This window comes from Rosa chinensis, chromosome 1 (assembly GCF_002994745.2).
Source record: "Rosa chinensis cultivar Old Blush chromosome 1, RchiOBHm-V2, whole genome shotgun sequence".
NCBI lineage: Eukaryota > Viridiplantae > Streptophyta > Magnoliopsida > Rosales > Rosaceae > Rosa > Rosa chinensis.
In genome coordinates, this window is record NC_037088.1 from 65,089,482 (window position 1) to 65,160,044 (window position 70,563).

Here is a 70,563-nt window from a genome sequence, read left to right on the forward strand (position 1 = left end):
TGGTTTTTATTTTTATTTTTAATGATTCATTTCTACAATTGTTTTTTATTTGTTCTTGCACCGCATTACTTGAATAAAACCAAACAGGTTTTATTTTTTTTAATAAACTAAATTATATGAAATTGAATGAAAAATATTTTCACCTTCATAGACATTATATTAAAATTTTAAAATAGATATCATCACTTTAATTTATAAAGTGAAGTTGAATTACTGTTAGTTGCTCTTTTTTATTTTTTACAACCGTACAACAAATTTCAAAATACATAAGAGTGCATGATCGAACGACATGCCAACAAAAATAGTGAGATCACTTTGTTTTTGTAGTAGAGATTATTAGCGCAATATGATTGATTCAGGTCAAAACAAGGATCAAGTGACTCCTATATATTTTTAGCATAGGCATTTTGCCTCACAATCATCTTACCAAATGGTTTGTAGATAAATTTATTTTTCCTCTTTATTATTAGTTTTCGAATGCGTATATTTCTTCTTATCCCATGAATAAGTTAGACCACACTACCATGCACATAAAATTTATATGGCATGAAGAATCAAAGATGAAAATCATTAGATTCCACATGTTACCATATATTCAGGTAGTCGTATGCAAAGTAAAAAGTTAGCCACACCCGCGTCGTTCTGACCTTGATAAAAGCAATCAACCCTATTTAAGTTTACATATCATTAGGAGTATCTAAATTAGGCCTCATCAAAAAGCCTGCGGATCAAGTGGTCCGATGGAGACCCGCCGGCCCATTAAAAAGCCCGTCTCGGTGGGTAGTGGGCCGGCCCGCAAAAACCCGTAAAATATATTATATATATGTGTGTGTGTGTGTGTGTGTGTGTTTATATATATAAGTAGATATGTGTTTGTGTTTATAAATATATATATATATAGACACATATAGATATATATTTGTGTGTGTTTATATATATGTGTGTGTGTTATATATATATATATATATATAACACACACAAATATATATATCTATATGTGTATATATATATAGAGAGATATATATATATATAGACACATATAGATATATATATATATATATATTTGTGTGTGTGTTTATATATATATATAAACACACACACACACACATATATATATATATAGATATATATATCTATAGTGTGTGTGTGTGTGTGTTTATAAATATATATATATATGACTATGTGTGTGTGTGTGTGGAAGTTTTTATACTTCTATATAAAATATGTGCTAATGTGCATATATATATTCTACATATCGGTTGACCAATCCGATCGGATTCGAAAATATGGTGAAATTGGCTAAATTTTTTACCACACTCATAATTTATTGTAATAAACTCATCCAACGGTCGGTTTTTCCTTTTTCTTTGAATTGATAGGGGTTGCTCTTTGGAGTGTATGATATATAAATATAGGTTTATAAGAGTAACTACGTTTGACCTAGTTGATCGAATTCGAAACGAGAACCAAATTGGCTGGATTTTCTACAACCACCATAAAACATTACAATCTCTCCATCGAGCGGTTGGTTTCTCCGAATTCATTGTCCACTTCATTGTTGCTTTAGAATGAACTTAAACAATTTAAATGCAATGTATAAGTCATACAACTTTAGAAATAAAATTGGTATAGTCCAATGTGTTTGTAATTTAAATTAATTTTTTTTATCTTATGTCCACACACATCCATCGATGGAATATATACAAATGTGATGTGAAAAAATAAGTACGTTTTGCGGTTGTCACGCCATCGGTCAACCAATAAAACATATAAGTGACTACGGTTGACCAATCCGATCGGATTCGAAAATATGGTGAAATTGGCTAAATTTTTTACCACACTTATAATTTATCGTAATAAGAAGAGAGAAGGACCCGGAGAGAGGTTGGAGGAGGAAGGGGTCGAAGTGGTCGTTCCAGCCACAATCGATGAGGAAGTTGAAGCCGTCGATGTAGACTAAGGCCCAGTTTGAGACTGCTGTGCTGTGAGAGGAAGCACTTCCGAACTTGCTGTGAGAGGAAGCACTTCCGAACCTGCTGTGAGAGGAAGCAGCTGAGGTGTTTGGTAAACTGTTTTTAAAAGTGATGTAAGAACGAAAAGTAATTTATAGGTGTTTGGTAAGTTCCAAGACAAAAGTGCTTCGGCTGGATATAATTACCAAAATGATCATACATGCTTAGATATGCTACTAAAATACATAATTTTGTTTTTTGATTATGTAACCATATCAAATAAAAATATTTCTCATGTATTATCCTTATACCTTTGCTTGGACCAAATAAAAGATTTACTTTAAACCCTTTAATATGCATATTATGTTTTATCATTACACAAAATAAGTCTAGAATATTTGGATTAATTTCCCGACCATAGTTCAACGGGAACCATTACACAAAATTATTAAAGTTACTTGAAATTTGCAACTAAACCATTTCTTGTCTTCGGAAATCATCTCCTTCATGTTCATTGTCCTCCATCTCTTCACTTGAGTAATTTACACGTTCATCAAAATCAAGATCTCGTTGAGTATATCTTCCAAATCAGATATACCAATTCAAGGCAGCATTAACATGATTGTGAGCTTAAAGAGTAAGGAATAGTACCTAATAGCACATTGCAGGATAAGCCAACTAAAGTGACCCACAAAAGAAGCACATCAATACACAAGCCTTTATACACTTGAGAATAGCCAATCAAAACAGCTGCCTCCTTTTGCTACTGAACAGATATTCACCATGAGAAAGAACATCTCATTCTTCTTTAATCGATAATTAGGAGTAAAGGTACATACAAAACAAGTGTTCCATCTGGTAAAAGCTCCGCCTCAGCATCAATTTCTGCCAAAGTTTTTCGAAGAGTTGATATATTATATATGTTATATAGTTAAGGAACATGACTAATCATGAATTCTGCAAACGAGCTTCTAGTTCAAAGATATATGCAAATTAATTCTTTGAAAATTACAGCAGACTACTTAGCACAAATTCTTTTAGAAGTTCAGTCTAGAATTTTTTGTGTAGAAACCTTTTAATTTGAGTTTCAATGATACAAATACAAAAGCTTTTATGTTTATTATCTAGTAGGAGTTCCATAACAAACAAACTTCTTTATGCAGTAAACTGAGACTAATCAAAAGTAGTACATCTAGAATCACAAAATAGCTGGAAATAAGCATCCAGCAAATGCTATGTAAAATTGCAAACAATAGTTACTCAACAACAATTATCCAAATCTAGAACCATTCAATTAGAAAGGTATGTGCAGAAGTACCTGGACAATGAATCCTGCAAGAATTTTGCATCCAAACTCACTCGATCAACAAGTTCATTGAATATGGGGGCTAACTCATTTGCTTGATTCAACTGAGTTTATGGAAAGGACATCGGAAGTAAAGTGAACGGGGCGTGTACCATTCCTATCCAAAAGACAGATGCAATTCAATTCCCATCAAAACTGGCAAAACTGATGCCAAATTTCAAAACAGTTGCAATACAAATATACAATACAATTCAATTTCAATCAATAACTAACGTCCAAAACAACTTGATCAATTCCATAACTCATCCAATAAAGCTACTTGTCAACAGTCGATCAACTAATGGAGATGTAATACCCCGAAAAATCCTAATTTAATTCCGTGGATTTTTAGAAATGATTTCGCGGACTTGGGAGCGAGTACAAAGCTTGGAGAAGTTGTGGAATTAGTTCGAACGATTTTATTTTCGAAAACCTACGTTATTTAGGGGCACGCGAAAGTTGACTTTTTATACTTACGGAATTTGGGAAAACTTCCTTCATGAAAGTTGTAGAGCTCGTCAATACGATCGCGTACATATGCGGAACGCAAAAATCGGAGTTCGTATGAATTAGTTACGATTTTTTGAAAAAAGTTTCCAATTGAGTATAAATTGCCATTTTCGGAAATTTCCGAAAATATTTTCAGAATTTCCAAAAATGGAAATTTTCTGCAGATTTTCTCTCCTGAGCTCGGCCACTGTAGCCACTTCGCCACCTTCGTTCTTCCTCCTCCGGCCACGATAGGTCGAATTGTTGAGTGGGTTTTGTTCACATTTAAGAATAGTCAATCGGAGATGAGAACAGAGGATCGATGCATAATTTTAATCCCAAAATGCTTATACTATGTATCAGTCATTATGAAATTGTAGTCAGTCTCTCAATGAGACCACTCCAAATGGGACACATTTGAGGAGAGTCAATCGAAGACGAGAACGAGAACGAGAACAGACAATTATGATCTTAATTTTTTTTTTTTTGGGATGAGAATATGAATATATTTTAACTATTTATAATTTATGTCTGCTTTGGGGGTCTATTTTCAAAGATTAAAAAAAACTAAATACTGTTTAGTCATTGAGCTTTTGACCATAAAACACTTCAGTCCCTGACATTCTAATTTCACACGTTTAGTCCTTGTACTTCAAAATTTCAGACCAATAGGTCCTTGCTGTCTAAAATTTCCGGTGAAATGTCTATTATGCCATAAGTTCTTTTTTTTTTTTATAAATAAATTTATTCCTTTCTCTTTTTTTATTTATTCTTTTTTCTTCATTTTATTACTTTTTTTTCAAACAGAAAGAAAAAAAGGGAAAAAAAAATCATTTTCCAAAAAAAATAATAATTAATTAATTTAAAAAAAAAGAACTGATGGCATAATAGATATTTTGCCGCCACTTTTAGCCGGCAAGGACTTATTGGTCTGAAATTTTGAAGTACAAGGACTAAACGTGTGAAATTAGAAGGTCAGAGACTGAAGTGTTTTATGGTCAAAAGCTCAATGACTAAACAGTATTTAGTCCAAAAAAAAATTTTGAGCCAGTTTTAGGTTTGTTATAAGAGTAATTTACCAATAAGGTAAATAGGCTCAGTCTTACTACCATGCGCAAAAGTCATCAGAGGGTTTCCCATGCGGTTGCATTAATGCTGACGCAATCAACATAGTTTTCACTTTTGTCTAAGAAGTTATTAAAAATTACAAAATTGCCACCGCTTCAGTCAAACTCATATGTCAGCTTTTTCTGTCTTTTTTCCCTCTCTGGATATAAGGAATTAAAAATTTTCACACTCTAATTAACTTTAAGGGACATGGACCCCAATTTTCAGTGTTTATTATTTGTCACTTCACTGTTCCACTTTAACAAATTAGATAGTACGGTATAAACCCATTTTATAAGCAAAAAGTAGTATGAAACTCCTAATTACTATTACATAAAAGGGTATAAAATAGAGCATAAAATAGACTCTGAACTAAAAGTTTATAGCAAATAAAACTACTAACCCTCAATAGTTATTTAGTTACTGGTCCCAAACAGCAAGTGATTATATGCCCTCGATAATACAGGTATTGACCTTCACTAGCAAGTAATGCCAGTAGCCATCAGTAACAAATATTGAAAGACATGAATAAGAAAAGCCTTATTTGTATAATACACTAGAAAAGCCTATAAGAAATAATGCTACTGACCCTTTGTAGTAGATAAGGCTATTGATCCTCAATAGCAACAATGCTACTGACCCTCAATAGCAACAATGCTACTGACCCTCAATAGCAAATAATGTTACTGGACCTCAATAATTTACAATGCTATTGACTCCAAAATGAACTGTAAGAGTGTAGTATGTCTCCTTAACACAATTTAAAGTGGTATCAAAGCAAAAGCAAATATATCATTAACCTTTAGGGTTGTTATATTTCCTGGTGATGCTAACAATAAAGAAATCCATTGATCCTCAATATTAAATAACGATACTAGCCAACAAGGACAAACACTAAGAAATACTAAGATTTATAGATGAGCAAAGAAAGTTCTAACTATTACCAAAACATAGTCTTTATAATACAAATCACATAAATATTCCATCACAAAAAGTAAATTGTGTGCCACAACATCAAAATCCAAAATAGAGGTACCACTGAAGCTTTCAATTACCTACCACCACCTAAAGATGGTTTCCTGTGGAAGTTAACAGTGAGTTGATTAATTGATACACCGATCTCTAAAGCAAGGAAAACCTTGTTGGATTATGGGAGCCAACAATTTTTATTTTTTTTTCATTAGAAGGGACATGACTAATGATTGAAAAAGCTACAATACATCACCTAATTCATCGATGTCAGCCTACCAAATAGTTTACAATATGATGAAGTTGTCCATTTAGAACATGTTTTTCTTGCACGCTCTGCATCAAGCTATCAGCTACTATCTGGAATGATCATCAAATATCACAACCAATCAATATAGGATGTATCAAAAATATAAAATGCAATAGTTCGATTAAATACTGAATAAAATGAATCTTTTCTATACCCAAATGTGCACATGATTATTATTTATCTTAAGAACAGAAATATCAATAGACACAATTACATAAATCCCAATATTTTTCATTCTACTGCATAAAATATCAAGTCTTTAGTTGTTCAATGAGAATTGAAAAAACTATAATGAATAAAACCTTTTAAACAAGATAATATCAGATCTAATTGCTCATCCCAGTCCCACTAATGTTTGACATATGAACAACGAATCTGCATAAGACACAAGTACTTGTCTTTTAACATAGGCCAAACTCATGAGAAATTTAGGTCAGATTAAGAAACTCTCAAGTCGATTCTTCTTAGATTTGAGATAACAGCTAACATAGTCAATTTTGGATACTCTTAGAGGTAGAATGGGAGTTTAGCTATTTGACTCGCTCTTTTGAGCAAAAAATATATAGGTGCACATATAAATAATTTCAATCAATCGAATCAAAGTAGAAAAATACATACCTCAAATTGTAAAAATCACAAAGCTTATATCCTAAATCTGGATTCTCAGTTCATCTTCAAAAAAGCTGTGCGCTTTTCTGTTTCATCGCCCATCAACCATAGCTTAACCTCTCTGCTTCTTTCGCAAATTCCTAGATGGAAGAGCGATCAATGCATTCTTATCTGAGAGTCTATGATATTTCCATGAACAATGATGGGTAATTTTGTCAATTCATCTTAACAGAAGAATTAAAAAAATAAAAAGAAAAGTGGCCGAATGGGTTTTAATGTTCCGCATGGGTATCTTAGGCTTACCACATGGGAAGTAGCGAAGTGGGCTTTGCTGATGGAAATTTTTTTATTGATATTGTAGTTTTTGGTAATTTTCTATTGTTATAAAGCAGGCATTTAAAAGTGGTTTGGACAGATAGGTACAAAAATATTTTTGAAAAACCTTTTAAGTTATTTCAGAAGTAAATTAATTACGTACAAAAAAATCTTATAAATCTTTTGCTAAATTTGAAAAACATATTTTGATATTTCGGAAGTAAATCTCAAAGAGGCCCAAAAAGATAAATCAGGGCCGCTTAGCATTACGGGCTTCGCTTATGCAAGCGGGTCAGAGAAAAGTTTCGGGGAGGGATCTAGTTTGTATTGAGGTGTCGGAAACCTAGCTCAGAGCCGACTCTCTCGCTCTGAATTCTCTCTCCTCGTTCTTTTAGACCTGCCAATTCCTGGTACAAGAGGCGACATGGCCGGAGATGACGTTTTGCCGCCTCAAATCCACATGAAGGGAGGGGAGAAGAAGAAGAAGAAGAAGAAGCAGAAGAAGAAGAAGGGAACAACGGGCGACATGAGCCGTCCCCGTCCCGATTGTCATGATATGTCACCGCCTTGTGAAGTCTGTCACCGGCGATTTCCCGACAACATCACCCTCCAAATACATAGGGAGAATGTCCATGTGCTTCATATTTGTGAGATATGTGGATTATCGTTTTACTCTGATACTCTCCTCCAAACACATAAGCAGTGTGTGCATACGCTTCATACGTGTGAGATATGTGGAGTATCGTTTCGCTCTGATGCTCAACTCCAGAGTCATAGGAAATCCAAACATCCGGATTTAAAGAAGAAAAAGATGATGAAGAAGAAGAAGAAGAAGAAGAGGCAGAAGAAGAAGAAGAAGAATGAGGAGGAGGAGGAGGAGGAGAAGGCGAAGGCGGAGGGGGAGCATGCCAGCAGGTACCCGGACTGGTTGCCTTTCTTACTGCAATTGATCTCGTTGATTGTTTTATTCTTCTAAAAAGACTAAGAAATTGATGATTCTTTCCTTTCGTTACTGTTTATGCCAAGCATTAAATATCCCATTAATGACTTCTAGGAACCCTAGTCTACAATTAATGACCAACAGCTAATGCCTTGGGAACACTCAGCTTCACAACTCTGGCAAAAAAAATAAGCAGATTTAATGTATTTGTTTATGGGCATATTTGCTGTGAAATTTCTTCTTTTTTTTTTTTTGAAAAAATATTGCAGAACTTGCACAAGTTCAAAGTACCTTTTCAACCTTTGGAAAAGTCTTTAGATATATAGCAGAATAATGAACAAAGACAAATCACTTGTAGTGCTATTAGATGATCTCTGATTTTACTCTATTTTTATCAACTCCATTGGTAATAATCACACATTATGCTTGGAATGATCAGCAAACAAAAAGATGCTTATTCATTAGCTATTTATCAAAATATTGAGATAAATAGAAACATAGAAACATGAATCAGCAAGGGAAAAAATGCTAGGTATTATTTGATCTGCCAGTAATATGATTGTGAAGCTTATTAATAACCTAAATTGAAGTCTTGATTCTCAAATTCATTATTTTTAACATTGGAGATGATAGTAAAGTTCTGTTGCTTGATCTGGCTTCATCATCTATACATGTCTATTAAAAGAAAGAAAACAGTGATCTGACTTGTACTGATCCCATTCTCCAGCTTCCCCATAGAGAAGACGATGAACAAGGCGCCCTCACCCTCATCCTCAATTTCTGGCGAGAGGTACCACTTTTTGTCTCTTATTGCAATTGAAATTTTGTTGTTGATCCTTTTCCTTTTTTTCTATATTCATCAGTGTAACTTTGCTCAGTTTCACTTTTTGAATACATATTTCAAGAATTTGCACAATTTCAAAGTACCCTTTTTGACGATTTTAGATAACAGGATACTGAAACATTAAGATTTCTTCTGGTTAAATTGTCCACCTTCCAACTTTTTATGTTCTTTCATCAAGATGTCTTCTGGTAAAACAAAAACAAATCACTTCTAGTTCTAGTTCTATTTGGTGATCTCTGATTCTATTATATATTTATCAACTCTTATTTTTAGTAATTACACATTTTGCCTGCAATGATCAGTAAACAAAAGGGCTGCTTACTCATTAGCTCTCTATTAGATTATTGAGACAAATAGGACCATAAATCGGCAAGGAAAAAATGCTAGGTATTATTTGATCTGCTGGTAATATGATTCTGAAGTTTAATATACCTAAATTGAAGTCTTGGTTCTCCAATTCATTATTTTTAACATTGGAGATGATAGTAAAGTTCTGTTGCTTAATCTGGCTTCATCATCTATACATGTCTATTAAAAGAAAGGAAAACAGTGATTTGACTTGTAGTGACCGCATTCTCCAGCTTCCCCATTGAAAAGACGATGTACAAGGCGCCCTCACCCTCAATTTCTGGCGAGAGGTACCACTTTTTCTCTCTTATTGCAATTTGAATTTGTTGTTGATCCTTTACCTTTTTTCTATATTCATCAGTGTAACTTTGCCAAGTTTCACTTTTTGGAATACATATTTCAAGAATTTGCACAATTTCAAAGTACCCTTTTAGACTATTGGAAAAAATTTTAGATAACAGGATACTGAAACATTAAGATTTCTTTTGGTTAAATTGTCCACCTTCCAACTTTTTATGTTCTTTCATCAAGATGTCTTTTGCTAGAACAAAATAAAAATAAAATCAATAGTAGTTCTAGTTCTATCTGATGATCTCTGATTGCTTTTATATATTTATGAACTCTTATTTTTAGTAATTACACATTTTGCCTGCAATGATCTGCAAACAAAAAGCTGTTTACTCATTAGCTGTCTATTAAATTAATTAAGACAAGTACGAACATAGATTAGCAAGGCAAAATGCTAGCTATTCGTTTTATATGCTAGTAATATAACTGTAAAGTGTAACATCCTTGAAAGCCTGAATTGAAGTTTAGGCTGTCTAATTTATTATTTTTAACATTGCAAATGATAGTAAAGTAAATTGTGTGGCTTGATATATCTTCATTTTCTATAGGTGTCTATTTTTAACATGGAGATGATGGTAAAGTAGACTGTGTTGGTTGATTAAGCATCATTATCTATAGATGTCTATTAAAAAGGAGGAGGAGGGGTTGGGTTTGGGGGGAACAGTAATTTCACTTGAGTATTTTGATCCTTCTTTCTCTATATCAACGCCTTGAGTAAGGGTAACTTTGTAAGAATACATACTGCACAAATTCAAAGTACCCTTAATTTGGATTAAAGTTTTAGATATCAAGATACTGAAACATCAAGTTGTCTTTTGGTAAAATTGTCCGCCTTACAACTTGTACGTTCTTCATCAAGATATGTTTGGTAAAAAAAATACAAATTAGTTGTAGATATACTTGATGATCTTTGGCTTTATTCTGTATTTTGATTCCTATTATTTCTAGCCATTATGCCTAGAATGGTCAGCAATCAAAAATCACTTGCTTATTAGCTAGTCAAATTATCAAGACAAACATGAATATAAACCAGCAAGGCAAAATGTTCACTATCAATTTGTGCTGCCAGTAATTTGATTGTACCTGTATTAAAGTTTCAACTCTCAAATTTAATTGTTTGACAATAGAGATGTCCTGCTTGATCTGTCTTCATTCTATATAGGTATTTATTAAAGAAAGAAAAAAGCTTATTTGGCTTGTATTGATCCCATTGTGCAGCTTTCCCATGGAGAAGATGGACCAGGCAGAATCTATACTTATTATGGTGAAGTTTGACATGGATGATTCATTTTCTGGCGCAATATACGAAATCAAACTTGACCAACTTCAGCCACTTGAGCATGGTAAATCTGTGGGCGGATCTAACACTGACCCTTCAACTCTACCAATGCTCAAACCTGTAGCAGAGTTATTTGGTAAGGGCTGGAAGACGGAGGAGCTCTTTTTATTTGATTGTGCTAGAATTGGCAGCCTCTCCAAGTTATATGTTTTGGTAAATCAAATCCCATGCCCTTATCTGAAGCCTGTCACTCCCGAGTATGCATTTGCCTTCGACAGAAGCTTAGTTTCAGAACTGATTTCTCCACCAAAGACAACCAAGCAGTATTGTCTTGTTATATCGGCATATGGGATGTTGTACTATCTTGCACAGCCATTGTGCTTTCCTCAGATCCAAGAACCGTCATTTGAGCGGTATGATCCGGCCAGTGATTCATGGGAGTCATTGCCTCCTTTCCCAGATTATTCTCTAGATCAGGCACAGACCGAGATGACCGGTTATGCCGTTTGTTATGGATATATACTATTGTCCATGCAAACTGAGAAGAAATATGAAGCGGTGGCTTTTCATATTCATAGCAGAACATGGCACAAGGTGAAGACTAGTCCAGAGAATCCTTATTATTATCCCTTCTATGGGAGGGCAGTGGTTTTAGGTAGTACTATCTATGCCTTGGCGCATAATCTTGATTTGGTTCTGGTCTTCTCTTTCTGGTGGGATTCAGACAAGGATGGTGACATTGTTAAGCGGCGACATTTTCTGGGCACCCCATTGTCTCTGTTAATAACAGCCAAGTGTCATCCGCCGCGCAGGTTACTAGGGGATAGAACTCAGAATTTGGTTCATTTAGGGGGGCGATACTTTTGTGTTGTGCAAACTGGTCAGAACATTGATTCTTCTGAGTATCAGTATATGTGTGCGACGACCTTCAGAATTGCCGGTGATGGGCAAGAAATGCATATCAAGACTGTTCGCTCATCCGTTTTTCGAGTCGCGATCGAAGGGAATGATGAATTTGAAGTTCAGTTCAGCTTCACACCGTAAGTTCCTCAACACTTGTTTTTATTACATTTCTGTGTGATCTTAATACGTTGGGATTCTCTTGCTGATTAATTATTTGCATTGACCAATAGAATACTCATTATTATTATTATTTTATTTTACAATTTCAGAGATTGCAATGACATTGAACCAGTGGAAGAACAGTACTGTGTGTCTAGTGCATTGGTTGAAAGGGAAAGTGCGTGGACTTCGGATGTCAAAGAAGACTTCTTTTCCTTCCCAACTGGTCCTAAACTGGGATTAGAGGCATTTAGAGCCAAGAAAGAAGACGAAAAAAAAGTGTTCATCTCCACTACTTCACCTGAGACTCCTCTCCTTTCCAAAGGTTCAAAAAAGAAGAAAAAGATATAAAGGGTCTGGTTTTGATGTTCCGCCGGGGTACCATTGCAACTTTTGAGGGTCGTTTGGGGTACTATCCTTGTCTTTGTTCTTTTGATCTCGATGGGATCTGCTAGTTTATATAAACCACAATATATGTGTTCTGCCAAATAACCATATGGTATTGTGCAGTATGATTCTGATGGTGAGCATGCAAGTTGGGTGTTAGTGTTGAAACGAGGTCCCAGATTTGCATGTAGCTGTGGACCAAGCAATGACTCTTTGGAGAGGCAGTGTGAAAGAAAAACACAGATACCTAGATATGTTCATAGAGGTCTCAGAAGATTCCAAACCCGGTGTTAGGAAGTCAGTCCAAGAGAAATTGTCATTCTGCTGGCCGGGGGAAAATGACCTGCTAGCTTTGCTATGCCCATCAAAGACAAGTATTTTGGGAATTGATGAATTCTATTTTTGCCACACTTAACTGTCAAACATTATGATGTTGTAACGTGTAACACTCATGTCATAGTGATAACTTAGTCAGTGATTTTATGTTGAGTTTATGCAAGGCCGGTAGAGCAGGTGTAGAATTTGTCCAAAACATGGGCTCATTGATTTCAGAAATTTTCTTTCAATTAGTGGGGTTGCATGTTTGGTAATTGGAGGTAAAGCGCCTGACTCTGAAACTATTTTTGTTGCAATGTTTGGCTGTTTGAATACAGTCCAGTTATCTCATATCCGGATTGCTTCTTTACTCGACAGCATCAAGTGAATAAATATTGGACTGAGATCTGTATATCTTGGTTTACTGCTCTGATAGAGCTACAGTTGGAAGCAATTTACAGACAAGAAGTTTGTTAATCAACCATTTTGTTTGAGTAAAAGCAAACCAATTGTGACTCTGTGGGAGATGTATGAAAATGCCAAGGTAAGATTAACATCGGGAAGTCTTCCACGAAGTAGAAAAGCCAAAATTAACACAAACAACTCCAAAATGCCGCTCAGATTATTTCTCCTTCACAAGTTTCGGCAAGTTCTTTGGCTGAAACAAAATATCTGAAGTAGAATGGCTATTAACACATCCAGGAAAACCAGTTTCTTAAACATAAATTATCCCAGAACCACACATCCATATTGTATTGTTACTTGAACAGTAGTGTGTCCACAAGGTACAGAATCTTCAGAGGATTCCCCAACTACTTCTCAATCCAGTTCCCTCATTTGCTGAGCTATGCTAATTGACCTGGAAATATATAGACGTTAAATTTGATTTGCAATATATAAAGACAGTAAATTAATCCAAGATTCAAGATATGAAACAATGTAACGTTAAGGTTTCAACGCCCTAAATCTAAGCATTGTTCACCTCTATTTCCACAACAGGTAAAGGCACGGAATGGCATTATAAATTGTTATGCAGTCCAAGTTCTCCTGTTTTAGTTGACATAGAAACGCCCACAGATGACATTCCAGATTTTATCGGCAAACAGTTGGAACAAATCATGATTCGGGCCCATTACTAACAATGAATTCAATCATGATTTTTTACATGATTACCTGCAGACAATGCAAGAACTTGACTTGTTTTAAAATGAAATTTCACATTGGCAGTTCAGGTTGCTGCTTCAATTGATAATCAAATTCCAGTGAAACAGAGGTGTCGACTTTAATCTAGGTTGTTTTTGTAGGATCGCCAAAATGGAATCACAATTTATTAGATATCTTACTTATATGCCAAACAATTGTTGTTACCTGCAAAGACTGAAATCGGTACATCTGAATGTAAAGAAACAGAAAGGGCAGCCAGATATATAAGAAGGTTTGCTGAGTTGTCACCGCGGTGTGACACAGGGGGTCACGCATCGGGGAAAGGCCTGAAATGTTGAAAGAAATCTGGAAATCCAGAACTATTTGCATCCAAAACGGCATGTCGATCACCGTTATCATTCCCAGAGAAAAACTCAAATATTGGGCCTCTTCCAGATGATGCATCATAATCATGGGCTGACTTCCTAGTCTCATTAGGGTAAAATAAGCAGTCGGAAAAAAATGCACGGCAACAGGAAAAATAATAGAAAATACACACATTTGATGAACCATGAACAAATACACATGCCATTTGGGCTTCATTTTCAGCAAATCAGACGTTTATGATAGAAATAAAATTAACACAACAAGCTAGTTGATGATAAACACAAGAGGACCCGTCTGTGCAATGTGGATGGAACAAGTCAGAGTACAATCTGGTAAAGAGCAACAATTCTCACCAAGTCATACACCACTTCAAATCAAACTTTCAAATAATACATTGAAATTGATAGATTATTACAAAGATGAAACTAGCTAAAGCAATTCATATCCAAATGCAGCTAAAGCAATTAACAAAACAAAGAATTTTGTTATTTCAAATTCTCACTAGTTATTTGTGGGAGAAAGAAGCACCTGATTCCATTGCCAACCTCTTCCATTCCAGAGCTTTCTTTTTCATCTCTTTCCATTATTTTTAACTACGCACAAGGTGCATCTGAATCAGCTCACAACTTAAATCAATTGATTAATTAGAATACGAGTGAAAGGCCAAAAACTTCCTCACCTTGTCCGAGCGAACTGACAACTCGGTTTCTCTTTCTGCTTTGTCTATCTATGCAGAATGTTTCTTGAGCAAACTCAGCTTGGGTAAGCTTCTCAACCATTAAAGCTTGCACATAAACTTTCTTCAGCTCACTTGGCACATGTTCATCTACAATCACAATAGATAACACTCAAGCACATGGAAAAACAACAGGGAAAAAAAAAAATACATGCATACACACATAAAGCTTTGCAGGGTTGACATTTAAGCTAGAGTAAAAATGGCAAGAAGAGGTCGGAAATAAACCAGACTGGAGAGCTTAGGTCATGGCAGAATTATGGAAACATAGTCAACTGCACGCAGGCACATATGTATACCTAATATTAATGTATAAGAATTTCAAATGACCAACAAATAGAACAACATAGATCATGCTCAGACTCAAGGACTCATCCTCTCAAAGTTCTCAGTTACGAAACTGATCCTTCTAAGGCTTACACTGTCTGAATACCAAATATATTCTTTGTGTATGCTCTCCCCTGCATTATTCTACAGACAAAATTTAGATTTGAACCATACACAAATTCACAAGAAGAAAGAAATGACCAACCTCCAACTAATTATCATGGATTAAAAGTAGCAATGATGCACTATAAAATAAATAAGCTGAGAGAAAACTATGAGCAAGTAATTAGAAGTGGGTCTCATTAATGTTGAACTAATGTTCTATCAGTTCAACTAATGTTCTATTAGTTTAAGATCGAATTAGGCAGTGAACATAATTGTCTCCTGCATAATCTCATACAAGTGGTCTTTCCACTTCAAGCTAGGGACTAGCAAGGTTGTGTTTCTTTCCAAAGGCTTATCACATGTCTTTATACCTGCACCGAAATTCGCAGGAGTATGAAATCACATGATAAAGATATATAAAGAAAAATTAATATAATCAAACCCCCAATTCCATGTATCTCTGCTATATTCAAAATGTAGATATCTCAGAAACCTCTGTATTTCTATTTCCAAAATCTAGATTTCTCAAAACCCATAAGCCTACGTACCCAGACACACAAAAGAAGCATATAGAGGAAGGAAGAGGAGGCCAGCGAGCTTCCTTCGCCTAACAATGGGAATATTGGTGCCTTGGATTTGCTTCGAGATTCTAGCAAGCTGGGTGTGAAGAAAGATAATTGGGCAAAAGAGGTAAGCTAGGGATCGCGTATTTTGATCTCTTTTTTCTTTTTCTTTTTTTCTTTAATTCAATCAAACTAAAAATGGAGGCAATGAGAAAGTAGCTACTATATATAGCTAGATATATTTTGCCGCCAGCCACAACCAAATATTAAAAAAATTTCAGGAATTTTTTAAATTCTAGCGGCTTCTTTAGATGGACGCATGTAAGGCCCGTACCTTAATTATTTTTATGAAATATGTTTTTATCGGTTTTGACCGAGGAGTTGACTTTCTTTTTTGTCTGTTAAGTTGGATTATTCTTTGAGTATGTCGTAGGTTATAAAAAAAAATTTAGTTGGTGGACACGCACTTTGAATCGATCGGAATTTTTACGGGGAAGTTGTGATTTAAGTGTTTAAGGTACTATTCCCAATTAAAATTATTGGTTTTTTTAAAGAAAAAGGGAAATAGGAATTTAAAAAGGAGAGAGAGAGAGTAATCGGGAGAACCCGATTCCAACCCCCCCCCCCCCCCCCCCCCCCCCCGGGCATGCTCTCGTTATTCTTTTTCTAAGTTTTTACTTCTTTTTAACCACGTGGTGTGGTGGGTTGGTCGAGCTACCTAGTCTGGAACTCGCAGGTCTAGAGTTCGAATCTCAGCTCCATCCCGTGGCCAGCAAATTTGAGGGATATGGGTTAGTTAAAACACCCAATGGTTCGTGCGTATGTGGTGCAGTGATTAGTCTTGCTATGCTCGGATACACTGCATGGGTGTGTGTGTTGGTTCTATTGACGTCTTCCACTCAAAAAAAAAAAAAGTTTTAACTTCTTTTTTTTTAACTTTTTTTTAAATCTTTATCAAGAAAGAAATAAAATCATTACCAATACTTTTTTATTATTATTATCTATACTTACTATTATTAAGAGAATAGATTCTGTTAGCAAAAATAGAAGTGAAAAGACGACTAAATCCTTAGAACATAGATCCTTATCTAAAAGTATCTTTTAATAAATGAAGGTCATAATCATAATAAACAAAATAACATAATAAAATTTTAATTTATTTCCCCCTAAAATCTCTCTCTCTATAACTTCCCACTTCCACATTTTTTTTCTTTTTTTTTTTAAAGAGGATAAAATGATTTCACTCCTACCCCTATGGTGACTCGAACCCATGAGTTCGTCATTAGGTAGGGGGTGCTCTAACAGCAAAAGTGGAAAAAAAAAGGTCTTTCTAAATGTAATCAGCAAAAATCTATTTACACTCAGCAAATCAATCTTGCATGAAAAGACAGTTGTATCCTCATATAAAATGACATTAAAAGTCACGATAAATTAAGATAATAACAAAAGAAATCATAAAATTTGAAACTCTTTTTCCTATTTGTAGCCAACATTTCACATGATTACTTTGTTACTTTGAAAGCTTCCTCTATACATAAGAGCATGTTTCATATTCTATTAATGCAATGCCGATGTAGATTCCAAATAACCTTGCCCCTGATTCTATAAGATCAACAAATTATTAGCAGACCAATGGTCGTCCTTCTTAATTGCTGAAGAAATAAGGGGAAGTGAGAAACTAAAACCCAATCAACAGAAACCACCAAATAGCTAAACTTTTCAATGATCCATATGTCTAATACTATAATGGCCAAAGTACATTTGAATTCTTCAATTCTTTCTCTCGCATTTCCCCTAATCGAAATCAAATTCACAACAGCATAGTACATGCACAAACCTTTCCTTTCTATAGCATGAAAGCTTCGAACCACCAAAGCATCTTAAAATCACATAATGATATGATCCAATACAACAATTTGGTTATACCACACAAACATATACACAAAGGAGAGAGAGAGAGAGAAAGAGAGAGGGATCAGAAAAACAACATAATCACTACAATCATGAATACATATAAATAACACATGTATCAAGTCAACGAAACGGTCAAATTGACGCAGATCACATTTCCAAAAAAAAACGACACAGATAAGAAGGATGAATTCCTAAAAGGAAAAATTGATGTGGAAATTGAACATAAATACATAAATTGGAAGAAAACAAACGTAAGATGAAGAAATTACATCGGATTTGCTGGGTGTGTTATTCTGTATTCTCATAAGGTTTTGCTGGGTTAATAAGGGTATTATTGGACAAGTTGTTGGGTGTATTTAGAGATTTTCTAATTTTGCTGGGTGTAAAAACTTTGTTGGGTGTATTTAGATATTTGCCGGGTACATTTAAAAAGACAAAAAAAAAAAAAAAAAACTTCCAAAACTACCCACATTTTACCCAATGATTATTTTATTTTTATTTTTTTCTTTGGAAAACTAAACTCACACACAGAGTGTGTGTTTTGGTCTAGTTGAATAATTATCAATACCATTCATATTAAAAAGGACCCACGTTTAGAAATAATGTTCTATATGTTACTGATATTATAGTAATAAAAAAAAAATTCAGGAAAATAAGAAAATACTGAATTATGAGGAGTTCCCGGCTTTCCGCCCCAAAATTTTTGCAGCAGCTTTCGTCTTCGTTTGAAGCTGAATTCATGTAGTCAATCACGAAAAGATAATTTTATTAATTAGCTTTATCAAAGGACAGCTGAATCGAGAGAGGATGCCGGGTTGAAAATTTATGTTAGTAAATAGAGGTTGAACGTGCGAGAGCGTAGTTGCGGACTTCTTGGAAATCAAAGACAGAGCTGTTATTGAAGTTTTAGGGGGGTGTATTCAATTCAGATTTTAAAAGACTTTGTTTGAGTTTTTATAATCCATGGATTTACTTAATCCACAGATTGTTTAAATTCTATATGGACTCTGATTGATTTTAATGGATTGATTTACTAGTATTTGTTTAGATTTTACAAATCCTAGCTTATGATGTTTTTGGTAGGTTAATTTTCTTCTTCTTCTTCTTTAATTAAGCAATGGATGTATAGATCCAACTATTATCAATGACAAGAAAGTATGGCAATCTACCATTCTTTATGTTGTGTATAATGATATATGAACAATAAGAGAAAGCTAACAAGCCAAAATGTTACACAAAAAATAAAGTAGTAAATTAATGACATAATTTCTTTCATGTCTAATTTACAAAAGAATCATGTGTACGTATGTATCATCTTAATAATACTTTATAAGGTATGTATAATCTCAAAGAGGATATGAGGATGATCACGGAGCGCGTATGTGTGTATGTATCATCTTAATACTCTCTTTTTGTTTTTGTTTTGTTTTTTTCTTTTTCTTTTTCGGTTCTCTTATTCGTCCCCTGAGTACACGTACATGACCTTTAAAAACAAACAAAAATTGATTCTTTATAATTATAACAAAGGATAAGCTTTTTCTTTGCTTTCGTCATTATTATACAAGACATAATCTCAAAGAGATTAACTCAAACTTCAACTTTCGATTAATGACGGTTACTATCTATTGAAAATTTAAAGTGTTCTGTTGTACCAAAAAAAAAAAATTTAAAGTGTTCTGTAATTTCACTTTTCAAACATTAATCAGATTAACAAATACACTTATCTATTAGCATTCCCAATATTCAATTAATTCCTGTAACCATAGTTAATAGTCATTATAATAAAATGTATCTGTAATTTTTATGTTCCATATAAGTCAGATATCAGTTTCTCAAAAAAAAAAAAAAAAAAAAAAATCAGATATCATAACTGTTACTAGGTAAAAATAGATTTTAATCTTTGCTTCATAAAGACATAATGATAAATACTGTATGAAAAAAACAATTTATGCTTACTTTGTTGTTTCAGATCAAGAAAACAATGGCCCCCACCTTTATCCGTGATATAGATTTTTTTTTAATTAAATAGAGGATTAGGCGATATTAGTTCCTCTGCGACAGCCGATTTGGGGTGACTGGCACCCATCCACAATCTCGAAAGAAAGGGGGCCATCGCAACCGGGAACAGTTATGAAAAAAAGTTATCACAACCTTTATCCGTGATACAGAACCTTTTCAATTCATTGAAGAAATGAGAGCTCGGGTAGCAAGGATATGGAGGCCCAAAAAGTTCGATACTGATATCTATGATGGGCTTCATTATGTTCTCATCGATAAAAGGGTAATGTTTTCGAAACTCGTAGAATACAAATTTATACATTACAATCACTGACCATATAACTTTGATTTCTTGATTTCACATTTATTTACTCAATGTAGGGCAATGCTATCCATGCTATAATTGATGAATCACATTATCCAGTTGTTACGAACAAAATGGAGGAAGGCAGGGTCTATGACATATTTCGCTGCCATTCAAGAGCGAATGACTTTCCATTCAAAGTTATTGATCATGAGGCACACCTCTCTTTTAACCGGATGACGGAGTTCAAACAAGTTCAAGACTCTTCCTCACCGATTCCACGATATGCATTCAACCTCCTTGAGTTCAGTGAGTTAGATGATAAAAAAGAAGATCAGATAGTTCTGATAGGTAAGTATCTCAACTTTATTTAAATCATCTTCCAATTTATGGACAACTGAAATTAATAATCTTTTTTTTTCCCCTTCAATAAAAGATGTTTATGGTTGTGTGAAGTCAATCATGCCAGAGTCCCAGGTCTTTGTGAGGAACAAAGAAAAAATGGAATCAAAGTGTGAAATAACCTTGGAAAATCTCAGGTACATAATCTTGAAACATTCTTATAACTTGAAAACAATGTTTTCTTTCACAAACAATAACAATTCAATTGTTTCACCAAAATACAGGAGAGAGGATGTTAGAATCACTATGTGGGGCGATAATGCCAGACAATTTGATGTACAAGCTGTACAAAATCGTTCTCCACCGATCTTAGCAGTATTTACAAGCTTGCGGATTACTGAATTCCAACGTATGTACTTCTTCTATATATATATATATATATATGAAACTCATCAATATTAATCACTCTTTTCTTATAAATTTTTTTAATAACTTGCAGAACGAATCACATTGTCTGGAATGAATCATACCTGCATGATTGTAGACCCGCAAATTCCTCAAAGACAAGAATACAGAAATGAGTAAGTTGTCTTAATAACAAAATCAAAATTGATTTTATCATTTATTGCTTCTGATAATAACATAAAATATCAACAATACAACCTAAATATTGCAGATTAATTCTCCGAGCCAGGTGACAAAGTAAAGATTCTTGCTATCCCATTTAAACAGGCAACTCAAGAAGAGCTCAAAGATCGACAAAAAAAAACAGTATCAGAATTGAACATGCTTAATCCACGCCTGTACAACGTATGAACAATTCTATTTTCATCTTTATACAATAATTACTTTCTTTTAGAAATATTTTTCATTTTAATTACAGTCTAATAACACACACATACATAGCAGAGCAAGCCTGTTTGCTGCAGTGCTAAAATCGCTAGATTCTTGACACACAATAGCTGGTGGTATAACGGTTGTCCAATCTGCCGCAAGCAGCTTCGACAGAAACAAAATTATAATGAAATGAGTTGTATTAAACATGAAACACAACAGCCTTTGCCATGGTAAGTTCCCTTCAAAATATTGTTCCTTTTCATCTATATATAATAGGATTGTGGAAGTATAATGATCCTAATATTAAATTCACCCTTCAACTCAGATTGTTAACTATTACATATATTAAATTTCAATTCTAACTATTAATTACATAATCATAACTTAATACAAAAATATACATTGCTATTTCTTTGCTAATAATAAATAACCATTTTATGCGAAGTTACAGAGTATACGTAACAATCGAAGACCGGGAAAATGAAGCCATACTGATTGTAATGGGAGAAGCAGCTGAACAACTCTTTGGCAATACCTGTCCAGAATTACTAAACAAACAACAAGAACCTACAAGACAAGCATTGCCAAAGGAGATTGAAAATGCAATCGGCCAACAATACCTCTTCGAGATTCAACCAAAATCTCATGGTGAACTGATTGTGAAATCTGTTTCTCCAGATCCACAAAGTTTTGTAGCAGTATCAGAACAACATCCAACAACCGCAACACCAGATCGTCCTAGCACAGAAAGAAAAAGAACAGTGGAAACAAGTAAGAAAGCACTCTTCACCACTGAACAAGAGAAAAAAAGCAAAAGGTAAATTTTATTTATCCGTTCTATGTTTTCATTAAATCCGAAATGCAATCAATCCATTTATATTACTAACAATAATTTTATTATTATTACCTCATAGGCAATCCCGGCATCAAGGAACTACATCATCATCCCTTCAAAGCGAGCAACATGAAACACAAACAAGTCGCTGAACAAGAATCCGATCTCTCTGTGTTTGTAACATATATTATATTAACTTATTTGTTTTAGTTACAGCTGTGCTGACTACTTTTGCTTTTGTATAATTGTAGTCAGCGAATCAACTGAAAAGCAGCTAGAACAATTATTTTTTTGGGTAAATTCTGCTGCATTTTTGATCACTGAATTTCAGTTGATTCTACAGCCAAGCAGTGGGAGCAATTAATTTTTTGAAGTACTACTCAAGTAAGTTTTGCTCCACTGAATGTACTATAACAAAAATGTAAAAAGGCAAAACATTGTACTCTCTCAGTTATGTGTAATATCTAATGATATCAAAGTAGTTCTTAATCATATCTACTCTCTATTGTTCAGAGATGCATGCAGCAAATGTCCTGTGTAATCAACTAATCAGTGCAATATTATTATTTTCATATTAATACCAACTTTATCATATATAGTATTTTCGTAAAAATACTAACTTTATCATTTCTCTGGAAATTTTCATACAGGAACTGCAGAAACTAAAAAATCACATCTTTCAGCAGAAAACAAAGAAATCACCTCTTTCAGTAAAACGATTATAGTTACAATTCATATCCCGTAGCAAAGCGCGGGCATTTTTACTAGTGAGTACTAAAAACAAAAATAGAATTTATACAAAAATAGGATGGTACCCCAAACCACCCTCAAAAGCTCCAATGGTACCTCGGAAAACCATGTTTTTTCTTCTTTTTGAACTTTTGGAGAGAGGAGGAGTGGAGATCAGTAATTATTTTTTGTCTTCTTTTTTGGTTCTGAATGCCTCCAATACCAGTGTAGGACCAGTTGGGAAGGAAAAGAAGTCTTCTCCCACCTTTGAAGTCCATGCAGCACTTTCACTTTCAGGCAGTGTATTAGTTGCGCTATACTCTTCTTCTTCCGGTTCAATGTCCTTATAATCAGGCGTAAAGCTGAACTTAACTTCAAATTCATCATTCCCTTCGATCGCGACTCGAAAAACAGATGAGCGAACAGTCTTGATATGCATTTCTTGCCCTTCACCGGCAATTCTGAAGGTCGTCGCACACACATACTGATACTCAGAAGAATCAATGTTCTGACCAGTTTGCACAACACAAAAGTATCGCCCCCCTAAATGAACCAAATTTTGAGTTCTATCCCCTAGTAACCTGCGCGGCGGATGACACTTGGCTGTTATTAACAGAGACAATGGGGTGCCCAGAAAATGTCGCCGCTTAACAATGTCACCATCCTTGTCTGAATCCCACCAGAAAGAGAAGACCAGAACCAAATCAAGATTATGCGCCAAGGCATAGATAGTACTACCTAAAACCACTGCCCTCCCATAAAAAGGATAATAATAAGGATTCTCTGGACTAATCTTCACCTTGTGCCATGTTCTGCTATGAATATGAAAAGCCACCGCTTCATATTTCTTCTCAGTTTGCATGGATAATAGTATATATCCATAACAAACGGCATAACCGGTCATCTCGGTCTGTGCCTGATCTAGAGAATAATCTGGGAAAGGAGGCAATGACTGCCATGAATCACTGGCCGGATCATACCGCTCAAATGACGGTTCTTGGATCTGAGGAAAGCACAATGGCTGTGCAAGATAGTACAACATTCCATATGCCGATATGACAAGACAATACTGCTTAGTTGTTTTGGGTGGAGAAACCTGCTGCAGTTCTAAGTCTAAGCTTGATGTGTCGAAGAAAAATTCATGCTTGGGTATGACGGGCTTGAGATAAGGCCATGGGATTTGATTTACCATGAGATATAACTTGGAAAGGCCGCCAAATCTGGCACCATTAAATGAACAGAACCCCTCCATCTTCCAACTCTTATCAAAGAACTTCAATATAGGTTCGAGCATTGGGAGAGTTGAAGGGTCAACCCCAAATCCGCCCACAGATTTATCATGCTCAAGTTGCTGAAGTTGGTCAAGTTTGATTTCGTATACACCACCAGTGTAGGAATCATCTTGATCGAACTCCACCATAACAAATATGGATTCAGCTTTCCCCTGGTTCTCTATCACCTCCATGTCTAATAAGGTTTTAGGGTTTTCTTGTTAATTGTGCACGATCGGTTAGAAAATATAGAAAGGAGAGAGAGATTTGGGTCTGGGATAATAGGGGCTTGAGATGGCTATATATAGACTTTTTACAACTATGTAATTAGAGATTGGGGGATCTCCCATTACATATGGGATTCTCTTCCTAATTAATCTAGGGATCCTCTTCCTAATTGATCTAGGAATTCTTTCCTAGAAAATCTTGGGAATCTAATTATGATCTGAATTTCTGAAAGAACAAACACTAAAACACTAAAGAATCTTTACGATCAATTCACAGATACCCTTTAGTCTGCAAAGAGCTCAGCTTAATTCTCAGAGGCGCTTACAGAAAAGTGCCCAAGAATCTCCAGTCTCTTATCTTCCAAGATACCCTCACCGCCTTTCGTCTCCTTCCTGAGTATGTTATTCACCTTTTGCTTGTTATTGGTTTCATTATTGACCCCATTTTATATTTTCATGATTGTATATCTGGGTTGTTTCTAATTTTCAATGTTTTGTATTCAAAGTTGAATCTTCACATCTCAAATTTGGATGAAATTGAAAGGCTTTGTTTGTTTGAATTAAATGAAGTTCATCGTCGGCAAATCCAAATTATTAGAATTAAAATGCTTACAATTTGTCAATGTTAGATTTTGTTGAATAAAATGGTTCAAATAGCTTGAATTACATTGGTCAATGCTAGAATTTCTTGATAGACTGCTTATTGTTTCACTGACATGATTTTTGTGATTGCTATTACAATGACAGAATGAAGACGCGCAGTGCTGTCTCAGCAGCTCACCTCCTCCTCCAGAGCGTTGAGGCCACTTTGCCGAAGCAAAAGAAGAACTTGGCTGTTACAGAATATAAGAATGCAATGATTGCTCACAAGAGGCGCGCTAAAGCTCGCCAAGAAGAGAATGGTAACATTATTTTACTCTGTACCCGACTATTATTCCATGTTCAAAGATGTAGTCAGAGATGATGTGAAGTTTGCTAGATAACTTGAACTCGTTCTTTCCTCTCCTGTAGTTGCCCACCTGCCACAAGATGTTCTTGTACATGTATTCAGTTTCCTGGATTTTCAATCTTTAGTCTCTGTTGGGCAAGTCTGCTGGTAATTCCTTTTACTCATAGTTTCTTGGTATAATGAAGATCCAAGTAAAAACTGCATTCAACTCTAATGCTTCTTGATTGTTTTAATGAAGGCCATGGAATTTTGCAGCAAGTGATAACCGGCTGTGGCAGAGGCAATACGCTACGTTCTGTAGGGACTCTTACAATGACTTGAATATCAAGGAACAGCATACCAGTAGACAGGTTGAAGATGATAGTTATACGATGTATTCCTTGCTGGATCTGTTAAAAGTGCATTTTGTCACCGGAGAATCTAAGTTGCAATTTTACCACTTATAAAATCAGCTTAGGAGGACCGTTCCCCTATACCTCTCATAATCCGTTAAATCTTTGTGGTCAAGTAGCTATAGCCTTTTGATAATTTGTTCTCTTGCCTTCAGCTTTCAAATACAAACTCATCAATTCTTACCATTGTATATCTGCTTGGATTTCAGGGAATAATTCATCAAAGAAATTAAAATCCAGTAGGGGATACTGTAGATATTGCAAGACAATTGTTTGGCTCGATAACATGAAATGTTTCGATGACCATATTGGACTAAATCCTGAAATTCAGAAAATTGACCCTGTATCACCTAGTCAGGTATTTTCTATCTTACTCTGTTCATTGTGGTTTTCAAATTACAGTTATTAAATGGGGTTGTCTGAATGTCAGCTGTCTTACTCTTCTATGCACTTAATGGTTCCATGAAATTAAATTATCATCCCATATGACATGATGTAATTGATCCATTCTCTGGCATTACATAAAGGGTAACCGGCCTTGTTCCTCTGTGTTGCGGTAGCTTATATACCGCCAAAATTAGACCAGTATTTGAAGGATCAAATTGCCCATATTTCTAGTTCTTTCGTTGTGAAATCTTGAACCAGTCATCTTATATCTACTACGGCACATTCATCATTTTCAGGTGGTTGACTATCTGTTGGAAGATTCTATATCAGTCAAATCTTCTTCAGAGAGTGATAGCGACAGTGATTCAGAAGCAGGGTCCTTTTCTAGAGACAAGCTAGTGTACCGGTGGGTATGAGATATCCTCATTTACAACTATTTGAACAAAAATTTACAAGTATTTGAACCAAAATTACAACATTGAGAACAAAAGTTACCATATTCATTTACACTATTTACATATAGTTAAACAAAAATTACAACATTGACAACGAATTTATTCAAAAACTTATAAAAATGTCGTAAGAAGTGTAATTACTATTATTAGAACTAAGATTACAATATTGACAACGAATTTGTTCAAAAACTTGTAAAATGTCGTAAGATATGTAATTACCATTATTAGAACTAAGATTATATAAAGTATGACTCAAATTACAACTTTGACAACAAAATTTGTTCTCACTTTTGTAAATGTGGGTATGAGATACCCACCACTACACTAGAATTTCCCCCCTTTCTAGGTTATGGTCCTATCGAAGACCCTTGACCAGCACTGAAGATATGCCTTTCCCTTGAAACCAATTGCTGCATGTATTATGTATAGAGCTGCTCTGCGGCCATTAGATCGTTAACAAAGATTGCCTGTTGTCGATTAGTTTGCTTTCTGGGCATTGGCCCTCCGTGTAACTAAAAAGAACTTAAAGAATGTACAGATAGTATTAACATTCAGCATGTTTCATTATCCTTGTGTTCTAATTGAAGTGACACTAATTCTTAAGAGACCACTGGAGCATGTTTATATTTCTAGTAGCAAACAATTTTTATGTATTAATGAATTTTTCTATATACTCCAGTAAAGAAATCTTCGCAAAATTGAAAAGACTTCTCAAATGAAAACTATCCCTGGCCGAAAAAGGAAAGGAAAAGATAAGTGCAACTTTCTAAATAAAAAGCAATAGATCCCAATGTAATATGCAACCAGAGATTTATAGATCTAAAACACTTATATTCATTAAACTGTGCGCTCATTAGACCAGTTCTGAAATAAAATGCAGAAAGAGGTAATCTAACGAAGCCCAAGCCCCAAGGCCCAGTCCACTAGGCAACAGCCTAGGGAAACTGAAGCCCAAGCCCGATCCTGCACTCCTCACCTCAACCCTAGAGATCCAGCCAAAAGGACCAGCCAGTGAGCAACCCATCCTCATCATTCTGGCGGCCTCCCTCTGGCCTCCGCCATTGTTGAAGATTGTAGAAGAAAACCCCTAAACTCCGACTAAAAAATCAACAAATGACGCTAAAAAAATCTCCTCAGAGCCTCCGTTGCTCCTCCGAGAATCTAAATGTCGCACCACCATGATCGTGGCTAGAGCACCAGAGCCGCACCACCCAGGCGAACTTGAGACAAAGCAGCTACCTTGCTGCCAGCCTGTCACCGATCTGCTCGCCTTCCTCTCCCCGAAGCACGCAACCGCCTGGTATAGGGAATGAGGTTCACCACTGCTAGCGAATGCGAAACTAGGGTTTCGCCTTCGAGGTCTCTCCAAAACTCACAGAGGCCACCTTATCAAATTGAAAACCTTTTAATTATTTATTTCTATGGAATACATGGACGGTTCATCATAATTGTAGTAAGTGTTGTTAGAACCATCCATTTGTTTGATTCAATTAGATAATTAAACGATTTCTGATTCAATTGATTTTTTACAAGGATACTTTTTAAAGGCTAATTTAACTAGCTCGCAACTCTCTAACTTTTTTTTTTTTTGATTGGGAAATTCTCTAACTTTTAAACATTTATTTAGAGATGGAGACATAAATTATATCATATGAGAGCAAAACCTCTTTAAACTGTACAAATAATTGCAAAATAAATCATCAAACTTGCTGCCAACCAAATTACTTAACAACCTTGGAAGGAAAGAAATTGCTATTTTAGACCCTAACCTGTCTCTCCCAAATCAGCTCATTTCTTGAGTCAACATCTTAAAAAACACGTTAATGTAACTCAGCTGGAAAGATATAAACAACTAGTAGCACAATAATACTTAGGGCCACCACCCCAAAATTATATCAAAACCAAAAACCCTATATGGCTATATATATTACACTTCCCTTTCCTGTAGTACCACAACATCCCACATTCTCAAACTAGAGCACTAGACAAAAGCCTCTCCTCTCCCTCAAATCCTCCACATTCCCAAGAACCAAAACCACGAGGGACGAAGTATCCACATACTTATCACTACCCCACCTTACAGAGCCAATGACACCGCCCCATATATTGTCTCTGTCACTACTCCATTCATCATCCCCCAGCTATCTCTCTCCTGTAAGTATAAATTTACTTGTGATAAAATATAAGAATACATTCTCAGTACAAACAATACTTTAGGCATGCTTTGATGAAAACATATCTATGAGACAAGTGATCTAACCTTGATGCGACATTGTGAATCTTCTCCTCTGATCAATCTTTGATACTAAACTCACTGATGGGGCTGAGTTGATTAATAGCTTGTGATTGATAGAGCAGGGACCCTATGTCTGTATATATAGGAATTGAACTTAGCTCCTCCAATAAAAGATACTAAGTCCTAAACCATATACCAAAAGTAAACTTAAGTCATGTACAATATGGATTTAATCTTAAGATAGATCTCCATAACCTTAAATACAATATCGATTCATATTGTTAGAGGTCATAAGGATTAGAGACATCATTCACTTGTCAATTACTTATTCTGCTAGTAGCAAAGCAAAGTTGTTGCATATTAACTTAAATCATGACATGTCCATATGTAATTTCTTACATCTCCCTCCATCCTAGTGATGATGTGCCCGAGTGTTTGACATGGCTGAACTCATAGCCAAGTGGAAGTGTGTTGTTCCTCTGTTTTGGAAGCTTAATTAGGATTGTTTACAAAGGAGCAGTTGGGAGAAATAGCTGTGGGGTTAGAGAGGAGTGGCCTAAGGTTCTTGTGGGTGGTCCGTAACCCATCTTAAGCTTCTCATAATCAAAGTGTGGCTATTGCGGTCCATCCTGACCAGGATTTGGATATTTTGCTTCCGGAAGGTTTCTTGGGTAGGACCAAGGATAGGGGTCTTCAGTCGAGTATATCCAACCAGGTCTTTGAGGTTAAACTGCAATTGACATGAGTGATAAATAAAATTTATGAAAACTGAGATAGTGTTTCGATCGATGTCTAGAGAGGACTGCAAGTCTATTTTTGTGTGGGTCTTTAATTAGTTTTTAGGCACCTCAATACCTGATGATGCCCAACTCTGATTCATATTACCAGAACAACCAAACGAACATTGTGTGCATCATGTTAAGGGACGTAGGCAGAGAGTTTTCGGAAGGATTAATTGTTGAGAGGGGAGGAGTTAAGGAGGAGGGCGCCGCTAGTGGGGGAGGTTCAGGCGGCGAGGATGTCGAGGAGGGTGGACTTTCCGGCACTGCTAGGGCAAATAACGGTGAGGATTTGGGAGGGGTACGTATGCGGTGAGGGTGACGTCGCGGAGGATTTTGGTGGGGGAAGAAGGGAGGTGCATGGCTTGAAGAGGAAGTTAAGTGGAGCAAAGGGGGTGGTTGCGGTGGTGGACTTGGTGTATGATATTGAGGAGGCTGTTAGTTCATAGGTTAATTTTGGATGGAGGTAGGGATGGTGTGTCTTCCATGGAGTTAAGATTGTTTAGGAGGTGGGGTCGGATGAAGGGTGGAGCTTTGGACTTGAAGGAGTGAAAAGCGCTGAAAGATATGCATGAAATAGTAGTTGCAGTACTGGAATGGATATGTGATTATGTGGTGATGATTGTGGTCTCTCCATTAGTAGGACACTCGTAATTGGAATTTGGAAATGTGAGAATTTAAATTTTTTGGGAAAATTAATGCATGTAATCAGTGCTAATGATCAATGCAAACAAAGGAATTAGCTTTATGCAAGAAGAATCAGCTAGTATTTAAAGGAATGTGACCAAAAATTAAAAGGCCTAGCTATTTGACTTTGCTCTAAGCAATATTCTTCTTAATTAATATGCTCCTTAACATGTAAATTTCTTAATGGGAAAATTACTGGTCACACCCTATACTTTGGGTGCGTCGACAGTTCAGTCCCTAACATTCTAATTTTAACAAATAACTCCTCAGACATTCAAATTTCACACAATTAGGTCCAAAATGACTATTTTACCCCTCATTCCTTTTTTTTTTTTTTTTTAAATCTCTCTCTCTGTCTCTCTCTCTCTCTAATCTCCTCATCCGGAGATATGCACTGACCCTGCAAAGACCAAACCCAAACACTAATCGAATTCGACTCCAGCCTAAAGCATTCTGCCCCCTTATTAAAAAAAGAAAAAGAAAAAAAAAGGAGACGAGGCCCAAATCGCATTCGACTACGGTCAGTCACCGAATTTATCTCTCTCGCTCTCGGATACCGATCCTATCCCTGCATAATCAACTCCAGTCAATCATCACAATCGCAAAACAGTACCCAAAGTGGCATCATTAACCAGAGAATGACGTAAAAATGCAAAATCTACTCTACAACACAGCCAAAACAGAAATGAACTAATTTCACCCACTCGGCAGAACTAAAAAAAAAAATCAATATCAAAATCAGGCCAGAAATTCGAGTTGAAGCAAATCCTAATCTATCCACCTCTTCAACAATTTCGAAACACAAAACAGCAATCGAAGCTTGAATATTACACCAGATCATAATATAAACAACAACAACAAAACGTGCATTCCGAAGTTGATCAAGTCAACGACTACTGATTACCAAAATGGAGGCAATCAACTCAACATAGCCAATTCTAGGACCACAGTGACTGACGAAAAACGAGTTAAAGATACCCAGACGGTTGTCGGAAACCGGAATCATAGCAAATTACGACATCACCCAAAACTCAAATTCATCAGAATCCGTTCGAAATCGAAAACCATTTATACAAGCAAGTAGAGCGTGACAAGGGGAGAAAGATTCATACTACATGGAGTTAAATCGGCTGCCGGAGTCGCCAGAATTTGCAGAAGACTTCGCCGGAAAATTTCAAGCTTTGGATTGTCGATTCTTCTCCCTCGTTCGATGCATGGATGATCCAAGGCCACAGAACTATCGGCGATGGCGAGACGAAGAGAATGAAACCCGTGCATCGGCTTGAGGCCGCCTGACGGTGGAGCGCCAGTCGAGTTAGGGCGTTGGTTCACATTGTGAGAGAGTGAGAGAGAGAAGCAGAAAATAGAATTAAAAGAGACAGAGAGATTAAAAAAATAAATAAAAAAGGAAGGGAGGGGTAAAATAGTCATTTTGGATCCAATTGTGTAGGATTTGAATGTATGAGGAGTTTTTTGTTAAAATTAGGATGTTAGGGACTGAACTGTCGACGCACCCAAAGTACAGGGTGTGACCAGTAATTTCCCCTTTCTTAATTGATCGAGACAACTGTTTGTTGCCTCTAATTTTGGTCTCTGGTTATTTAAAAATATTTGCAAAGTACGTCACTTCTTAATAAATCGCAAGTGTTAATTAAACACAGATTAAAAATGAAATTTGAAATTGGATCAAAACTCATAATCAAACTAGTAATATTATACTGTAGTATAAATGGAACTTTATTTCTGTCAAGTAGTGCTATATATTGATCTGCAGCTCCAAAAATCATCGGAATATCTTTTACTTATCAACGATTCATGATCTGTTTTAAGATCTATTACCCACTTGGCCAATAGAATAAGATCACAAGTTAATGAACTTGAACTCATCAAACGGTATTTTCCAGCTCAATATATAAAGTAAATGACAAAGAAGAAGTTCACAAGTAGTTGTGGAAATAGACGGAGTTGGCAAGTTTGCAAATAGGCCAATCTGTTGAGTGCGTGAAGAAGCATGTGAACTAAACATCATATATATTTCATGCTGCATAAGATGAGTAAAAACAAAAATGCGATTGAAAATAGAGGGAATGTGATGCTTAAGATAATAGAAGAGGGTCAATAATATATTATCATTTGCTTATGTCTATATTACGAGCTGTGTTATGGTTAATATTACGAGCTGTGCGTTTTTGGTTTCCTTTGCTAACTCTTATTGACTATTGTGTTGTATTATTTAGGCTATTCGAATGTGACCCCCAACTTTTGTAAGACTGATACCTTTTAGCTTTGCAAAAAACTTATTTGGTGTTGTCACATGTTTCATGATCAATCATGATCTATAATGACGTATGATACATTATACTAGTATGATATGTAGGTTTTGATTTTTCTTATCACTTACAATAAATATATGATAGTAGTTGGAATAAAGATACTAATGATTAGACGCCAGAATTAACTTTGATTTTAGTCAATCTCGTTACGGATTCATTTTAAATCGGAATCAAAATGAGAGGGTTTTTATTTATTCTGAAACGAAAGAGACATTAGAAAAATTCAAAGTTTTGTCAAAAAGAAAAAACTCGTATTTTGTTTGTTGCAAATGAGACATGTCTGATTTTGATTTTTCACATAAAAAAAAAACTGATGGACCCACTATGGCGTTAGGGTAAGGACCTTAAATTCCATATTCAGTCTTGGACTGTCTGAGCAAAGTTTAAGCCACCACCGTAGTGCGCCGGCCTCGAAGCAATTTTGCCAACTCGCAGTCTCGACTGTTCTTCTTCGGCAGCTTATCAGGTATGTTTTGATTGAGCTAAATCTCACTTCTGATCGATTGTTGTGAAACAAAATATGGGCCTTCCATTTCTCTGTTCGCAAGGTCTTTGATTCAGTGCCTCTTTGAGATTGCTCGGATTGTGGTTTAGGGTTCGAATCCCATTTGTCTGATTCGTTCCCAAGTTTTTGACTTTGAATCAAATACATCTTCTAACATGTATGCGTTATGTAATTCAATTTCATCGTGTATATATGATGTACCACTGCATATATAGCTAGCGACAATTCTTTCATAACTTTCGCCGTGAATTCACATACGGTAGAGAAAAGAAGACATTAAAATGAACAAGAACAATACAAACTGCAATATTAATCAACACTAGGATCCAAGATAAAGGGGTTCCGTTAGCAGAAAGCAGAGACTAAGAAGATATTCACCAAAAGACCAAGTACATGCACTGGGGATATGCATTAAATTTTATCCGATCAATATGTAAGCACCCTCCAGAGTAGAGAAACTACAATATCAATTGGGGTAGCGGTTTCGTGTGCCTCTATATGCATTGAAATTGTTATGCTGTTTGGTAATCTATAGTTTGTGATGATTTGAATTTTATTTTAAATGATTTGAAGTCTCAATGGTTTCGGCCTTGTCAATGTGACTGAACCTTGTTATTTTTTTCTGTTTTTGTTTTTAGGTATCTAGAGTTAAAATGAGTCTGGTTGACGAAAGAACCATATTGAGGAGCATCGTAACAAAACAGGATGGTCTGTTCCGCCGCAATAAGGTATGTTTTCTCTATTTATATGTCTGCATAAGTATATGTGAATATTGATTAATGTAATTTGAAAGAATTTAAATTTGATGTGTGTGTGTGTGTGTGTCTGTGTGTGTGTGTGTATATATATATATATTTTATAGGTGATTGGCGCTCGTTTAATCTCGTATGAGATAAAGAACTTCTTCGTGCCAAAATCATACTACACTGGAACTATCCGATTTGACAACGAGACACAAAAAGAAGCCTGTTTTTTCAAATTTGCACAGAATGAAGGAGAAGTAGCTAAGCATATTTTTAAAGCAGCTTCCAAATTGAATCAAGATGGAATCCTACAGCCCTGGTTTCTCACCAATAACAAATTAGAGAAGACGTGGATTTTATGTTACGAGCATTTCAACTCTCTTCTCAGTGAGCTACCAGATAACAAAATTTTTGAGCTGCCTGAAAATTGGCGTCTCTCTGTTAGGTATAGACATTCTCTTGGCATTTGTCTTTTTTAAATATAGTATATTATTTACTAAGCTGACTGTATATTGCAGGAACTCTATGAAGACCATCAAGTACATACATGAACGCTATCTTCTTCATCTGGGTTTAAAAAAAAGAAGTAGCTACGCCCTAATTAATGACAAGAAGAATGGTTTCAAAATCAAAATCCTCTTTGATCGTAATTCATCGACTGAGAATTCGGTGTACGACATAAAAAAGGCAAAGTTGGATGATTGGAAAGATTATAAGGACGTGCTGGAGTTTCTGTTGAAGTCATTGCCACAAACGGATGACCTAAAGTTGTTTCTAAATTATTTTGGTCTGGACCAAAAAGGGTAAGTAATATGATTAGTTTCCTCGACTATTTTATATATGGATGTGTGTTATGTCATTGGTTTGGTTTTTAATTTTCATTTCTTCGTGCTATTTGTTTTTAGGAAATATGATGTATTCGTTGATCGACTCATTGCACATCCTTTTCTCCTGTGTGCTGAAGAAAACATGAATTTTATTGCAAACGTACAGCATGCCATTATTACCCAAAGGATCAGTTTTTTAAGTGGTGAAAAATTCAAAGAGTATGAGAATTGGGATGAGAAACTTGATGATTGGCTGAAAGGTATATACTCACAGCAAATAGTAGATGGATTCAGTTATAACGTCATGAGTGTAACAGGTCTCATTTGGTTTTTGAGAGATGTTTATGTCCACAATTGTGATAAATTTGAAGAGATTGATTGTCACTTGATGCAATCGTTTCCTAGGTTATACGGTCAGCTTTACGAATCTTTATGAAGGTATTACTACATATTTATTGTGATTGATATGGAAGTTAGCTTAGGGGGAAGAGACTGTCAGTGCAAAGACTGAATCAAAGGCTGAAACAGTGGAGAAATCCGACACCTGAAATGAAGCCGAAAAATCTGATTCCGCAGCGAACAAGGAAAGTGAGAATCCACCTCCACCAAAAAATTGTGAGTTCTCCTTCAGTACTATAATAAAATCCACCTGGTTAACAATACATTTTTCCTCCATATATTCGTGTCTTATTGAAGTTACATGTTGTGGTGCAGGAAGTTCCTCTGGAATGAATTTGAGATGTGCACAAGGCCAGAGGTTATCCCTGCAAATGCAGAGGTGTGTCCTTTGCATACATAAGCTGAGAACTAGAGTTGGGGAGCATGTGGCGATGAGGAAAGCTTGAAAATGATTTCAGCAATTATATAGCAGTAATCGTGGTTTCAGCGATATCTTATCATTTGATGCAAAACAAAGATCCAGTGTATCGTAATGGAAAGCTTGTTGTATCATCAACAAGGTAACACACGCACTTTCTTTGTGCATGATTTCTCAATAATATAGTTTTCTTGGTTATATCTTGCTGCAAAGATCCAAAGATGTTGCTGTTGACTTTGGTGGACAAATAGTATGCTTCTTGCCTATCATTTTCTGAATTTTGCATGCCTAAAATAATTTTTTCTTTCGGGCTCTTTGTTCAATTTTATGCCTGCCTGATTTACTTGTTTTGGCTGTTTGCAGTTAAGTGTCAGCATTGATGTTCCTGGAGAAGAGACATATCATTTTCAGCCTCGCCTGTTTGGAAAGGTATTGCATCTATTTGTGGTGCTGAGGAATCTTCTTAATTTGTTAAGATATCATGTATATCTAGAGAATTCTTTGGAGTACCCTTTCCAGTTTACTCAATTTTATATATGAAATGAGTGGCACAAAGTATCCTTTGCCTTTACTCTAGCCTAAGGAACTGTTATACCCTTGAGCCATTTGCTAGGTTTATATATGCATTAGGGAAGGCATATCCTTTTTACGTCTTACACTTTTGGATGAGAAATTAATCCTTGGGGTTTTATTTATTGGAAACAAATGGTTCCTGAAAAGTGCAGATTTGATGTTTTGTCTACCAAAGTTGACATTCGCCTGGCCAAAGCTGAACCTATACATTCAAGAGATGTCCAGTTCAGCAAGGATAACCCTGTTCCACTAAAGGTTAATGCCCCAGGTACATTAATATTCCTATAACCAGTGGCCATGTTTTTTGGGGTCCACCCATTATCGGTTCCAATTTTACAAGTAAATTTGGTGCTAATTAGATGCAACTGCTTACAGTTATTGGCGTCCAAAGGCCATCTTACCCATCCTCCAAACCAAAATGGGTAGATTGGGACAAGCTTGAAGCCCAAGTGAATTAGGTTTGCTTTTTAACCTGGTTGATTTTCCATTAGTCTCTCAACCTAATTGATTGGGGTAAATATTCTGTGTTTTCTGCTTCCAGGAAAAAGATGAGAAGCTTGATGGTGATGCAGCTTTGAACAAATTTTTCCAAGACATATTCAAGGATGCTGATGAGGACACAAGAAGGGCCATGAGAAAATCTTTTGTAAGACACTCCTTCCTACTGTTTGATACCGAAATAAAACTGTTAATTTTTGTAAAATTTTTAGTTGCGGTTTGAAGGTTGCCATGAAAAAAATCTTTTGTAAGACACTCCTTTCTAGTGTTTGATACCACAATAGAAACTATAATTTGGTGAAAGTATAGTAATGATTTGAAGGTTGGCTTGAAAATTTGAAACCAACAAAATTGCATCCTAATATGTGTTTTTAAACTGTACCAGTGTACCAGGTGGAGTTGAACGGAACGGTGCTTTCGACAATCTGGAAAAAAGTGGGCACCAAGAAGGTCGAGGAAAGTGCTCCTGATGGTATGGAGATGAGGAAATGGGAGTACCAAGAGCTCAAGTTGGACAGTGCTTGTAACCTATTTGGAGTGCCTTTCGTTTTGGTGGACGCTGTTTAGTTTTCTCTTTTTCAGTTAGTGTCTATTCTTTTGCCGACGGTCACCTAGGTCGGTTTTTGCTTTCGGTCTTTCGTGTTTTGTTATGTACTCAGTACTATCAAAATCTGGAACAAGGTTACCTTTATGCTCCTGAATTTCTTGGTGATCTGATTCTATGTCTTCCTTGGTTCTGCTTGTGAGCCAACGCATACATGACTAAACTGCTTTGTGAAACCTTCTTCTGATGAGTGAAAAAAGAATTATAGAAACAGTACATGAAGGTTTTTATACTGTATTGAACTGCCGGTCCGTGGCTGGATTTATGGTGCATTCATCACGATGTGGTTCATTACAGTAGAAACACCTCTTCCAGAGGCATTGAGGTTGCTGAAGAAGAACTTGAATTCTCGGTTACTGAGGCCCCGTCCCAAATCCAAGTACATTTAACATGTCCAGTATACAAACAGTGCGTTTTGGTTTAAAAATAGCCCATCTTATCTTGGGTTCTAAATAGAAACAGCGCTAATTTCATATTGTTCACTCTCCTGTAATTTCTCACAAAGAGTAATGCTAGAGATCCCAAAATTTCTTAACGAATTTCAACCCCAAATGAGGTGGCATTTGGCACTTCATCATTTTTTTTTTGCTTAATAATATCCTAGGTTTATTTATAACCTTTATCAATTTAAGAAAAAAATCCTTACAAGTTTCTGACTTTCAGAAAAGAATTCAGCCCTAGGGTATTCAACAATGAATGATATGCTATTCAACCATCGCAGGCCATCATCCAATTATATTCTATATGAAGATTATAACATGAAAAACTATGATATGCTATTCAACCATCACAGGTCACCATCTAATTATATTCTATATGAAGATTATAACATGAAAAACCTTCACTATTTTATCTGAAGCCCTAAGCACCTACATCTCTGAGAAACAACTTTTTCAAAAATTCGGGATCGTTTTCTCATCTACATCTCTAAGCGTCTCTCATAATCAAACTCAATTATAACCATAGCTGAAACCAATTTCTACCCTCAATTTTGATTCTCAACAAATTTCTATTGACAATTGGGCAGATTGCAATGCCTACAACAATAGATAACTGCTTTTGCTAACCTGGTAATCACCCATAAGTGAACAAAACCAACTAATAACTCTTTGTATTGGAATTCACTCGATTGATTTTAGCTTTAGAGAATGGAAATCTCCATTGAATTAGTTTAAAAATTTATTTATAAAAATGTTAATAGGGTTGAAAATAAGTAGAAATATTTTGAGTGATGACAGGGCAAATGCCACATCATTTAGGATACAAATTTGGTATAAAATTTTGGAATTCCAAGCATTTTCATATTAAAAATATACATTTTAGTATATTTTTAAACCCTGGAGTTACTAGGGCTAATAAACAACAAATGTCCACCACCAGCTTTCACAAGCTGGGCCATATACATAGCATTCTAAAGCGAGTCTGGCCGAAGAGACTCCACCAAATATCGCCTCATTAAATCCTCTTCGGTCCAGCTCAGAAATTCAACGTCACACTTCTCCAGAGGAGCTATTGTACTAGATGTAGCCCAAAGGTGGAGGCCCAAAGCTGTTGAGGAACACGAACACCAAATGGTCCCAGGAGCCCAATCCTTGCTTGGACTCGTACCAGTCCATCCACGGTGCCCAGCAGATGCAGCGAAGCCATCTCAACCTTCTTGACCCAAGTCCAAGGCTTTGTCTTTGCTTCTATGGAACACTGGGAAGTTGAAGTTGAGCGTGGGTTTGGGGTTGTGGATTTGTTCTAGCCTTCCAGGATTAAATTCTGGTTTTTGTGGAGCTCAATTTAATTGGTTGAGAGAGATTCCAGGGAGCGCTGGAAGTCTTGAATTGATGGCTGGGTGTGGTCTTTGGGGAGCTCTAGCTCAAACCCTATGGAAATAACCATTTTGGTGGTGCTCATTTGGGAATTGAGGCTCTGTGAGGAAGACGAAACGAGTGTCAATGTGTGTTTTTTTTTTTAAATATTTATTAAAAAAAAATTTATGACAGGAAAAAAGCAAACAACTACAAAACAAACCCACGATCTACGCCCCTTTCCAGCTGATCCAAATGGAACTCTGGGGACACCGAAATGGGCAAGCAAAAAAAACCAAACGGCAAGATTGGATGCGTGATGAGCTAACGCAGCGAGACGAAACGAGTGACAATGTGTGACAGTGGAGCCTTGTGCTCTATTTAGCCAATAGGTAAATACAGATTTTAAAAAAAATGGAAACTAGAAAAACTATTTGGAAACTTCTACACAGGCCCGTCTATCGTTTATAAGGGTAATCAATGGGTATTGGGTTTGTATTTTGTCAACATATTAAATGTGTTATTGTAAATAAATTCAAACTCATCATACTTTTTGTAAAATTACAAGCTCAAACACAATCTATTTACTAATAGTTAACGTGAGATAACACCTAATCCGTTTAATAAATAGATTATGTCATGTTAATGACTAGACGGTATAAGGAGTCCTCTGCATTTCTTGGAGCGACCTCGGTTCACGAAACCTAGGGTTTTGTTTTGCTGGTGGTGGTGCAGCTTCGCTCCCCGGACCAGGCAAGGTTGCGGCGCGCTCCCAGGTGGTGTGCGACGATGGTGAGGTGGTGGGTGTGGAGTTTTTCTGGATCGTGGCTTTTGGGAGCTTGTTCCAAACTTTGGCGGTGGCAGATTGGTTTCAAATTTGTTTCAATCTGGGTCTGAGAAGTCAATCGTGGTGGTGCTCCGGTGTAGGGCTTGGCGATTCAGTCTGTTGAGGTTCCGATAGCGGTGGTGACAGCGGCAGGTGCGAGTTCGAGCGGTTTTGAGAACAGGTGGTGGTGGTTCCCGGGCTCAGTTGATCGATTTTTGAAGTAGGCGTTACGGCCGGACTCTAAGAGGACCCAGTGATGGTGGAGGAGAGATGGAAGCCGCCGGAAAGGTGAATGGCGGGGCTACCTTCCAGGAAGGCAGGTCTAGTTCGACTGGTGTGAGGAAGTTGGATTTTGGTAGTGGGCTTGGGCCTCTGCCTTACTAGGTTGTGGTTGCAGCCTAGTGATCTGGGCCTTGTTTTGGCTCAGGTCTCCTTTTTCCTTTTCACTTAGTTTGGGTTGGATTGGGCTTTTGGGGAGGTAGACAGTTTTTCTTCTAGCCCTATTTTTGTCTTCTGGATGTTACCGTGCTCTGTGTTGTTGTGTTGCGACGTACACCATCTGGGTCTTAGGCGTCAAGATGCTCAAGACAGTGGTTCCATCTTTAGATAGGGTAGGGTTAGGGAATTTTATTCATTTGCTTTTCTTTTCTGCAGTTCCTTTAGGTTTTCAATTTGTTGGCTAGTAATAATTTAACTGCTTTGGGCAGTTTGGTTAGGAGTTTCTGGCTGCTTTGCGCAGTCTGTATTGTACTTGTACTTGTACTATGAGTGGTTTCTTGAAACCCCCTACCTTGACGCTGTGACGTCGTAATATTTTGGAACCTGATTCATTTTCCCTAACAAAAAAAAAGAGAAAAGATTATGTCATATTGAATTCGATAACTCATTTAAACGGGTCACAGCTTCACGGTCTGGACCCATTTAGACGTTAAATTCCTAAAAAGACCAGGTATACGTTAATCACAAACAACCCGACTGGATCCTTTTAATAAACTTGCAATTGAAGTTATTTCATGTTGGCTGGTTACCATATGTAAATGAGCCATTTAATAAAAGATAAATTACATAGTAGCACATGACCAAAGATGTAAATATAGAAAACTCACTTTCAAAAAGATTTATACAAATAAGGACATAAGCCCAGACCCAAAAGCCAAATGATGCAAGCATAACATTTAATTTTAATGAAAAATGACCAAAATGCTCGAGTTTCATCATAATTTACGGGTATTACCACTGACCAAATATCCAAAACCCAGAGCTCAAATGCTACCCAAAACCCTAGCGGCTTAGCTGCCATGGCCGAATCTCCGATTATTCTAGAAAGCCGGAAAAGAAAGTACACCGACGACGGCGACGATAAGGCTCAGGTAGCAGCACCGTTGCGGCATATAAAAAGCATCGTTTTGTAATACCCCGAAAATTCAATTTATTTTTCGGGGACATTTTGGAAATGATTTCGTAGTCATGGAAGGAAGTACGAAGCTTTGAGGAGTTGTGAATTTAGCTCGAACAATTTTATTTCGAAATCGTACGTTATTTAGGGGCGTCTCAAAAAGTGACTTTTTATACGTACCGAATTTGGGAAAACTTCCTTCATGAAAGTTGTAGAGCTCATCGATACGATCGCGTGCATATGTGGAACGCAAAAATCGGAGTTCGTATGAATTAATTATGATTTTTTGAAAAAGTTTCCAGTTTATTATAAAAGCTTCCATTTTTGGTAATTTTCCAAAAATACATTCAGTTTCCAATTTTGGAAACTGCAACTCTCTCTCAAAAAACCGACGGAAATCGCTGCCTTGGCTTCACGGCGTCGCCACGACTTCATCCGGCCACCTATGGCCATGAAATTGATATCAATCTCTTCGTCTTGAAACCAGCTTTCCATTTATATATGCCTTGCATCCGATCATTCACCATAGACAACGAATCGAAGCAAAGAAGGTCAGACCACTTTTCTGGCATTACTTCAAATTCCGGCCAACTCCGGCAAAAGTAGGAGGGGAGACCAACTGGGCTTTGTTCGCCTTGCCATGCTCTACAAACTGACCAAGTTTCACATCTCGATTCAAACCGAGGAAGACGAATTTCGGATTTGAGCGATTTTGGGCGATTTCGGCCTCTTTCTTCTTGTCACGCCCCGAATTTTGAATAATAAATTCAAATCCGAAACATGAAATAAACAACTTAATCAAATAATCGTTCTGAATTTTTTTCTTAGATATAAACACATCTAGCCTCACTCACTAATACATAAACCAAATCCTCAAGAATTTAATAATACAACACGCTCTCACCAAATTTAAATGTAAGCTCAATGAGTATAACAACCTCACACTAAAGCTGTAACTCCAATCTCACTACTCTAAGCAGCCTGATCACCTTCTCGATTCTCCTGACCTGTAGGATTACCCGCTACACAATTTGAATAGTGTACCGAGATTGCAACAACACCAAACCCGGTAAGCTTTTGACAGCTCGTGAGTAAATAAGAAGGAAATGTTGATTTTAAATCATATTTCTTTTAACTCAAGTAAACAACCAACAATCTCAACATCTGTAAGGAAACATCAAACCAAAACACGGAAAATCCACAACGAATACATTTCCACAATCCTTTAATCCACAATATCACTACTTTGGTCCATCCCAACTATTTGGATCCAACTATATCTCGGTTATTATTTAACCGGCGGTCTTCGGACTTTTCCCTTGTCCTCAGAGCACTACATCTCGGTTATTATCTAACCGGCGGTCTTCGGACTCCCAGTCCTCAGAGCACTACATCTCGGTTATTATTTAACCGGCGGTCTTCGGACTTTTCCCCTGTCCTCAGAGCACTACATCTCGGTTATTATCTAACCGGCGATCTTCGGACTCCCAGTCCTCAGAGCACTACATGCATCTCGGTTATTATCTAACCGGAGGTCTTCGGACTCCCAGTCCTCAGAGCACTACAATTCTACCCTCTAATCAACTCAGAAGATCAACATGATTATCACACACATTTATCGGTTAACATCATCATAAACAATCATGGTAATTTCCAATACAATATCATATCTCAACCAAATTATCATAATTCCACACCCACCTCAATGTCACACCATTCCATATATATACCCACGTAAATATATATATATATACGTAATCATCCGCACATGGATAATCACTAATACCAATTATAAATCACACAAGAAAATCAGGAAATTCATTTTGTATAATTAAAACATTTTACTTACCTAAGGACCGTAGCTGATCAAGTCCATGTGATTAAAAACAAATATTTATTCCATAAATATTTTTCACACAATTACGACAAAATAAATTAATTTAAAAGTGCTCGGTTCGTAATATGAACCAGGTGAGGTTTACTCACCTCTAATCCCGCTGCGTCTTCAATTTCACAAAACACGCCAAAACCGCTCACCAAGGAAGACCGTCAATCACCTAAATCCAATATGATCATAACTTAGCCAACAACTCATAATTAAAATAAAGACGATCCAACGGTCGGATCGAAATTATATGATGATCCAACGGTCGGATCCTCACGGATCGCCCATAGGATCATCCCCCAAAATTATCACGAAGATCCAACGGTCGGATCTTCCTGAATCGTCCTTATAAACATCTCCACAAAATTTCATGAAAATCCGACGGTCGGATTCTCACGAATCGCCTTCTAAATCTCTAATTCACAATTATACAAAGATCCAACGGTGGGATCTTCGCCCGTGACCTCACAAAGTCACCGGGACAGTCATACGATCAACATATCAAAACTACAAGTCCATCGGACGCTCCGATCTTCAAAAAACATTAATTGGATTATCGAAATCGATCGAAACCGTAAAAATTCATAACTAAATCATACGATATCCAAAAAATGCCTATAATATATCGAAATGATTGTATTGAAATGTAGAATCTAAAAATGTAAAGAAACCAAATTTGTGACCCCCGGAGGTGGCCGGAAAAGGGCCGCCAGAGTTTGGACAGAGCCGCCGCCGACCACCGCCAATGGTGTCGGGGCCTGGCTGTTCCTCTTCCTTTCATCAAGCGCAACCACTTTCCTAACTAGCACAAAGTCTGAAAATGAACGGAAGTGGTCGAAAAGTTACCTAGAATCCACGGTTTGGCCGGAAAATTTCCAGAAACCGGCGAAGCTCCGATCAACGTAAAAACTTCAACAACTTGGCCCGATCCTTCGCATAATGTGTTCAGAAGCTCAAGGCGAGTTCAATAAGCCAAAGAAATCGAAGAATGGTGGCCGTAAAAGTGAGATATCGGCGTTGATTCGATTTCGGGTTTAAATCGAAACCGAGCTCCACCGCCGTGAAGCCGCAGTCTGAGGAGGAGATGAGGGCACCAGGCTGTTCGTGGGGAAGCGGCGATCTATTCTGGGCTTTGTTTCACCTCAAATGCTCTCCTGAGGAGGGAGAAAATCGTTGGAGAAGAAAACTGGCGATTTCCGGCGGGGAGGGCTGCAGCCGATCGAAATTTGATTTTCTGAAAATGATTTTCGGAATTTCCGAAAATGGAATATTTATACTAAATTGGAACTTTTTCAAAAAATCATAACTAATTCATACAAGCTCCAATTTTTGCGTTCCACATATGCACGCGATCGTATCGACGAGCTCTACAACTTTCGTGAAGGAAGTTTTCCCAAATTAGGTACATAAAAAAGTCACTTTTTGAGACCCCCTAAATCACATACGATTTCGAAATAAAATTGTTCGAGCTAAATCCACAACTCCTTAAAGCTTCGTACTTCCTTCCATGACTACGAAATCATTCTAAAATGTCATCGGAAATTAATTTGGATTTTTCGGGGTATTACACTTCTTGAGGTAAATTTCAGCCTCTAGACTTGAATTTTGATTTTGGTGTAGTTATGAAAGTTGCAATTGGAGTTAGGATGAAGAACTTTCATGTTGTAAGTTCTGTCTAATTTTGACTTTGGATGGGCGGCGGTGCCGCTACTGTGATGGTGGTTTCCGGCAACCTCCGGCCACCCCAACGACTGTTTCTGTCCATTTTTGTGTTCTACGTGTCGATACGATCGTTTGCATATATAATTCATAATTTTTGGAGATCGTATGATTAAGTTATGAATTTTTACGTTTTTGATCGAGTTCGATCGTTCGATTTGTGATATGTGAAGATCGGACCGTCTGATGGACTTGTAGTTTTGATATATTGATCGTATGACTGTCCCAGTGACTTTGTGTGGTCATGAGTGAATATCCGACCGTTGGATCTTCGTATAATTACAAAACATTGATTCGGGAGGCGATTCGTGAGAATCCGTCCGTTGGATTTTGGTATAATTTGGAATCCGACAGTGGGATTGTCATTTAAGTATGTTTTTGAGTTATGGGCTAAATTCAAGTCACATTGGATTAGGTGATCGATGGATTGATTTGGCGGACGATGGTGAATCGTTGTTTGAGTGGTTAAGAAGACGCAGCGGGAATTTAGAGGTGAGTAAACCTCACGCGGTTCATATTACGAACCGAGCACTTTTAATTAATTTATTTTGTCGTAATTGTGTGAAAAATATTTATGGAATAAATATTTGTTTTTAATCATATGGACTTGATCAACTACGGTCCATAGGTAAGTAAAATGTTTTAATTATACAAAATGAATTTCCTAATTTTCTTGTGTGATTTATAGTTGGTATTAGTGATTATCCCTGTGCGGATGATTACGTATATATATATATATATATAAATATATATATTTACGTGGATATATATATGGAATGGTGTGACATTGAGGTGGGCGTGGAATTATGATAATTTGGTTGAGATATGATATTGTATTGGAAATTACCATGATTGTTTATGATGATGTTAACCGATAAATGTGTGTGATAATCATGTTGACCTTCTGAGTTGATTAGAGGGTAGAATTGTAGTGCTCTGAGGACTGGGAGTCCGAAGACCGCCGGTTAGATAATAACCGAGATGTAGTGCTCTGAGGACTGGGAGTCCGAAGACCGCCGGTTAGATAATAACCGAGATGTAGTGCTTTGAGGACAGGGGAAAAGTCCGAAGACCGCCGGTTAAATAATAACCGAGATGTAGTGCTCTGAGGACAAGGGAAAAGTCCGAAGACCGCCGGTTAAATAATAACCGAGATGTAGTGCTCTGAGGACAGGGCAAAAGTCCGAAGACCGCCGGTTAAATAATAACCGAGATATAGTTGGATCCAAACAGTTGGGATGGACCAAAGTAGAGATATTGTGGATTAGAGGATTGTGGAAATGTATTCGTTGTGGATTTTCCGTGTTTTGGTTTGATGTTTCCTTACAGATGTTGAGATTGTTGGATGTTTACTTGAGTTAGAAGAAATATGATTTAAAATCAACATTTCCTTCTTATTTACTCACGAGCTGTCAAAAGCTTACCGGGTTTGGTGTTGTTGCAATCCCGGTACACTATTTAAATTGTGTAGCGGGTAATCCTGCAGGTTAGGAGAATCAGGACGGTGATCGTGCGGGTTAGAGTAATTGTTATAGTTTTACAGTGATTGTAATAGTGAGGTGAGTTATGCTCATTTGAGCCTTACAAATTGATTTGGTGAGAGTGTGCTGTAACAATTAACTTGAGAAATTGTTTTATTGTATTATTGAGAGGTGTGAAGTGTGGTTGTTTTGAGAAAAAAATTTAGGACGTTTATTTGTAATAGTTATTATTCATGTTTCAGATTTGAATTGTTTATTCAAAATTCGGGGCGTGACAGTTTTATCACTAAGCAAGCGCCCAGACCTCATCGAATAAAACGACCTCGAACGATTTCCACCGTAACCATCCTTCCACCTTCTCACTTTCACTTTTCTTCATTCTGCTTATTTCCAAAGCAGAAGCTTTGATTTTGGCTTTCTCACACAGCGATGTAGGTTACGAGGAGAAGCGGGAGTTGCTGATACGGGGAATCGACAAGAAGAAGAAGAGAGAGCTCGGCGGTGCAATGGGAGTTACAAAGAATGGTGGAGAATCTACACTTGGTTCATCAAGAGAGCTAATTCTCAATACCACCTACCTTAATTACAAAGGTATCAATTCGCATTTAGATGGAGATGCAAGGGTTGGTTTCAGATTCGGATCTAGAGGTGGGTTTTCTCCATTTTCACCCATGTATTGGATTTTGATTGAGGTTGAGTATTCGGAGGTGGGTTTCCTCTGTTTGGGAATATATTTGGATCTTGAAGGAGATGGGTTGTTTGAAACTGGGTTTTAATTTGGGAAATTTGAGGTTTGGAGCTGGGTTTTTCAATCTTAATGAGCTGGTATTCTCAATATATAATTGCAGCTGGTCATAGTTCAACAGTCTAGCTATCGCCCAACAATCTAAGATAGCTTAAGCAATCAAAATCCAATTGCTATGTCATTTTTCTTAGGTCCCAAAATTTCAGTCTTTGCAGTACTCTCATTGGATTTTCAAAATACTCAAGGTCATCCCTTTGAGCAATGCAAGACCTAGAAAATAAAATCAATCTAGGCCAAAGAAACAAAACCCAGGAGAAACACAATTCAAAATCAAAACCCAATACTATGAAACTTGTTTTCTAATGTACTTTTTTTTAGTGGGTTCTTTGATTTTAATAGTTTTCTGGGAGCCCATTTTGTGGTTTTCTTCAAGACTGATTCTTTTTGTTTTGGGAATTTAGCGCTATGTAGAAAGATAGGATTTTTGTGATTGTATGTTGGTCTGTTCTTTGCAGCTGTGATGCCCTGTTTCTATGTAAAAAAAATCTATAATGGCTTTTGCTATATGATTTGTTAATGCCCTCTTTCTATGAAATTCATTTTATCTCATGACCAAACAGTAAGATCAACAAGATTCATTTTATTTTTTATTTGGATCCAAACTAGAATTTTCACAAAAGAGTTTTGGGGAAAATTCATTTGATTAATTAAAATCATTTCTTTGGGTATGCCCAGAATAATGAGAAAGAAAGATGAATAGATCAATGAGAACAAGAAAGGCGGAGAGGGTAGAGGAAGAAGACGAAAGGTGGAGAGGGTGGAAAAAACTATTATTCAGCTCTTGGATACCACATGCAGCGCCTAATGCAATATTCTATGGACAAAGATGATCTGATGAACTTTATGCTACTGTGTGTAGGTGCAAAAGGGTGATCCTGCTATTGCTCTAGCAATTTTGCTGTGGGAATGATGCGATTTTCAATGTTTTTAATTTCATTCATGGATGGACAGATCTAATTGCTACTACTCATGTTCCTGCTACTGCTACTGTAAATGAAGCTGCTATTGAACCAAAAACATGTTCAGCAATAATTCAATAAAGAAGAAAAAGAATCCTACTACTGCTTATTGACATATCTAATTGTTTCTGCTCCTGCTCCTGCTACTGCAAATGAAGCTGCTACTGAACCAAGGACACGATCAGCAATAAAGAAGAAAAAGTATCCTACTACTGCTACTAAACCGAGGACACGTTCAACTGCTCTTGCTACTACTACTGCTCATGTTACTATAAATGAAGCTGCTACTGAACTGAGAATACGTTCAGCAATAAATAAGAAAAAGAAGTTTAACGAAGAGCTCTGAGATTCTCTCTCTTAGCAACGTGTAAAAGGATTGGATGAGTATGAGTGCATCGAGTGTAGTAACAGGATTGGACGAGTGCAGTAGCAGGATTAGGGGATGACAAGTGCAGTAGCAGGATTAGGCGATGACAAGTGCAGTAGCAGGATTGGACGATGACGAGTGCAGTAGCAGAACACGAGTACGAGGGCAGTTGCAGGACTAGATGGAGTATGAGTGTAGCGAGTGCAGTAGCAGGATTAGATGAGTGTAGTAGTAGGATTAGACAATCACAAGTGCAGTAGAGGAACATGAGTAGCAGAACTGGACATGAGTACAAGTGCAGTAGCAGAACTTGACGAGTATGAGTGCAGCGAGTGCAGTAGCAGGAATGGATGAGTGCAATAGTAGGATTAGGCGATGAGATTAGAGTAGTAAGAGAGTGAGGTCTTGTGAAGTAACATAAAGAAATTATTCTCAAGGAAAAAAAAAAAGTAATATAAACATATTATTCTCAAGGAAAAAAATAAATAACATAAATGGATTATTTTCAGAAGAAAAATAAATAAATAAAAGAATTAGAAGTCAAAATAAGTAATTAAGGGTAAAAAAGTAAATTAACTCATGACATTTGATAAGTAGAGAGCAGATTGTCCTTATTTGTAAGATTTAATCATTATAAAAGGATTAGAAGAGAAGTAGTTAAGGGTAAAAAGGTAAATTAACTCATAACATGTGGCAAGTGGAGAACACATTGTCCTTATTTGTAAGATTTAGTCCTTATATGTTTAATTCAATCTTTAAAGGATGTATTTGTTATGTCATTTTTTGTCAATAACTTATATGTAATTTGTTAAAAATTTTAGTTGTATCTGACGGAAGTTAACTGTAGCTATAAGACAAGACCACGATGAAGAGGCCAAGCTATTCTTTTTATGTGAAGGAGAACAGGTTGAGGATAACTAAGAGTTGTTCGGTGAGTTGAGAACAAGATTGGAAGGAAGAGAATGGAGGGTTAATTTTCGGTAAACAGAACAAAATAAAGAAAACAAAGGAATGGCATTGAAGGATTGTGCCAAATAATATCTATCAAAACATTTTTTTCCCAAAACAATTAAATTAGACCTCTTAACTATTTGAAAGCAACTGACTTTCAAGAATAGTAGATGTTCATTCCAGAAACTAGAAGAGAAACCTAGAAAGATGACCAAAACAAAGAAAAGTATGTTGGACCTATGTGACCTTTAAGAAATTCTATTGAAGTCTGAACTTTGCATAGGTTGTTTGAAATTATACTCAATGGAGTGGATGGATCTGCAGATACCAAAAACTTAAAAATAAAGTAAAGTCTTCAGTTTCTGAGGCTTCAAAAAGATTGTAGTTTCTAGATTAGTTCTCTTGTATTTTAAGGGATGGGTAAGCAGCAGCAGTTTTGGAGTACTCTATTTTTGTTTTCCCTCTTTTGGGTGTTGTGAGGGGTCTTGGATTATATATGTTGATTTTCTTTTGAGCTCTGCTGCATCTCTGTTCTGTGGACTCCTTGTCCACTGTGTTTGTATTCATCTTCTTTTTGATAAAATATATTTCTTTTCAAAAAGATTAAAAAAAAAAATAGAAACAATTTTGGCACAATATTTCATCCAAGACACAAGAACTAGTCAAAAATTATTAGAACTCGTAACTATTTAGTAGCAACTGACTTCAAGAATAGTAGATGTTCATTCTAGAAACTAGAGAGAACTTAGAACAATGAGCAAAACAAAGCAAATGGGAACTATATTCCATTAACCAGATGGAATAGAAGGATCCACAAACACCAAAAACTAAAACTAAGGTAAAGATTCCACTCTGAACATTTAATTCCAATACAAAGCTTTTCAAATTAAATTATGATATGTACCAAATAGAAGAACGATACCTTAGCACATAAACCAAAGTCAAAACAGTTTGAAAATGAAATTATCTTTGGCTAAAATAAAATAAGAATGTAGGTGTAAATACACACAAAAAATATAGTCTTTGCTCAAAACCTGAGAAAATCAAGATAATTTTCCTCAGAAACCATACCACAAAAGGAAAAAAAAATAAAAATCAAAAGCTTACCACGAGTCCTCTTGTCAGGGAAATTGCCAAAACCCAGCAGCTTCATCTGGAGACTAAGCTTTTGCATAGCTTTGGGGTTTGTCGAAGATGCACAACAGCAGTATTAAGGTGAGAAATAAATAATAACTTAAGCTAACTGTAGAAACATGCCATTCATTTTAAATAAAATAAAGGAACTATTAACAACTTGGCATTTAATTATTGGCTTAAATTTGGTTGTATCAGATGATATATAACTGTAGTTACAAGACAAGACTACAATAGGAAGGCCAAGCTATAACCACTGCAAGTGGCCTAGTGGTTCTTGCCTAGTTGGGTGTGCTCCCCAACCTAGGTTCGAACCCCGAAGCTGTCAAAGTGGGCAGGCACTGTGCTGCAATGCATAGTTGGAGCATTTCACATGCGCTGAAGGGGTTTATCTTGGGCCTAGGAAGCCTTTGGGTTCCCCTTGACAAAGTCAAAAAAAAAAAAAAAGGAAGGCCAAGCTATTTGTGGTCACGGACGCGTACGACAGGTTGAGGTAGGGCTGGGTTCGGTACGGTACCGGGCCTTCAAGTCTAAAACCACCTACCGTACCAAAGCTTATTGGTACACAAAATGAAGTACCATTACCGGTACCAAGACTTCGGTTACCAACTTCTCGGTATCGGTTGGTATCGGTTGGTATCGGTTGGTTGGGCCTCCAACCGAGTTCAGGATTGGGCCACGATCTGGCCAGAGCCTATGAATTGAGCCTGCTACGCAAGGCAAGCCCAGATCTTGCATAATCAACCCCAACCACCCGACACCACCAACACCACTGCCATCCCTCCACCACCACCCAGATCGCGCTTGGATTCGAGAGAGAGACTGAGGTGAAAGAAGAAAGAGAAGAAATGACCTTGAAAGAAGAAAAAGATAAGAATCAGAACTCAGAAGGGATGGGAAAGAAGAAGAAGAAGAAGAAGAAGAAGAAGAAGAAACAGAAGATCGAGACGGGAAAAGAAAGAAGAGAGAGAAGAGAGAAGAGAGAAGAGAGAAGAGAGAAGAGAGAAAACTAAAAAGATGAAGATAAGAAGAGAGACAGAAGAGACGGGGAAAAGGAAGAAAGAGAAGAGAGAAGAGAGAAAGAGAAGAATAAAAAACTAAAAAGAAGAAGAGAAAGAAGAAAGAGAAGAGAGAAGACTCAGAAGAGAGAGAATAAAAAACTAAAAAGAAGTAGAGAAAGAAGAAAGAGAAGAGAGAAGACTCAGAAGAGAGAAGAAGAAGAACAAAGAATAAAAAATTAAAAAAATATGAGTATAATACATGTATTCGGTACGGTACGGTATACCATGTATATGTGAAAATTGAAACCATTACCGTACCGTGTATGTGGAGTCGGTACGGTTGTACCGTACCAAGACTTCGGTTACCAAGTTTTCGGCTACCAATTCACTTGGCTCGGCTCGGATTCGGTTGGTACGGTTTGGTTCGGGAGAATTTGCCAGCCCTAGGTTGAGGATAACCAGAGTTGATCGGTGAGTTTGAGAACAAGCTTGGAAGGAAGAGAATGTAGAGTTAATTTGTTTTAGTAAACGAAACTAAAATAAATGACATTCCATGTTGCAAACTTGCAATAGTATATATCTAAAAACAAAATTCAGTACTAGCTTTATTTCCCTCAAAACAATGAGATGCATAATCAATTAGAGGTAATCTCATGCATTCATGCTTAAAAAAAAAAAATTAAATAAACAAGACCAAAAACTTACCATACAGCAAATGGATATACTTTTCAGATTCTTCCCGACCAATATTCATTGATTTGTCAACAACAAAAGGGACTTTCCCAGCTAGTAATCCTGTGGGTGTGAAGATAATAAATTAAGGTTTTGCGTTTATAAAAGCTAAAAATAAAAATTAGTAAATCAACAACTATGATTAATAAAGAAAAGATTGAGATTTTCTTTTTATGTTTTAAGTTTTACTTTCGGTGTTCACAAAGGGTATTGCAAATATCTTAATGAAGTGGTTTTGTGAATTGAATAACAAATCAAGGATGAGGAGACAACAAAATAATAATAATAATAAATTTGTTTAAGAAAAATAAAAATTGAGAGAGAATTGAGTCATACTTTCATTGATAATAGGGGTCTCTTTATATAGAGGATAACAAGTAGGGCTGTCAATGAGTCGTGTCGGGTTGGGTTCGTATCGGGTCAAGGTATTTGTCGTATCGCAAGAGATAAACCCAAACCATTTAATAATCATGTCAAAAATTTAAACTCAAACCCAACCTATTTATTAAACGGGTTACCCGTTTCCAACCCGCTTAACCCATTTAATAAATATGTCGTGTAGTGTTAGACAAAATGACCCATTTAAAGGTTAACAATTCGACCCATTTAACTAAAAAAATGCATAAATTGATTAAATTCGCTAAAAACTCCACAAGACAAAGAATATAAATAATTAAATCCAATAATTATAAAACAAAATATTTCAAATTGTTTAATCCTATGATCAAATACTCCCAACGTCCAAAATTTCAAGAAGAAGTACAGCATAATTGAGTTATACGGGATCACTTCGTGTTGGCGGGTTGACTCGTGGCCGACCCATTTATTAAATGGGTCATGGCGGGTTGACCCGCGGCCGACCCGCTTTTTAATCGTTTGGGTTCAACCCGCTTTATTTCGTGCGGGTTTCGAGTCATGTTATCTGGTCGTGTCGAAATTGACAGCCCTAATTACAAGACATAGAATCAGAGTTATACCAGGAAAGATAATCGTACAATTATTCGGATATCTATGAATATCTCCTAGAATATTTCTAATTCTTCCAAAACCCTATTACAACTAGGTTAAGTAAACTAGAGTTTGGACCAGACACATATTTTGGATTTACTTGAACAAAATTAAAAAAAAAATTCAAATTTGGGTGGAGAAAATGAAGATTAATGTTATCCAATAAGAAATTAAGTAGTCTTAGTATTTAATTATTTATATTTACCTATAAATTTAGATTTCAGTAAATTAGTGTATTTAATAGTCATTTTACTCTTGGATAATATAGTCTTTTAATAATTCAAATGTTTGCAAGGTGAATCAAGAAAATGTTGCCGCCCCCTTAAAATATTAGTGTCTTACAGAAGTGTTTAATAAGTTTTGGATTCCTACTCATGAATGGGCTTAGACTATTTGTGTGTGTGTGTGTTTTAGGCTTAGACTATTTTTTTTTTGCGTGTGTTATTTTTTTCGATTGAGGAAGAAAAGTTTACAAACTAGGCTATCAAAATAAAAGGCATTACAAGCAGACATGGTAGAGAATTATTATTATTATTATTTTAATCACATAAACCATTCATATACAACAAATATTTTATTATGAATCGAATTCACAACCTCACATTTATGAATGAGAGACTTAATTATACTAGTAAACCAAATGGTACTGGGCAACAATTAGTCAAACTTTAAACATTTGAATATGAAATTGCATTAATACGTAAGAAAATTTCCCTCTCTTTGATGGGTAAGGGTATGATATGTTAATATTTCTCATACATCAACTATTTTTACCACTTTGAGGACTCATTTTACCACTTTAAATACTCATTTTACCACTTGAGGACTCATGTGGTAACTAAAAAAATTTACCACTCCAAGGACACGTGTTCCCACACTGAGAACTAATTATTATTTTGATGACTTGTTTTACCACTTTAAGACAATTTTATGTATGTCATACGTTAACACATTATACAATTTCTCCTATTTGATATGCTTAAAGGAAATCTGATGGAGCTTGGAAGCAAGATATTTGATGTAGCGCACAGAACATGCTGGACCGAGAGAAAAAAATAACTTATAATACCGCACGAGTACTTTATGTATAGGATATCAACGTCTCTCCAAACCATAGAAACATTTTGCCCATGAACAATGTTCTATTTAATTTTATTTTTGTCGCAACCACGGGATTTTTTTTTTCTTGACAGATTATATTTTAAATCAATTTGTAGTTCTTTAACCATGAGAACATTCATATGTGGAGGCACAAGTTAACAAGATGCTGAGCTAATTTATGGGCTTATGGCCTTGTCTCCATGGACAGGCATTTTATATGGACTACCCATTAGGCCCAAAATCTCTTCGTCTTCTTTGGAATTTCATTTCCCATCTTCACAGTGTGAGTGAGTCTCAGAGAGAGAGAGAGAGGCATCGGAAGCTTGGCCGAGAGAACCACGAATCTGACCGTAAAAGATGTTCCTCCGAGCGATCGCACGGCCGCTGATGGCCAGGGTGAAGCAGACGACGGGGATCGTAGGGCTGGACGTGGTCCCCAACGCAAGGGAGGTACTGATCGAGCTCTACTCCAAAACCCTAAAGGAGATCCAGGCCGTCCCCGAGGACGAAGGCTACCGCAAAGCCGTCGAGAGCTTCACTCGGCAGCGCCTCCAGGTGTGCCGCGAAGAGGAGGACTGGGAGGCCATCGAGAAGAGGCTCGGCTGCGGCCAGGTCGAGGAGCTCATCGAGGAGGCGCGTGACGAGCTCACGCTCATCGGAAAGATGATCGGTCAGTGCTGTTTTCGTTGATGGCTTTCGAAATGAAATGTGTGTGTGTTGTTTGTTGTGTGGTTTTAGCTTTGGAAGAAACTGAGATTGAAATCGGAGTGTTAATGTGTGCTTTCTGGTTTGGACTTGTTTGTGGTTTGCTTAGTCGACGAGAAATTGCGATCGGAAAATGCAATTGAGGTTGGAATTTTTGGTGATTAGGTCCGGCATTAAAAGTTTTGTGGTGGTTACTTATCTTGTGAAGGAAAAGTGTGTAAAGATTGTAGAATTCTATTGGTTGCCGAGTTTTGATTGGAGTTTTTAGTTTTAAAGACAATCTGGTTGCTAAAAAATGTCACTTTAAAGTGCTTTGGATTTGTTTACTTGAGGAGTTTCGTTACAATTTTCGTGTTTCCCATGATATGCCTATCTTGTTTCAAGCTTAGGCAGTCATCTGTTTGTTTAACCAGGGGATACTACACATACATGCATTCAGCACTCATACTGATCTTGATTCTTTCTTGGCATTTGGTTTTTGCTTATATACTGTCAGCTCTGATCAAGATTATGATTTGCCAATGGGTACGATAGTAATTATTACTTGAGAATGCTAAGTTGGTAACTCAAAATATGAGTTGGTCAATATATATAGTTAGCCTGTTGTACCAATCATTTGCATCTAGTTCATCCACTTATTTCCCAGTGGCTTCTATTCCGAAAGTAATTTTATGCTAGGCATGGCCCCTGTTCCTGCAATAGCACTTTGTTGACTATCCAATCTCCATCTAGTGGAAGCGGAAGAGATTATAAGGAAATGCTATTTTCTTCACTTGAATGCTTTTCATACTATGGCCAGAGTAGAAATCTTAATGTGTGTGAAAGTATGATGTTTACTAGCCACTGCAACTGTTTCTTAAAAAAAATATGACATTTTGGTTCATCCATTTTCAATTGTTTCAACAATGTTGGAATCTTCTGTTGTCAAAATTTATATTCTCGTCCTTCCTTCTTACAAAGTGCTCTTTTTTGTTTTTGATTTTGTTCTTTTACCATCGTTGATCTGTTATGAAGTGCTTGCTGAGACAAACGATATAGTTATTGTTTGTCAAAGTACAATTGTATTATCCAGATTCTTTTGTTCAAGTTGTAATCGTATTACAAGCTCTTTATTTCCATGAATATACAAAAAGGGATGGATTGTTTATAATGGTTTGCATTGTTTATTGTGTTGTATTGCAGAGTGGGATCCATGGGGTGTTCCTGATGATTATGAGTGTGAGGTGATCGAGAATGATGCTCCAGTCCCCAAACACGTGCCTATTCACCGACCTGGTCCTCTTCCTGAGGAGTTTTACAAAACGCTGCGGGGTCTTGGGTCAAACCAAACAAAGTTGGACGAGGCAAAGGCCACCTCAATTGAATCTGAATCAAAGGCATAAGGGTCTGCTGTTTCTGTTTTGAAGAACTATAGATTCCAAATTTGAATTTTTATCTTTCTCTTGGAACTCTCCTGCTTATCTTTGATTACAATGGGTTTGTTTGTAGATTTAAATTATGGGAGAGAGAGGCTTCAATATTTAATAATCTGCACTTGTGGTGTTTGTAGTAACAATGTTGTATTCTCATTATCTTTGCACCATTTTTAAACCTACGTTTAAATCTGAGGCCTTGTTTGGTGCCCAAGATCGGCAAAATAGCCTTTTCTTTTGGTCCAGGATTGACTAGGAGCATCCATTTGAGAAAAATAGCAAGATATTCAACTGTTGACTGCTCACTTCAGTCGGATTTTATTCAGGCATGAGTATAGAAGAAAACTTGTGCCATGTCCTTCAGCTTCTCTTGACCGCAACCTTCACCTTTTGTCCTCCGACTTGGTTGCTTAGTTGTAGAATATCAGAAAAATAGATTAAAACTCTTTTGTGTTGGATTGACACTTTGACTTACTAATTCATTGTTTTACACGGACGATGACTCGTAAGTTTCTCTGTTTTCGCTTTTTAAGCTCAACTGAAACCCATAACACGCTCTCTCAGTCTCGTTTTACTGAAACCCAACTCGCCTTCATCCCTAAACAGGGTGTTCACAGAAGAGTGGTGTGTTTACCAATTATGGTGAGCAACCTACTTCATGAAATAAAATAAGATGATGTTTCTGTTGTAGGTTCGGAGTTACAACTACAGAAAATGAAGTTTGGTTCTAGTTGCCTAGCTGAACTATCTATAATTGTCATTTGTCAAGCACCTACAATGGTTTATTATTACTATATAACAATAATAATTAATATGTTTGCAATCCCATTTTTGGCGGGTACATAGCGATGCCGATTTCGGATTCTGTCAAGGGTGTGGAATGGGGGGCCGGATCATGGTTCTTGAAAGTATATTTAATCTTGAGGATGATGGACATGCCCCTTTTATTGAAATCGAAGTGGTGAAAATTATTAATGTTCCACAGGATGAGTGCTTTTTCGTAGCTTTCACAAGATAGTTTATGAGTAAATAGAAGTGTCATTACATTACAAAGATGATAGGTAATAAACGTAGTCAAGCAAAATAAAACAGTTATATCTTACAAAAGCATGTAGTTGGAGATAGTTTATGAGTAAATAGAAGTGGCATTACATTACAAAGATGATAGGTGATAAATGTAGTCAAGCAAAATAAAACAGCTACGTCTTACAAAAGCATGTAGTTGGTGGTGCAGCGCGACTTGTCCTTCTCATTCACCAGCAGAGTGGGTCTTGACTTGTGTGTTTACCTGTTCCAAAGTAGAAGTATCCCCAAATTAAACTAGACAAACAATGAATCAAATAAACGCACTCAAATTTCTTAAATACAACAAGACCTCCTACATCTTCATCTAGCTACGTCAACAGACACAAACAACTGAGATAATACTGAGATACATTATGCGGGTGAATTAGACCAACAGTAGAGACCGTAGAGAATTCAACACATTAGATCGGCAAGGCAGACCAACCAAACAAGCAATAGTTAAGGCTTTGCAAATCCTAAGTCTAGGCCGACAAGATCCTGTTCATCCGAAGTGCATCTAACTGTTTCCAAGAAATAAACTAGTTTCAGGTGTTCAAACAAAACCTAACAGCATGTACTGTATTCCTTTTGCTTTAAAGCATCAAGTCGTGTTCTTACTCGCATCATAACTTCAACTTCCTTTTCTTCTTAGCTTTTTCAAGGACACAATGACTGGAAATGGTGCAGGGAGGTTGAGGGATCGAGTCAGGATCTTGAAAAGAGGCTATCGGCCTGAGAGGCAAGACACTTGTTAGTTGGAACAATTGGGTTGACACTAGTATGGAACCTTTCAAGTCGTGCTTTGGATGCCACAATTCCAAAATGTATCAATTGGGGTGTGAGCAAGGCAAATTAATGTCAATTGAAACTATTCGGTAGACACTTACATGAAACCTTTCCCTCTTCAGCCTTCAAGACATCTACTGCAGTAGTAGGCACAGTCAACACCAACAGGGTCTATGCCGATATATCTAACTACAACAAAAACCCCAGATAGCTTTTGTTCCATCAACCAGCTTCATAATGTTGAATGGCAGCTCAAAAAGCTCAATAATAGTTACCTAACACACTTGCCTTATAGCTAGATTACGCATGCAAAATGTGATAGTGAAGAGGATGGTGTGCTGTAGTTGATGTGGATATGATTGATATACTGTTGAAATTGATGACTCAATCAGTGTCCATTTAACTCAAGTTTAAGATTATGGACGACAATAGGAATTAAAAACTGTATGCCTAAATTGACATTGTTTACACTCTAGATACTTACATATCAAGCACAGAGAAACATGTGGGTACAACACGGTACATGTATATATACTAGACACCAAACACACCCATAGGGTGTGGATAATTATGTGAGAAGTTATTCCACAGAATGTGGAGAAAATTGCTGCACATATTTTGTTTTTTTTTTTAAAATAAATTTCTCTTGTTTTTCTTTTATTTGTGAATTGACCATTTTGTCTTTCTCAAATATTTCAGTTCAAATGTTTTTTAATATTTGAGGGATATTTTGGTAAAAAATTTCTGTTTTGGCTGACAAACTCTCTTCTCTTAATAATAGTATAGATATATATATATATATATATACAGATACTATCCAGAGCGGAGCTCCGCTTTGAAAATTAACGTGTGAAGTTCGAGTTTTGGGTCACTTTTCAGTCGCATATCCACATCTCGACCGTTCAGTTTTTAGGTACTAGTGTATAGATCGTCTCTGCAAATTTTCAGCTAAAATGATGATCGTTAAGGCATTGATAATTGCCTTAAAGCTAGTACGGTTCAGGTTGACAGATTCAGTCCGTCCATTGGTTTAAGCGAGTTAGATACCTTAACGATCATCAATTTGGCTGAAAATTTGCAGAGATGATCTATATACTAGTACCTAAAAACTGAACGGTCGAGATGTGGATATGCGACTGAAGAGTGACCCAAAACTCGAACTTCACACGTTAATTTCAAAGCGGAGCTCCGCTCTGGATTGGATCTGTATATATATATATATATATATATATATATATATATATATATATATATATATATATATGCCTATCCTATGTGATGTAAGAGCTTGATTAAAAGAAATCTACATACCTTGAAACAAAATTAGTACTAGAAATCATGAAATATGGAATGCCTGTGATTAAGTAAATCGAAGGGCTTACCGAGCGATGGAGTTACAGCACAAAGCAACCACCCAACTTGACAGAAGAAAGTTCCTCACTTGAGTTGTACTCGAACAGGCGATGACCCAGGGCTTTGACAAAGAATGATCCAGAAATCGAATAGGAAAATTCGAAAGTGAACACAAGAAGAGTTAGCAAATGCACGAATGAAAAGCATACTCTTCGACCTCCAAGATGAGCACAGCTGTATGAAGTTGCTAAAAAATCATCCATGTTCTTAAACTCATCAGGCAAATCTATCTCATCTAGCTAGCTGTTGAATACAATTAGGTTCACCATCATTGGACAGCTTCATGCTGGAGACTCGTATTTGGCAATAATCAAAATCATAAGTAAACAATAGCTTCTCACAGTCGTCATCCTCCAAGTCCAACACTAAAACCTCGTTGTAAAATTCGGGGATAGAACTATGAAACTGCCACCCGTCGAAGCAGAGTATCTTCACTACTGTCTCCCCTAGAGTCTAACGTAAGTGTGACCAAGATCTTGGTGCCTACAACTGAACAGGAGGATGAAGAAAGCGCTTCCCAGGGAGGCCTATCATGCCCAATTGGAAGACTGGGGAGAGGAGCCCACACATGATTGGTTTTGGGGTCAAATACCTCAAAAGCCACAACTCCCATGTAATAGCCAGAGAGAGTGTATAGCTTACTGTCGATCTCCCGCATCCACGGACGAGGTTTTTCCGGTTTCAATTCCGGAATCATATAGCCATATGGGGGGGGGGGGGGGGGGGGGGTTTAGGATTAGGACTTAGGAGTACTTCTGGTGCTGATGAACCTGGGGTTGGGTTCCACACTTCGATCAGTCTCCAAAACATAGGTTGGTTTAGGTCTGTGTCTCATCCACGGATTGAGAAACCAGCCGGCGGCAGAACAATTCGAGAGCCCAAGACACCAAAACCCATATGGCGGGGAACATGTTCGCCGTCTAAATAAGCAACTTGTCGTAGCACCTTGGTGGAGTTGGATTTGGGGGCTTGAGATTTGGGGCCAAATATGGTGATGGGAGTATCGGAAGGAATGGACACGGTATCCAGCTAAACCTTTATGGTGGTAGATCTCGAAAGTGCCTGGATACAGCAATGATTCAGCCTCGTCGGGTTTCTTCCTTTCCCGGGCCTCGTAGGCTTTCCTACTCTCTTCTTCTTTTTCCGCCCTCTTCTTACCCTCGCCCGAAACCTTGCTGCTCCACCCATCCGTACGTCTATCCTTCGAAACCCTAACCCTATATTTATTTTCTGCTCTTGTGCCGCCTACTAGTTTAGTATTTATAGCTCCTAGCTTGTTCCATATCCCTTTTGGGGCCAGAATTAAGTTGTTAAGAAAATCACCATCAGACCCTGAGAAAAAAAATAAAAAATTTAAACCCATCAAGAAAAGCACCATGACTTTCAGTCACATACGGCCATCTTCATGAACTCTAACACCAAGACCAAATTTTCCCCACTGAGAACCCTAAGGCCCCGTTTGGGATTGCTTTACTTTTAAAAAAATCAGCTTTTGTTTAAGAAATCCCCATTGAGAACCATGGTGATCCAAATCGGTGATGAAGAAAACCCTATTTATTCTGAATCCCATAGTCGAAGAGCAGCAGCAGAGTCAAAAAGAGGCGCGTGAGCGTCAGCATGAGGTCTGTTCATTGCAAACCGTCTGTAGCGAGTATAGGAAGGCTTTGAAGGAAGCTCAGAAAGCATTTGCTGAATATAGAGCGCGACCTAATAAGAAGGGTGATGAGGAGCAACTCAATAGGGATGGTCCAGGCTCCAGGGTCTTTTTTTTATCTTGTTGGAGGACGAAAAGCAACAGCAAATTAAAAAGAAGAAGGCATAGAGGATGGTAATCAACCCTAGCTCTGCAGATGACGTAGTTGAGATTGAAGCACACACCACAGAAGTTAGTTGGAGAAATTTATTTTAATTTGATTTAAAGGTTTAGCACTTTTCATTTCAGTATTGTTTTACTAATAATATGAAATATTACATTCACTACTACAAAAATCGAAACACACAACACTCATCACACAACAGAACTAAAATTTGCTGTTGTGTGTTAACACGAACTCTATCATACAACGGTACAAATATGTTTCTGTTGTGTGAATGCAAGCAAATTGAAAACTTTTTTTTTAGGAAGATATTGCACAACTGATTTAAGAAGTTTCTGCTGTGTGAATGTGAGGCCTAAATGGAGGGAAATGAGCACATAATTCCCTCCCAGAAAGAGCTCAATTTGAACTATCCACACAACGGTTTTTTTTTATATCCGTTGTATAAGAAATGTTGTATGAGTTTTTAGAAATCCTCTAGGTACATCTAGTGCAAGATGCATAAATTTGTACAACAGATTGTCATAGTTCTGTTGTCTGAGCATGGAAGCAAGTTGCACAGCGCGGCAAAGTTTCACTCAAATGAAATCTATGTAGGCATGGGCGGCAAAGTTTTCCCTCTCATCTGGTTTTGTGACTTTTGTCATCATACACTCACACAACGGTCTTTTACTTATCTGTTGTTGGAGAAACTTGAAACAAATTATTAAACTCTAGCTTTATCGAAGTCTCCCACCAAAACAACTTAACCTTGTCTTTATTGAAGGCCAAACCCGACAACCACTTAATTCTTCTCCTTCCAAAACAATCGAAAACACTCAAACACTCCCGAAAAACACTCTTACCCTAGAAATCAAAGGACCAATCTTCTCTCCCTCCAAACAGAAACCCTAGAAATCAAAATTGTGAGATTTGAGGAACACCAAAATCGTGAGATTTGATAAAGTCCGCCATCGTTTCTTCAGATCTTGGAACAAAGCTAGACTGATAAAGTCCGCCATCGTTTCTTCAGATCTTGGTCAAAACGCTAAGCCTAAGCCTCTCTCTCAGTCTAGCTTCTCACTTCTATTCTTTCTTCCTTGATATATCGACCCATATCCTCTTCATCACTGTTCTCCGCTTCACCAACTCCACCCCCAATTCTCTCTACCTCTACTCCGATCTCGAAATCTCAACACAACTTCAACAACATCTCCCTCGCAATAGAGATACTTCGAGGCATCTACCTCAGTCTCCCTCTGTTCCACCGCGCCCCTCCACTCCACTGCTACTACAATCCTCTTCAGCCTCCAGCCCACGGGTTCTCTCTCTCCGGAACGGACCCTTTCCATCTCAGCCTTTCTCCTTGACCGTCGAGGGGTCGACAACCCTTTCTATACCCGACGGTAACGGACGAACTATGGTAAGTCAAATAGTTTATCTAAATTTCTGGGTTTTTACTTTTCAATCTATCTGTATCTCATGAACAGCTCCACTAGTTTCTGGGTTTTCAGTTGAATAGCCTTGAAGTTTCTAACTTGGTTGCTCTCTTCCTCAAGCAGCAAAGCAGAAAGCCAGAAACTATTGGTTACACTCTGGGTTTGATTTCTGGGTTTTCACTTACATTCTGGGTTTCACTCTTCAAGCTTGGCTAGTTGCTAAAATCAAGCTTGGTAAGTTGCTGGGTATTGTATATTTGTATGATTGTATAATCAAATTGTATGATTAAAATCATTAAATTGATTGAGCTTCAAGTTGCTGCATTTCTGAATATCTCCATTAGTTGATCGAGCTGTTGCATGTTGCCCTATTGATAAGTTGGTTTATTGGCTGTTTTGATTGAGCTATTTTGTCGTTATTTATTTATATGTACTGGTCATGTATCTGTTTTGAAATTTGGTATATGTTTTGCCAGTTTTGGATGGTAACTGAATTGCAAACAGTTTGGTAATTTGGATGGGAATTGCAATCAGAGTGTTCGAATGATTGTTGAAACTATTTGTAGAATTGTTTGAACTTCCATTACTGAGAATTATTTGTACTTCAAGTTTTCTGATCCTATTTTCAAATGGTTTTAGATAGATTACAAGTTGCATTTCTTTTCATTTGTACATGAACTGTGTTCAGGTTTCATGCACTCTGAACCAGGTTATCAATAGTCTGCAATGCTTAATAGAATAAAGCAACCACTATTGGATTGACATTTTGATATCAACAATGTGAAGAGGGTATGGTTTGTCTTTGTCTTTTCACATTTTACTCACATGTTCAATTTTCTTCTGAATTCACATGATCTTTTCTCATGCCATAATTGTTTATCAGATTGTGTTGGAAGCAGATAGTTATCAACCTTATCTCATATCTCCTGAAAACGCGTTTTCGTTTTATATACATAAACTTTAGTTCTCATTCTGTTTGCCTGCCAATGAAAACCAACCTGAAGAATTTTTATTTCTTATTTTGCTGGTAATTTTGAAAGGAAAGAAGAAGAAAAAGTCAAAAGAGCAAAATGGAATGTATGGATAAATAATTGACTTGTTTAATATTACCAACTCCAAGTTTCTTGATTCTTCAAATTTTTATCATGTATCTTGATGTATTGTCGAGTGTGAATATTGGTTGGGTTTTGGTAATTTTGATATTGAACTGGTTAGTTGTGTGTGCAATGTGCAATGTGCAGTGATCCTGCGCAATCAAAGATTGCATTTGTTATGTTCAAGGATGCCAAAGCTCTTGAAATCGCACTCTTGTTATCGGTATGTACTCAAATTGCTCTCCTTTCTCTTGGAATTGAAGTTAGTGTGCCTAGTAATTCCATTCTATTCATAACAATGTTTATGTCTTTACTCTTTACTTATTTAACTTTTTAAAAGTTTTTTCTGGGGTTTTGATTTTGTGTTTGGGAGTCATCATGCATCTTCTTCTATTTGGCTGTAGATATTGAAAAAAAAAAAAAAACTTGTGTTTTGGATTGCAGGGAGCAACAATGGTTGATTAGATTGTGACTATATCTCCTGTTGAAAATTATGTACCAATTAATGAGATGCCGGTAAGTTTCCTTGAAAGTTGTCCGCAATTTGTTGTTTCCTTCCTTTGGCCAAAACTTGCAGTTTATTAGTGCAATATTTGCAGGCATAGAAATTGGTGGAAAGTGCTGTTTGTGCTGCCCCTGCTGAAAGTGTTTCACCAAATGTTGAGGTAGCTAATAACACCACCACACATATAACACTTTCAAGAATTGTATGTGCTGCCCCTGCTGAAAGTGTTTCACCAAATGTTGAGGTAGCTAATAACACCACCACACATATAACACTTTCAAGAATTGTAACTTGTTGAAAACAAATCATATGCAGGGAATTAAGTACTTTTTTACTGTGTGTGAAATTTTTCCTGGAAATGGAAACAAGTTTTGTACAATAAATTACCTAGAAATATATCAGTTAGTGATCCCAGAGATGATGTACGTACCTAAATAAACTATGAAATTTTTTCTTTTCTTTTAAGTGCTCAGTAATTGTCTCGCTATTTCCCTTTAAAATTTCAAAACGGGCTTAGGGTAGTGTGTTTTTGATTATAGGATAAAGATGGCTCTCCTAACAATGGAAGGGTGTATGTAAATAGAGCTCAAGATGTAATGTCTAGTATGTTTGTAAAAGGTTCAGCAATTGGACAAGATGCCGTGAACAAGGCTAAAGCATTTGATGAAAAGCATCGGTTGAGAGAAAGTGCATCTGAGAAAGTAACTTCCTTTGACAAGAGAGTGGGGCTCACAAAGAAATTGATAGTAGGCCTTTCAGTGGTTAACGAGAAAGTGAAGTATGTTGATCAAAGACTTCAGGTCTCAAATAAAACAATGGCAGCAATATTTGCAGCAGAGAGAAAATTAAATGATACTGGATCAACTGTCAAAACAAGCAGGTATGTGATATGAGCCCAAGAAAATATGATCCTCCAATTTTGGTTTGGGTTTTCTGCTCATTAGCATGTAAATTATTGCATACCTTGTATAAAAACAATGCTGATAGTGCATAATTGTTTGTAAATCAGGATAAGAATCTATTTGTAGACTATTTTCATGGGCATCCATTGGAGATATTTTATACTTATGTTTCTAGGCCACTTGGTAGTTTATTTAGTAGGAAGCCATACCACATTATTCTTTAGACATCAATGTACTTCCCAGAAAAAAAGTTCAAAAATAAAGGTCACTTTTAGCGTATACATCTTGGACATGCATATAGTAGGATCTTTACCCCAAGCATCATTACACGCTCACAAGGCTGCACCCTTTTAGTTCTTTGATGTTTCTTTTCGTAGATTCTTCAACTTGATTTTCTTTTCTACTAAAAGTTACATGTATAGTTGTATAACACGATTATAATATTCTATCTACCCTAAAATCATAATGCATGTACATGTTTGGTGTTTCTAGGTAGTGGCCTGCTCATATGGGTTATCTACTCTAGAAAGAGTAATGTAGATATAAAAAGATATGATGAAGAGATTTGTGTTTAAACAAAGGCAAAGTTGATGACCTCTCAAGAGTTGTTTTACTCCAGCTTAATTTAGATGAATGTAAGAAACAAATTTTAGCTGACAATTCTCATTTGGTGCTGATAGGTTTGGGATTGTGGGAGCACCTTGGTTCAATGGTGCTTTTAGCAAGGTGGCAAAGGCAGGGCAGGTTGCAGGTACGAAAACCAGAGAAAAGTTCCATATGGCTGTGTCAAACTTGACTGCAAAGGTAGGCTTGCTTCACTCTGTATTATTTATGCAAAACAAAGTTGCATGTGTGTATCCACCCTCTAATAATCAACTGTGCTACAAATTTCATAGAGCTATTTTTTGTTTGTTAGTTTGGAAGAATGTGCTAGCTGTCATTATTTTCTTTGAAATTGAGAACTCCCCTTGTTTTCTTACTAAAGTTTTATACAAGTTGAATTTGTTAAGTTTGGGTATTGATTTTGGTGGTTCAGTTTTCAGCAATTGGTTGGTTAAGATTTTTCTATATTGCTTTTGCCTTGTTATATTTCGCTTCATTGCTGGTTAGCTTTGTTGCGTATGCTGGTACCATAGCTTTTCTTTTGGTTGATTGCACTCCAAGTTTCTTTTCTTCTTTGAAGATTGGACTTTCATTGTGGAAATTTTATTTATTACAAAGGTAATGCTTACAGACTTTGGCTACATGAAGAAAAGAAGGGGGAAGAAAGGGAAGGAGAAGGGAGAAGTGTAGAGATTGGGTCTCTCAAGGGCTGTGACACAAGTTATTGGGAAGACAAGGAGAAAGTGTTCAGCGAAGTTCGATTTGTTGTTCAAGGATGGTTGTGTTAGCAATTGGCCATTTGGGTAGTTTTGATTTCAGAAGAGAAGGGTTTCTTTTCAAGTTGCTTAGCATCTTTTATTGTTTTACTACTGTGAGTGACTTTGTTATACTTCTTAGTTTTTATTTTTTCTTGTTGGTTTTACTTTGACTTATTTAGAATCTGTTAAAGATTTTGAAGTGTTAACTAATTGGTTGAGTTTGGTGTTTGATGACATGAGTTTTGGAGTTATTTGACACTGCCACAAAGAAAGTGTCTTCCTAATATGCTCTGTGACATTGCCAAGCTTGTTGAGACTGGCTAGGAAGCTACAGCTTGGATTCGGGCAATCTCTCTTTTTTCATTGGGGTTAATTTACTCGCACAATATCGAGAACAAGTTCTTAGTTTTTGGTTAGTAATTATTTGGTGTATGTATTTCAGGTAGAGCATATTATTAGAGAAGAGAATATGATGGCAGCTCAGGAGATCATCGAGCTATATATTTGCTGAGCTTATTTCTGTTCACAGATTGAGGTCTGCTGATTACTTCTAAATATATTGCAAAGAAACTGGGACCTTGTGTGCAGTGAAGAAAGTTGATCTCCTTCCTGATGATCCTAAATATGCAAAAGTATAAAGCAATTGGAGCAGGTCCTTCCAAGTTTTATTGAAGCCAAAGGCAGCTGAAGGATAAGAGCCATTGAGAATATGAATGTTTTTTATTCATGTATAGCTAGGAATGCTCTTGTTTGGTACATTATCTAGTTACTTGAATGTATAGATGTTTGAATAATGGTACTTGAATTATATGGATTATAGTACTGTTTATATGGTAATATATTGAGCATTATTTATGTGAATATTCTTCTTGTTGTGCAAGGTTCAGTCATACAACACAATGCAGAATAATGTGTTGTATGACTGTAAAAGAGTTCAAAATTAAGCCTTCTCCTGCAACAGTTGCTGGATGTTAGCAAATTCGATTACAATACTCACACCACATTTAAGACAATATAGCTGTTGTGTGAACTAACAACCAACAACAGAAAATAACAAAATTCTGTTGTGTGAGATTCATAACACACAACAGAAATAAAATTATCCCTGTTGTCTGAATCAATCAATAGACAACAGATATCATTTCATTGAGTTGTATGTTACTTATCTCAGACAACAAAGAAAAAATTATATCTGTTGTGTGTTATGAATCTCAGACAACAAAGAAACAATATAGTTGTTGTGTGTTATGAATCTCAGACAACAGCTACATTTCATTTTCTGTTGTCTGAATGGCCATGTCAATGCTGAGGCATCCCCGAGCAAGCCATGCCAGGCACATGCCTGCGCAGAATTCACACAACAGAACTAAATATCTGTTGAGGAAATGAATATTGGACAACGGTGAAATCACCGTTGTGTGATTTTTTAATCACACAACACTCGTTTAGACCACAGTGAGGCTGGTCATCACACAACTACAAATACCCGTCGTCTGATTAACTTATTGTAGTAGTGATTTTCAAGCTTCTGGCTCATACCATGAAATTTTTTTAAAGTAGTTGTTACTCATAATTTTGCTTTTCCTTAGTTTTCTAACAGTCTAGTATACAGTTTGTTATACTCCAAGTTTCACATTGATAATGTGAGAAGAGTTATGCTACATATAATCAAGAGTTAATTAGATAATAAGGAACCGCAAAAACCAAAACTCGTTGCAGCTTCAAATCAAAATCCGATACACCTGCAAGAGAATTAAAATGCTACTTTTAAATTTAAATTCATATGTGTGTGTGAGCATTTATATAGAGAAGTGAAACAATTTAGCTTTTAGTCAAACAATAGTTCACCTACACCATGTTCAACTATCAACTGAGCACTTAACCAACTACAAAAGACCCATGCATAGTTTCTGGAATATCCAAAGTTCGCACCAAATAAAATTTAACAAGAGATGCTTTTACTAGGTCTGAAAAAAATCCTGACTTAGTAAGTGCATATGTATTGAGGAATACTAATGTATCATATGTACTGTCTTGTTGTCTGCAATATCACAAATGTGATATAAAAGGACATGAGATGATTACCAGGATTGGTTGAAAACATCAATGAGGCGATCTAGAAAGTCTATAGGTGCTTTTGTCATTATCAGTATTAACAACATATATATGCCCACAGAGATATGAAAACCAAAAAGAAAGAAGAAAAAAACCAAAATATATAATGGAAAGAAAATCTATATGCTGACTCAACTAAGCACATTAATGGTGAGAAGCGGAAACCAAGCCGAAAAGTGAATGAATTAACTGGTTAAAATGAAAGAAATTTTCTGTAGAAGAACATTCGTCGCCCAAGGAACCAAGCTAAGGGTCAAACTTGCGATGAACAACACAAATATAAAACATTCTGCCTTAGTTTCCTTCTGTTGGTGAGGGTTCTTCTATGGCTAAACATTCACACAGATTGAAATAACAAATTATTAATTCATAGGATAGAAGTTGAACAACTCATATAAAAATAGCTAGACTAGTTGTATATTCAGACTATAAAGTGACTAAAAATCATATAGGAGTTTCACAAACATTCTACCGCACCAATTGAAAAGAACGAACTGAAGGATAAAGAAAACAGATTAACCAAAACCCTAAAATCAAAACACTATATATAATGACAATCATGAGATTAAGCAACTTACTGAACGATTGAAAGGTCATAGTACTCTTCTTCTACTGGTTCAATTCCATTTCAATCCCAGCTTGACAGTTCCAGTTTGGAAGGAAAAGAAGTCTTCATCTTCAGAAGCACACGGGCTTTCACTTTTAGCAAATGCAGTCACACAGTATTCTTCTTCTTCTGGTTCAATCTCACTACAATTTCTGAATCATATAAATAAAATACGATACAAATGAGTTGTCTGCAGAAATAATCCCAATATATTAAGATTTCAGGGGTATTAAGGAAAACAAGAGTGAAGGAGCATACGGTGTGAAGCTGAAATCAATATCAAATTTTCCACGGCTGTCGATGGCTACTCAAAAAACAGATGAACGTAGAGTCTTGATGTACATATCTTGTCCTTCACCAACAATTCGAAAAGTGGTGACACAAATATATTGATGCTCGAGAGAATCCCTGTTCAGACCCGTCTGCAAAAGGCAAAAGTCCCGCCTCCCCATATGAACCAAATTCTGAGTCCTCACCCCATGTAATCTGGATGGCGGATACGCCTGAGCTTTTACATACAAAGAGACCCGGGGACCAATATAATGACGACGCGAGGTAATCTCACCGTTATCCTTCAAATCCCACCAAAAAGAGAAAGCTAAAATCTCACTCAAACTAAGCTAGCAGAGACATTCGAGGCAAGATAAATTTAGACCATAAAGATTTGGCCCATTCTACTGAAGGAGAAGGATGCCGCGCGCAAAAAGATATAAGCATGACTAATTTGCAGTTAACTCACCATAAGATGAAGCGGTCCAAATAAGTTTGTTTTCTGCCGAAGGATCTGTGGCAAATGGAACTTGACTAATCCAATCACACAAGGCTGGAAAATAGAAGTGTAGAAGCTGTGGCAAATCCCATGAACCATTACTAATAAAACTCGAAACCATATCAGGAAGATTGTCTTGTATTATAGTTGATGTAGGTACGACTGATTTACTTTACTTTTTTTTTTTTTTTTGCATTACAATTCTGGACTAGTAAAGTCATATTGGGGATAGAGTAGTGCTACATACACTAAAAAGTTATACAAAAATTTTTTTGTAGTGCTACATACGTTACCGAATGCCAAATCATTTG

General features: G+C 36.7%; 5 protein-coding genes, 3 long non-coding RNA genes and 2 pseudogenes across 13 annotated transcripts; 6 read left to right on the forward strand and 4 right to left on the reverse strand.

Annotated features, from left to right (window-relative positions):
• Positions 1-20, reverse strand: part of LOC112172267 — a 7,968-nt pseudogene extending 7,948 nt beyond the window's left edge.
• A 7,343-nt stretch (positions 21-7,363) lies between these two features.
• Positions 7,364-12,873, forward strand: LOC112182759. Of its 2 annotated transcripts, XM_024321299.2 has the most exons (6): positions 7,364-8,011; positions 8,764-8,826; positions 9,462-9,518; positions 10,795-11,895; positions 12,028-12,326; positions 12,428-12,873. In XM_024321299.2, exons 1-5 carry the CDS (start codon positions 7,521-7,523, stop codon positions 12,266-12,268), a joined length of 1,953 nt encoding a protein of 650 aa, XP_024177067.1. In that variant the 5' UTR covers positions 7,364-7,520; the 3' UTR covers positions 12,269-12,326; positions 12,428-12,873. The 2 variants fall into 2 exon arrangements, with proteins under 2 accessions (XP_024177067.1, XP_040368358.1); XM_040512424.1 differs by lacking the exon at positions 9,462-9,518.
• Positions 12,874-13,008: 135 nt separating this feature from the next.
• LOC121050925 lies at positions 13,009-16,050 on the reverse strand. Its single transcript, XR_005804404.1, has 6 exons — positions 15,866-16,050; positions 14,829-15,688; positions 14,678-14,742; positions 13,988-14,247; positions 13,602-13,792; positions 13,009-13,478 (listed from the first exon to the last, which is right to left on the reverse strand). It is a non-coding gene; the product is annotated as an uncharacterized LOC121050925 (long non-coding RNA).
• A 3,935-nt stretch (positions 16,051-19,985) lies between these two features.
• Positions 19,986-21,023, forward strand: LOC112172274 (replication protein A 70 kDa DNA-binding subunit B). The gene is made up of 5 exons (XM_024309560.1): positions 19,986-20,075; positions 20,174-20,447; positions 20,533-20,635; positions 20,723-20,847; positions 20,938-21,023. Exons 1-5 carry the CDS (start codon positions 19,986-19,988, stop codon positions 21,021-21,023), a joined length of 678 nt encoding a protein of 225 aa, XP_024165328.1.
• A 97-nt stretch (positions 21,024-21,120) lies between these two features.
• On the forward strand, positions 21,121-22,624 carry LOC112181997. The gene is made up of 4 exons (XM_024320424.2): positions 21,121-21,248; positions 21,348-21,505; positions 21,721-22,092; positions 22,190-22,624. The coding sequence occupies exons 1-4, from the start codon at positions 21,225-21,227 to the stop codon at positions 22,260-22,262; spliced, it is 627 nt and encodes a 208-aa protein (XP_024176192.2). The 5' UTR covers positions 21,121-21,224; the 3' UTR covers positions 22,263-22,624.
• A 10,249-nt stretch (positions 22,625-32,873) lies between these two features.
• On the forward strand, positions 32,874-37,277 carry LOC112188119. Of its 5 annotated transcripts, none has more exons than XM_040512617.1 (12): positions 32,874-33,021; positions 33,699-33,788; positions 33,923-34,248; positions 34,322-34,606; positions 34,709-34,890; positions 35,036-35,245; positions 35,345-35,589; positions 35,811-35,876; positions 36,173-36,288; positions 36,396-36,478; positions 36,562-36,666; positions 36,904-37,277. In XM_040512617.1, exons 2-6 carry the CDS (start codon positions 33,714-33,716, stop codon positions 35,089-35,091), a joined length of 924 nt encoding a protein of 307 aa, XP_040368551.1. In that variant the 5' UTR covers positions 32,874-33,021; positions 33,699-33,713; the 3' UTR covers positions 35,092-35,245; positions 35,345-35,589; positions 35,811-35,876; positions 36,173-36,288; positions 36,396-36,478; positions 36,562-36,666; positions 36,904-37,277. The 5 variants fall into 5 exon arrangements, 4 of the variants coding, with proteins under 4 accessions (XP_040368551.1, XP_040368547.1, XP_040368540.1 ...); XR_005804584.1 differs by having other exon boundaries at positions 32,875-33,021; positions 35,113-35,245; XM_040512613.1 differs by having other exon boundaries at positions 34,709-35,245; positions 36,168-36,288.
• Positions 37,278-40,851: 3,574 nt separating this feature from the next.
• LOC121051246 lies at positions 40,852-44,941 on the reverse strand. The gene is made up of 3 exons (XR_005805391.1): positions 43,872-44,941; positions 43,127-43,197; positions 40,852-42,162 (listed from the first exon to the last, which is right to left on the reverse strand). It is a non-coding gene; the product is annotated as an uncharacterized LOC121051246 (long non-coding RNA).
• A 9,609-nt stretch (positions 44,942-54,550) lies between these two features.
• On the forward strand, positions 54,551-56,595 carry LOC112182012 (probable NADH dehydrogenase [ubiquinone] 1 alpha subcomplex subunit 5, mitochondrial). Its single transcript, XM_024320445.2, has 2 exons — positions 54,551-54,953; positions 56,171-56,595. The coding sequence occupies exons 1-2, from the start codon at positions 54,641-54,643 to the stop codon at positions 56,368-56,370; spliced, it is 513 nt and encodes a 170-aa protein (XP_024176213.1). The 5' UTR covers positions 54,551-54,640; the 3' UTR covers positions 56,371-56,595.
• Positions 56,596-57,443: 848 nt separating this feature from the next.
• LOC121051368 lies at positions 57,444-58,490 on the reverse strand. The gene is made up of 3 exons (XR_005805515.1): positions 58,353-58,490; positions 58,084-58,197; positions 57,444-57,688 (listed from the first exon to the last, which is right to left on the reverse strand). It is a non-coding gene; the product is annotated as an uncharacterized LOC121051368 (long non-coding RNA).
• A 2,712-nt stretch (positions 58,491-61,202) lies between these two features.
• LOC112172285 lies at positions 61,203-66,693 on the forward strand (annotated as a pseudogene).
• The last annotated feature ends 3,870 nt before the right edge of the window (positions 66,694-70,563 follow it).

Excerpts from the sequence above, each read along its gene's own strand:
- LOC112182759 (XM_024321299.2), top strand. The coding sequence starts at position 7,521 with ATGGCCGGAGATGACGTTTTGCCGCCTCAAATCCACATGAAGGGAGGG. Across the intron at positions 8,012-8,763 it reads GAGGGGGAGCATGCCAGCAG|CTTCCCCATAGAGAAGACGA; the intron begins GTACCCGGACTG and ends CCCATTCTCCAG. Across the intron at positions 11,896-12,027 it reads GTTCAGTTCAGCTTCACACC|AGATTGCAATGACATTGAAC; the intron begins GTAAGTTCCTCA and ends TTACAATTTCAG.
- LOC112172274 (XM_024309560.1), top strand. The coding sequence starts at position 19,986 with ATGAGAGCTCGGGTAGCAAGGATATGGAGGCCCAAAAAGTTCGATACT. Across the intron at positions 20,448-20,532 it reads AGATCAGATAGTTCTGATAG|ATGTTTATGGTTGTGTGAAG; the intron begins GTAAGTATCTCA and ends CTTCAATAAAAG. Across the intron at positions 20,848-20,937 it reads GCGGATTACTGAATTCCAAC|AACGAATCACATTGTCTGGA; the intron begins GTATGTACTTCT and ends AATAACTTGCAG.
- LOC112181997 (XM_024320424.2), top strand. The coding sequence starts at position 21,225 with ATGCTTAATCCACGCCTGTACAAC. Across the intron at positions 21,249-21,347 it reads TTAATCCACGCCTGTACAAC|AGCAAGCCTGTTTGCTGCAG; the intron begins GTATGAACAATT and ends CATACATAGCAG. Across the intron at positions 21,506-21,720 it reads ACACAACAGCCTTTGCCATG|TTACAGAGTATACGTAACAA; the intron begins GTAAGTTCCCTT and ends TTTTATGCGAAG.
- LOC112188119 (XM_040512613.1), top strand. The coding sequence starts at position 33,714 with ATGAGTCTGGTTGACGAAAGAACCATATTGAGGAGCATCGTAACAAAA. Across the intron at positions 34,249-34,321 it reads AATTGGCGTCTCTCTGTTAG|GAACTCTATGAAGACCATCA; the intron begins GTATAGACATTC and ends TGTATATTGCAG. Across the intron at positions 34,607-34,708 it reads TTTGGTCTGGACCAAAAAGG|GAAATATGATGTATTCGTTG; the intron begins GTAAGTAATATG and ends ATTTGTTTTTAG.
- LOC112182012 (XM_024320445.2), top strand. The coding sequence starts at position 54,641 with ATGTTCCTCCGAGCGATCGCACGGCCGCTGATGGCCAGGGTGAAGCAG. Across the intron at positions 54,954-56,170 it reads GCTCATCGGAAAGATGATCG|AGTGGGATCCATGGGGTGTT; the intron begins GTCAGTGCTGTT and ends GTTGTATTGCAG.